This window comes from Pipistrellus kuhlii, unplaced genomic scaffold, assembly GCF_014108245.1.
Source record: "Pipistrellus kuhlii isolate mPipKuh1 unplaced genomic scaffold, mPipKuh1.p scaffold_m20_p_6, whole genome shotgun sequence".
NCBI lineage: Eukaryota > Metazoa > Chordata > Mammalia > Chiroptera > Vespertilionidae > Pipistrellus > Pipistrellus kuhlii.
Genome location: NW_023425562.1, coordinates 34,422,643 through 34,494,496, shown reverse-complemented (window position 1 = coordinate 34,494,496; position 71,854 = coordinate 34,422,643). Strand labels below are relative to the sequence as shown.

General features: G+C 44.2%; 1 protein-coding gene and 2 long non-coding RNA genes across 6 annotated transcripts; 2 read left to right on the top strand and 1 right to left on the bottom strand.

The window, feature by feature from the left end:
* Positions 1-24,149: 24,149 nt before the first annotated feature.
* Positions 24,150-54,717, bottom strand: GATA6 (GATA binding protein 6). 4 transcript variants are annotated; one of them, XM_036418559.2, is made up of 8 exons: positions 54,487-54,717; positions 51,904-53,055; positions 46,764-46,930; positions 42,975-43,100; positions 42,066-42,153; positions 41,861-41,964; positions 25,398-25,529; positions 24,150-24,914 (listed from the first exon to the last, which is right to left on the bottom strand). In XM_036418559.2, exons 2-8 carry the CDS (start codon positions 53,015-53,017, stop codon positions 24,882-24,884), a joined length of 1,764 nt encoding a protein of 587 aa, XP_036274452.1. In that variant the 5' UTR covers positions 53,018-53,055; positions 54,487-54,717; the 3' UTR covers positions 24,150-24,881. The 4 variants fall into 4 exon arrangements, with proteins under 4 accessions (XP_036274452.1, XP_036274449.1, XP_036274451.1 ...); XM_036418556.2 differs by having other exon boundaries at positions 24,150-25,529; positions 54,487-54,716; XM_036418558.1 differs by lacking the exon at positions 54,487-54,717 and adding an exon at positions 53,514-53,597 and having other exon boundaries at positions 24,150-25,529.
* Positions 54,718-55,768: 1,051 nt separating this feature from the next.
* LOC118707754 lies at positions 55,769-61,676 on the top strand. Its single transcript, XR_004984384.2, has 3 exons — positions 55,769-56,098; positions 58,885-60,904; positions 60,955-61,676. It is a non-coding gene; the product is annotated as an uncharacterized LOC118707754 (long non-coding RNA).
* Positions 61,677-67,156: 5,480 nt separating this feature from the next.
* Positions 67,157-68,874, top strand: LOC123651502. Its single transcript, XR_006740273.1, has 2 exons — positions 67,157-68,179; positions 68,794-68,874. It is a non-coding gene; the product is annotated as an uncharacterized LOC123651502 (long non-coding RNA).
* Positions 68,875-71,854: the final 2,980 nt, after the last annotated feature.

The window sequence follows — 71,854 nt, the reverse complement described above, 5'->3', positions numbered from 1 at the left end:
CCTTGGCTTTTGTACATTCACCCTCAAGTATTAGCTTGACCTTAGACACCCCTCAAAAAGCAATTATTATATATTTAAAATAGTGGCTTTGGATATTCTGGAATTTTAACTATTTGGGAGTCACGATTATAAGTCACAATTCTGAGCCTTGGGGAGTTTGAACATTCTCCTCTATCTTATTTCTCTGTGTTCCTGAGAATCAGCTTCAACACAGGCAGGATCTGGCCAAAAGCCCAAGTTTTCAGAATCCTGGTGGTTTTTTAATAAATGTGTGGTTGATTTTAGAAACATAGGTTTTAATGAACATATTTTTTTTAATATATTTTATTGATTTTGTACAGAGAGGAAGGGAGAGAGATAGAGTTAGAAACATCGATGAGAGAGAGTCATCGATCAGCTGCCTCTTGCACACCCCCTATTGGGGATATGCCCGCAACCAAGGTACATGCCCTTGACCGGAATCGAACCTGGGACCTTTCAGTCCCCAAGCCGACGCTCTATCCATTGAGCCAAACCAGTTTCGGCTTAATGAACATATTAATGGACTTGCAAGAAATGACACTTTCAAGGTAAATTCAGCTGAAAATTCTCCAAAGTCCAAGACAGAAAAAAAAAGAAAAAAAAAAAACTAGCTTCATCAAGCAACCAAGAAGGGAGTGGCACCTGCTAGCCCACAGGATGCAGACTTATTGTGTCAGGAACCATACAGCAAACAAGCCATTCAGAAACCCAGAGACTCTGGCAAAAGCACAGCACACAGCAGCACTGCACAGCCTGTAGTCTAAGCACCAACTCCCACCAGACTCAATGGTGTACATCTTTAGCTAACACGTTTTCTCTGGCACAGAAAGCCTGCTCAGAAGCCACAGACATCCCCTTCAGGCCTTCAGTAAGACTCCACATCAAGCGTTTCAAACTCGCAGCCCGTGGGCCACATGCCTGGTTTATTTGGTCCATGTTAGCCTTTGAGTTTGCCATGCTTGCTCTACATGTACCAAAGGACCTAGCATTTGTGCTGAGTTTAGGGAAAGGAAGATATATTTATTAAGATTTCTTACAACCCGTTAAAATTCTCCTGTGTTGACCCAGGACAGTGTCTGCATATTTCAGCAATCAACCTGCAAATTTCTACTCCAGATTTCTGAGTCCTCTCTTGAGCATCATCTGATGCCTGGAATCTCCTGCTGCTCAGCTAGAACCCCCAGGCTGTCACTCCGAAGCCCCTGAAGTCATTTTCAGGCTCCCTATCTGAAAACTATTTCCCATCACTCACCCCACAGACTGCAGTTACCATAATCAAAATGCGTCCTTTGGCATAAGCATTTGTTAATATTTTCAATGTGCTTGTATCTCCGTTGTACCATTGATCATGAGCTTCTACGTGGCAAGGATCTTGTCAGAGTCACTCACATTGAACAACAGGGAAAAGACATAAAGCAAGTGAGGCTTTTGTTGACCCTTCTGCTTTGTTCTGGCATGCATGCTGCCTCTCAGACACCTGGCACTGTAGAACACTACCGACCTCTGGCCACCTGTTCCCTCTGCCTGCTTCCCCATTTCAAACTGGATCTGTCTTTTACCCAGCACCTCCACCATCTGCTCTCTACTAAATTTCCAACGAAGCTACATTATGATGAGCATGTGTTACTACATCATCCCATCCAGTTGGCATGAAAGCAGGATAAATGATGGGAATTTGAGGGACCATGACAAGAAGATAGGTATTTTGGCTCTAGGATCCTGAGTGTTTCATCAGGTGAGTTTTTACATTGTTCAGTGTTAAAGCCAGCCAAAGCAAAGGCCCTGCCATGACAGCCCACAAAGAGCAAAGCTTTGCTAGCTGGTGTTAGTAACAGGGCAATACCAGTAAGAATCACTTTCCCAAGTGTACTTCTTTTACTGCTCCCAAAGCACTTTCACATGCATTATCTTATTTTGATAATGATCATGCGCACACGTGCATAAAAATAAACCCTTAGAATCCAAGTGGCTCTTTAAGCATGCCCATCAGCATGTTGTCACACAGGACAATAAGGCCATTTGTTGTTTTTAAGGCAGTTATTACAGATTTAAGGAATTACTATTTTGTTTTGTAAGTTCATTCTTCTACTTCCTCTAGATTTAGGGAAGGACGTGAAGCTTGTCTGGTCTTATTTTCTGTGGTATGACCATCCCCACACCTTGGCATGTCTGTGGGAGGGAAGGAGAAGCTATTTCTTCCTGCTAAGAAACCTGATAGCAAGGCAAGCAACATGTCAGGAAGTCGTGTTCTTCCGCAGAGGAAACGCTTATGACTCTTTGACCTTCAAGGACTACATAAAGGGAAATATCCTTCCGCAGTCCCTCCCCCACGACCCCATTACCCCATTAAGGGTGGGAAAGAGAAGTGGCTTCAGGGAGAGGGTGGAAGCTGGGGCCCAGGAAACTGGGGATAGATTTCTCTAGGCATTGCCAGTATATTAGACCCAATCCAAGAGGTGAGTTTCCAGCCAAGACCTCTACAGCTTCACACAAACACAAACACAAACGTCCCAGGGGTGTGCCCGCCGAACCTCCAGGTGGTAGCGCAATTCCTGCCGTCTCCCTGGATTCCAGTTGGGAGTAGGAGGCAGAGAGTGGAAAGGCAGGTCAATCAGATACCTAGAGATGAAACACCCCAGGTGTGAGGCCAGAGGCCAGGTGGCTCTGCATGAAAGAAGGTGGCAGTTTTTGTTTATCTAGAAAATCAGGAGGGAAGGACTTGCATACTCAAGAATGTTGTTTCTCTATTCTTTTCATCCAAACTAAAATTTCAACTTCACAAATCACTGGAGAAAGATGGCTTTCACAACATCTCGTGGATATAACCATTTATAGTCCCTGCTTACTCTTCACAAAATATACCCAGGAGATCTAAATGCTAGTCAGGTTAGGTTTTATAGGGTGGGTACTAAAGGGAATTCAAGAGTATCGCTTTTTAGTGTTTTCAAAAGTTCATTCCACCGAACACATGGGATTCTATAGTCAGACTAGACGGGGAAATGCTAGGTATATTTCCTGCCTCGGGAAAATTCCCAGTGCCTATGAGCGTATTCAATGCTTTTTGGATGAATGGGTGGATGAAAGGATGGCTAACATAAAAACTTCATGTCAAAAAGACAAGACAAAAGAAGTGTCGGTGAGGATGTAGAGAAAAGGGAACCCTTGCCCACTGTTGGCGGGCATGTGAATTGGTACAACAACTACCAAAAACAATATGGAGGTTTAGAGAACTATGATTCCACTTCTGGGTATTTATCCAAAGGAAATGAAATAACTATCTCAAGGAGATATAAGCATCCCTCTGTTCATTGCAGCATGGCATTTTGTTTTGTTTTTAATTCTTATTTATTGATTTGAGAAAGAGAGGAAGGGAAGGGGAGTACTGACTTATTTTTGCATTCATTGGTTAATTCTTATACCGTCATCCTAATACACCTACAACCTTGGTGTATCCGGATGATGCTCTAACCGAGTTACCCAGCCAGGGCACAGCATGATTTACAAAGCTAAGACATGGAAACAGCCCAAGTGTCCATACATAGATAGTGGGGGGAATGGGTGAAGGTGGTCAAAGGGTACAAATTTCCTGTTATAAGATGGATAAATCCTGGGTATGTAATGCACAGCATGGTGACTATAATTAACAATACTGTATTATATACTTGAAAGTTGCTAAGAGAATAGATTTTAAAAGTGAGATGATGGGTGTGTAGACTAACATTATTGTTGTAATCATTTTTCAGTATATACATACTAGAGGCCTGATGCACGAAGATCCGTGCGAGAATGGGCCTTCCTTCCCCTGGCTGCCAGCACCGCCTTCGCTCTGGCCGGAGCCGCCTTTCTGCCTTCCCACACTGCCTAGAGACCCGGAGTGGCTGGGGCAGTGCAGAACGCCCCTGGCCACTCCAGGCCTGTGTATGCAAATTAACCCACTATCTTTGTTGGGTTAACTTGCATACTCTCTTCTGATTGGCTGATGGGTGTCGCAAAGGTATGGTCAATTTCAACCTTACTCTTTTATTAGTGTGGCTATCAAATCACTACATTGTACACAATGTTATAGGTCAATTATATCTCAGTAAAGCTAGCCCCTAAGTGGTTGTGTCTAGGTGTGCCCACATGGGTCCCTTCGGTTGCAAATAGTTTACTCTGTGAGTTCAAGGTAACTAATGAAGCAGCCACCTTGGAGATGGCTCCTTGATGTTTAAATATGTCTGTCAACCTGGGATCTCCCACATATATTTAAAACCTGTGTTAAACTAAACAAGCCCAGAAGGATTAAATAACAAATTCAACATTAGGTATAGCAGGCATTTGCCTAAAAAGCTACATATTAGAAATGTTTTGTAATAAACCTTCTCTGGAAGAGAATGAAATCCTTTTATGTGGAATTACAGTGACCACTACAACTTCCAGCTCGTACTCAATACATATTTGTTGAAGGAACATAGGAAATAAATAAAAATATCTCTCTCCATTGAAGTCACAGACATGTGTGCCAAGCTTCAGGTCCGTTGCTTTTCCAGCTAATCCCATACTTACCAGACTCATGATATCACCAGCTTGGATCCTCCCAGGTTCAAAGAACTTACTGAGCAAAAAGAAGCCAACCAGGGAAGCAAATAAAAACAAATTGGAGAGATGACAGGATGAAACTGTTTGAGCCGCAGCCTCTCAGTTGCTCACAGAACAGTGGGACAGTGGATGCCTGCCTTGCGGGACACGGCCCAGTCACCCTGCCTGCTCCCGCACTGCGCCATCCAGGACAGGCAGCCAGATGTGGAGCAGGACTCTCAGTGTGAGCACTGCACACACGGCACCCACACCATCCCTTCCCTGGTCCACTCCCCACGTTAAGAAATGTATTCTGGCCAAAACTGGTTTGGCTCAGTGGATAGAGCGTCAGCCTGTGGAATGAAAGGTCCCAAGTTCGATTCCGGTCAAGGGCATGGCTGTGGGCACGTCCGCAGTGGGGGGTGTGCAAGAGGCAGCTAATCGATGATTCTCTTTCATTGATGTTTCTAACTCTCTATCCCTCTCTCTTCCTCTCTGTAAAAAATCAATAAAAATATACGTTTTTTAAATGTATTCTGCAAAAGAGTGTAAATGTACGTAATGCCACACATCTGCCTCTGCACTTAGAAATGACTAAGATGGTACGTTTTGTTAGGTATGTTTTACCAGAATCTTTTAAAATGAAAAAAGAAATGTACTCATTACTAGCTGAAGAGCAAACCTAATGTCTACAATAGATTACAGACAAGTTAGCATTTATAATAACGATAATAGTTAACATTTCTTGGACCCTCATTAGGGATCTTGTTTCAGCAGTCAGTCCACATACTAACTCCTTGTGGTAGACACTAGTATTATCTCTATTTCATGATGTACCGAGAGATTAAGTCACTTACCCAAAGTCACACAATAGTAATAGCAGACGTACCAAGAGACTCTAAAGACATGGGTAAGCAATATATGTAATTGAACTAAAATGCAATTTAAACAGGATGTTTATCTGATAGAAACTGACAAAAATATTCCCTCCTGGTAGGGCACCAACATGTGTATGCAGGGGAGCCTAAACCCCCTGGACATCCAAGCAGCATCAGCGCAGCAGCTTGGCAACACCTCTGGGGCAGGTAGCCCAGCCCCATGATGACTAAGAAGTACCAACTCTTCTTCAACCCACACGGCAGAACAATTCTGTGTAGTGCCTCACGTGGGCTTCCCATGGTGTCAACTGGCGCTGTTAGCTGCCCGGCTTCCCTGTTCCCCTGTCTTCCAGCTCTGTTTCCTGAAAATACCTAAGGCTGCCCTTTCGGGGCCACGTGCACTATTTCACCAATCAAAGTCCAATGAGTCCTCTGGAATTTTAACAACATATGAATGATAGCCACGAGATGGACAGAAAGCCTATGAGGAGAGAATAAGAGTAAATCACAGAATACTCAAAAAGTAAAAAAAAAAAAAAAAAAAAAAAAAATGAGATTACAACAGAAATGTGCCATCATTTTCCATTTCGGACAGACAGCATGGCACTGGACAGTAATAATGCCTAGTATAAATTCTGACTCAACACCTGACAGCCGGAACCCCTGACCTTTTTTGTTTCAGTGCCCACTTCTGTAAAATGGAAGCAGACTATCTCTACTTCACAAGTTGTTATAAGAATAAAGAGAAAATGTATATTAAAGCACTCATGAACTACAGAATAATATGGAAAAAGTTATAGGTATCCATCCTATGCAATATGTATAAAAATAATAGCAAATTTATTTTTTTAATATATTTTATTGATTTTTTTTTACAGAGAGAACGTGAGAGAGATAGTTAGAAACATTGATGAGAAAGAAACATCAATCAGCTGCCTCCTGCACACTTCCTACTGGGGATATACCCGCAACCAAGGTACATGCCCCTGACTGGAATCAAACCTGGGACCTTTCAATTCACAGACGACTTTCTATCCACTGAGCCAAACCAGTCAATAATAGCAAATTTATAATCATCAACACATTTCAAAAGCAAAAACAGACTGCATTAGAGAGAACCCATTTGTAGAAACAGCCTATTTACCTAAGTTGCTTTAAAACCTGATGTGAAAAGGCCACACCAGATAGGATTTTGATTTCTATCCCACTTGATGTACTTTCTATTTAACTAATGAAAAACCTTACCTAAAATTATCAAGGGAGGTTAGGTATATATCATTAATATCTTAGGATAAAGTTTAAAAAACTAAATGTTTACCCTTTGTTGATGTCAATGGAGAGTGGATGATCCCACCTGCTTGACCCAACAAGAGTTTTTATTCCTGAAAAATCCTCTCTAACATTTACCCCTCATTCAGAAACTTCAAATATTAAAATGTAGAAATTGTCAAGAAGTCCGGGTCCCCTTGCCCAATGTCACTGAAGGGTTATTTCAGAGGTGTTTGCACATCAATCCCTTGTCTCTAGCCCTGAATTCAACTTGGCAGGACTTGAGCTGCTCCAGGAAGTGTTGTTCAGGTGGACATTCAAACACCTACTCACCAATAGCTGCCAGTAGCAGAGGCCCCAGAGACACCTCTGAAAACACGGGTGACCACCCTCCTCTTGTGAAGACTTTCCTTGGTGGCCTTCTCAGGAAGCCCCACCACTTCCAGCACAGATCCTACCTCCCCAGAACATCCACTCACCTCTTCCAGCTATTAGCACCTTACAACACAGCGTCCACACTTGCCAAGTGCCAGCAGCGCTCTCTGTTCTCCGCGGCACATGTAAAGGCAGGGCCCTTGCCTCGTGGGCTTGTGATGTAAGGAGGATAAGAAATAATATTTAGATAAGACATCGGATCCAGAGGCTAAGACTCAGATATGTGTTGTTCCCTCTCCTCTCCATCCCTCAGAGGGCCGCTGGGCTTCAAGAAAAGAGCCAGGGCTGAAAAGATGGGTCATTCGGGTGAGACCCTTCCAGGGACAGGGAGGGAGGTGTTCTGGAGGAGTCTAAGGAGCAGAGTTGGGCTGAGAAAAGATGGCCAGAGAGGGAATGGGAGGGAATGCAGGTAGAAGCTTACGTAGGAACCAAGGAGGAATATTTTCAAGGGTCTGAGAAAGCACTTCAAACAGAAGCCAGTGCAGATGGCTGGGGAGCACTGAGCATCTCCCTCCAACCCCATAGAAGCACAAGAGTGGCACCACCTGCCCAGATCCTTTCTTTCACAGTCACTGCTGGTATTTCTTTAAGAAAACAATTCCACCCTGGCCGGGCGGCTCAGTTATTAGAGCATCATCCCAATAAGCCAAGGTTGAAGGTTCAATCGCTGGTCAAGGCACATACAAGAAGCACTCAAGGGATGCATAAATAAGTGAAACAAATTTTTCTCTTTCTCTCTCTTCTCTCTCTATCTATCTCTATCTATCTATCTCTCCTTTCTACTCCTTCCTCTCTATCCCTCTCAAATCAATAAATTAAAAAACCTAGAAATAAGCAATACACCAACCAGAAGTATTGGTTAGTACCGTGGTCAGCAAATTGTGGCTCGAGAGCCACATGAGGCTCTTTGGCCCCTTGAGTGTGGCTCTTCCACAAAATACCATGGCCTGGGCAAGTCTATTTTGAAGAAGTGGCATTAGAAGAAGTTTAAGCTTAAAAAATTTGGCTCTCAAAAGAAATTTCAATTGTTGTACTGTTGCTATTTGGCTCTGTTGACTAATGAGTTTGCCGACCACTGGGTTAGTACATTGAGGTGTCAGTGTGATAACTGTTGTGCAGACACTGAAAATGATCATGCTGAAGACAATGTACAAATTAGAGTAGCATGTATGGTATAACACTAGGAGAAAAAGCACAAAGCTAAACAGGGATGTTACAATGAGCTTATCACAATGGCAAGTAAATGTGTATGTAGGCAAAGAGCAGGAAAAATGCAAATATAAAAATACTGCAATCACATTAGGACAGTAGTGCTAAGGGGGTTTTTTGTTTGTTTTATTCGAAATTGTGTGGGTTTTTTTAGATCCTTTTGACATCTATCCTTTCAGTTTTAAAAGTCGTGGCTGCTATGGTGACTTTGTTAGCAGAGACATCCTCCCAGTGTTAACCCAAGTCTCTCAGGAGGAAGAGGGCAGGAGGAGGGGAGGGATTCTCCTCACACCCACCTATAACCTACGCTGCTCTAGCACAGTGAAGGGTGCTAATTAGTAATTTCGCACATTTGCTAATGAAGAAGCCACCTCCGGGCAAACCACTCCAGGTGTGGAGCACAGGTCACTTGGGGCCCTTCTCCCCAGAGTGAGTTATTGGCTTGAAATGGAAACTGTGAAAGCCCAAGATGCTAAACAGCCACTTGGACCATTTGTCTCAAATTCTGATAACCTGTCAGCAACTCCCTGGCTTCCTCGTAGTTCCCTTTTCATGGTTCAGATGAGTCCTGAGCTGAGCATCCCTAAGCCAAACCTAACCACTTCTCTCAGCCTTGTTTTCCTCCGTGTGTCATTTCTTAAAACGTAGCACCGTGGGTAAAAATAAGGAAGGCTATTTTATTAAGTGCCCGGCCACAACAGCACAGCCAAATGGGAAGAGGTGTGTGTGTGTGTGTGGGGGGGGGGGGGGGGGGGGAATGTTCTCTTAGAGAACTGCTTTGTCCTATTTGTTCTCCACCCTGATCCAGAATCTCCTGTAAAAGTGCTAGCTTTGGGAAATTCCACAAATACACACCGGGTTAGCTGTCTTCCTCAAAGGCTAACAAGTAAAGCACCCTCTAGTTTGCTGGCCTAGCTAGTCGTTAAGCAGCCTGAGCCAGACACCTGGGGATGCCTGAGGGCGAGGCCTGGGAGCCGGTGCCCACATCACCACGTACATCACCCACCGGAAGGAGCTGGGGCCAGTCGCTTCACCCTCTGAACTTGTGTTCCTTCATTATCCAGAGGATGAGTAACACACACCCGGACTCCCTAATGCTATCATTCACCCGTCTATACACCAGACACTGTCGTGAAAATCAAATGAGATACAGGAATAAAAATTTTTTAAAGCTTTATGGGTTAGTAATATCATTAAATAAACACAGAAACAAAAAACAACAACAACAACAAGCAAAACACATTCGATGGTGTGTTTCAGGCATGCTAACTGCCCCCAAGAATTGTGGTCAAGTGTACAGCATGGGACCTGGCCCGGAATGCGTATTGACCCGGCTCCCGGGCAGCCTGGGGTTAGCAGAGCCCTTTAAGACCCACCGCAGGTCACAAGTATATATTGAAGAACAAAGGGGAACACAGCTCGGATCACCAAAGAGAAGCAAACGGCAGCGCCCAGCCCTTCTGGGCAGGCAGGAGTCCAGAGCCAGGCCCCCAGGTCCTCATTACCCAGCAGCTCTGTGGAAAGGGCCCGGCAGGTTCCTGCCTCCTCCCTCCGACTCCAAGCCCCGGGCTGCTCACTGTCGGCCATGCGGGCCCCTGAGTCACCCACACGTCAACGCCCTGGGTTTCCCTTGGATCCTCTCCCAACCGTGTTGCCAGATGATGAGATCATGGCACTTGACAAAACCCTCTCTTTCAAAAGCACCTTTTATCCAAACGGATAAAAAAAGAATGGAACGGGCTTTATCTTACTGGCTGTGCCATCTTTGGCAAAGCCCGTGGCTCACATACTCAATGATTGCTGTTGTTTTAATACATTATTTTTAGAGCAGTGTTAGGTTCACAGCAAAATTGAGTGGAAAGTGCAGAAAGTTCCCATATGCCCCTGTCCCCACACATGCACAGCCTCCCCCACTATGGCGTTTCCCACCAGAGTGGGACATTTCTTACGATCGATGAACCGCCTGATCGGTGTGCATTCCATCATACATTTAGTCCTCATGGAGGAAAGAGGCAAGAGGGCTCCAGAAATTCATAAACCAATCACTAAGCAATGACTCCTCTCTCCACAGCCTCAGTGGCCCTCTCTTTCCTCCTCAGTGCCAGCCTTTGTTTCTTCAACCACCGAGTCAAGGAACACGATGTGTATTGATACGTGGGACAAGTTTTTTTTTAAATGATCATTTAAATCCATGCTTCTCAAATTTCCACATGAATATGTATCCCCTGAAGTGTGGTTACATCTAGATTTTTCTGGTCTAAGTCTGGGGTGGGGCCTGACCTGGAGGTTAATTAATTAAAAAGAAGGCCATTAGGCTGAAGCTGTACTAAAGCCTTAGTGGCCTACGTCAGGCAAAGCCTAAGCCTGCAAAGACCTCAAGGTTGAGAAGCTGAAGCCTAAGGACAACCAAGCACAAACAGCCCACCTGAAGCGATAGCCAAGCAGGGAACTGCCTTGCTTTGCTTTCTGCACCTTCTCTATGAAAGGCTTGTCCCCGGCTCCTGTGGACAGAGCGCTCCTATTTCCGGTTTGGTGCCGCCAGATTCAAACCAATTATTGCTCAAATAAATTCCTAAAATGTTTAATATGCCTACGTTTATTTTGTACCACATTACTTTCTTCAAATTATCTTTGTATACAATAAAAGACAGCTGTCATGTAAGGGGACGGTGGGAGGAGACTGATGCAGCAGCACACTCCAAAATCATGTGCAAATATAAAGGCAATTCTCTGGATGAGTGAGTTCCCAGAGTGTGTGTGTGTGTGTGGGGGGGGGGGGGGAGGGAGGAGATTGTAATTGGAGGCATAATCAACTTTTTATTTATCAAGAAAGAATTGTTTTCTATAGTTACTATTTACTAACACTGTCATCCCATAAATGAAAAGAATATGTAATACAAAAAATTCCAAGGAATATAATCCCAGAATAAAGAGCATGCTCATCATTTTAAGTCAATAAAAAAACCTCAATTGTGTCTTTATTTTTCTCATTGTATTGCAAACCAGCAATCAGAAGTGATCGCTGGTTCTTAATCCACTTTGAGTCACAAGTACCTTTGAGAATCTGATGAAAGCAATGAAGCTTTCTTTAGAAAAATGCACATACCTGCATACAAAACCATTTTACTATATCCTTCTGGAAAAGGCCAAAAAAGGGAAGAAGAAATCTTTGCTGCAAGCCTCAGCGCCTGTGTATTAAATAGAGAACAATCGTATTTGCAACCTATCCTCCCATACCCCCACCCTGAAAGATCTCAAAGTATAGAGTACTTTATTCGTGCTGCAAAGGGAAACATTTGCTGTGTACTTGAGTCTGAAAGGATTCCTGGTTCTCTCTCTACAGGATTTAGGAAGAATCAGGTAGCTAAGTGGATGTTAGTCACAGAAATAGATCCCCTTATATGGATATCAACCTGTTTTTTGCAAACAAAATTGGGGGAAATTCCTAATAGTGTCTGGAGTGGGGGAGAGGCTAATGAGAAGGCTTTGGGAAAGCAGGGAATCCTTTAAATAATTAAAACCAATTCTTATCTGGAGAATGCCAAAAGAGGTGATAATTTGACATATTTAAATGTAAATGTCTGGTGGATTCAGACATTTGGCTATGGGTTAAGTAGCCACAGGTAACTGAAAACTGCTCCTTAGCCCCACAAGGAGTTCAAAGACACCGGTAGTGCTCTATTTCTTAAACTGGGTGGTGGGTTCTGGCTTTTGCATTATTATTATTCTTCACTAAACTGAATATAGGTGATGTTTGTGCTCTTTTGTTTGTAGGTTTCATTAAAGTAAAAATACTTAATTTTAAAAGTCTTTCTATGTCCATTGCTGTTCTCTCTAAAGTCTGCAGAATCAGCCAATTATTAGATCCGCTTTGTGAGTGTATCTTTTCTTGCCTGTCCCCTTGGGTCTGTTTCTCTGTGCCTCTTTCCTTTGTTTGGCTTCCTGTTTCCTGACCCTGCTGGAATGTGGGCAGCAAACCTTCAAGAAGTGAATGTGTGAATAGGACTCGGGCCATCTCAGCCTGCCTGTGTTCAGGAGTGAATCTGAGCCACAGGGACCCCCTTCCCTCCACTGCCCAAAGGATACAGAGGACTCCCACTCCCCCCACCCCCACCCCCACCCCCACCCCGAGGGCCCACCTACCGTGGCCTCCAGCCCAAGTGAGAGACAGAAGCTGCTAAACATGCAACAAGCTACAGCCTCTTGTGGCCCAGCCCAGCACTGAGCGGGGTACCATGGGGCACACACTCTACAGAAACCCCTCACTCAATGTCTCCTTAGCGCTCTTTCTCTCTTTCCTCACTCTCTTTCTCTCACCATATAAATGTCAGCTCAGAGGTCAGTCTGAAAGTGCTGCTCAGGCTTGAGATGTAGGGAAGCACCCGCTGCAAGGGAAGATCCAGAGTGAGGTGAAAAGCAGCCTGCCCTTCCACTTTGGAAGAGAAAAGCAGGGAGCCCCACAGCGTCGGCTCCGGGTTAAAGCCAGTCCTGTGTGAAACAGCGGTTTCCTCCATGTGAGAGTGGAGCTGACTGGCTGGTGTGTGGCAACCAGCCCAAGAAGACATGCGTCGAAGGGCGTGAGTGACACCACGTCCCAACTGCAGCTATTTAGGGAGTTTCAATTAAAATCACATTTAATTTGGAGTATCTTAAAGTGATCCCAGCCACAATTAAAGGAAATAATAATTTAAAACCTATCTTCTTTGAAAAGCAGGGCAGTTGAAAGAAACTAGTTAATGGTAATTAATAGCAATTTCGGGTTTGAATGAAACCAGGTGGGGAGAGAGAGGGTGAATACATCCTGATCCGGCACAAGCGATGCTGGGAGGAGTGGCCAGAGCCTTGTGCTCACCCTGTGGAGGGTAGTGGAGGGGCCGCCCAGCAGCTTCCACCTTCCAGGCTGTCTTCTGCAGCTGGGGAGACCTTTTCTCTACACCCAGAGAGGCCTATTTCTAGTTAGTTATTTAGAACCTGATTTACCATTGTTTCTTATCACTGATGGTATTCTAAGGGTTAACGAGTTGTATTTCTTTAAGTTTCTATTTCATTAAGGCCTATTTATTATTTCTTATCACTGATGGCATTCTAAGGGTTAGTAAGTTGTATTTCATTAAGTTTATTTTTTTTCCCCCCAATATAAAAGCCTTTTGAGGCCTTGGAGAGAGAATAATAGGGATTAAAACCCACGATTAATTAATTCAAAGATGTTGACTCCAGCCCTGGAATGTCCATCTCCACTCTGACTCCTCCCAAAATTGTTCTCAACTGAAAGTTTTGTTTTTGATTCACTTTCATTGGTACTTGAGGGGAAAAAAAATGTTTCCTGTAATGATTCATCACTTCTTCCTAGAATGGAAGAAACGCCAGTTCCTAGAGTACAGACTGTCTGTTTCTAAAGTGAAGTGAAGTACTACATGGCCTGCCCTTCCCGTTTCATATGTGACAAGCTCAGAAGGTGACCTCACCTTAAAGGCAGATTTCTCTGAAAGTAAACTTCTTGTCTCAAACTTATGAGTGGCCCTGCAGAATTTCAGAGACAAGCCCAGGGGAGAGGAAGAAATTCAGTTTTATTTCAAGTTTACTCTGTGTCACTTGGCAGCTCACACATAGCATTTCATTCAACTTCATAACAGCCCTGTGGGAAATCCCACTACCCCCATTTTACAGACGAATAAACTGAGGCTCCAGGAAGTTCAATATTATGACCAAGTTCACACAGCTGGCAAAGTGGAAAAGCTAGGATTTAAATCGGGATCTGTCTTATTCCAAAGCCTCAGTTCTTTCCAATATTCTCTACAAGTCCCTAAATTTCAAGAAGGCTAATGCAGACAGTCTATCTGTCATTACCCTGGAGCTTCTGCTTAAAATGTCTTTATGACAAACTTTTAAAAATATTTTTTAATACAAAAAGCACTATGGAGCACTCACTAGATAAATAACATCATCACATCACAGCGATTTAAAAAAAAAAAAGGCATCACTTTGCTGGTCAACACACCTGTGATATCAACTCTCAATGCTTTCTGAAAACATGGAGTCATTTCCAAAAGAGTGACTCAATCACAAGCTGTAAATTCCTAACAAGTCTCTGCAAATCACGTACCAAAACAGGAGGAGCAGAGAAGCCCATGTTAAAAAGTAAGAAGGGAACTAAAAGTGCATCCAGTCTAAATGTCACTCTTTCTAGACAAATAAACGAAGGCCCAGAAGAGCCCAGTGACTATGGCCGGGTCACACAGCTAGGCCACGCTGAGCCAAGCCCAGAGCCGAGCAGAGGGAAGTGGGCAGTTCCTGTGCTTCAGGATAGCACCCTTCTACAAAACCCTCTCCACTACCACCACCATCATCCCTACATTGTGTCCTCAGAAAGTAACCAGCACCAATCACTGACTCTGAATGAGTTCCAACAGGTCCCGAAGGCCCCTCCAAGCTGTGTCATCACTTCAATTAAGCCCTTTAACCTCTGACTGAGAACTGAGGCCGGTTGCTAAGGATCAATGGCCGATGTAGTGGCATGTGTTGGTTAATTGTATGTCCAATTGGCTAGGTGATGTCACCCAGTTGTTTTGTCAAATGCCAGTCTAGTTGTTGCTTCCAAGGCATTTTTTTTTTAGATGTGCTTAACATGTAAACAGTAAGTGAGTAAAGCAGATCCACCTCCATCATGTGTGTGGGCCTCATCCGATCAGCAGGAGGGTTCCCAAAGGAAAAATAATCCTTAAGAATGCAACATAGAAATCCTGCCTGAGTTTCCAGACTACTGCCCTGCAGAATTCAGCTCAATATTCCAACATCAGCTCTTCATCTGAGTCACCAGCATGCTGGCCAGCCTTGTGAATTTCAGACTCGCCAGCCCCCATGCTCATGATGTGAGCCAATTCCTTAAAATAAATATCTCTTTGTAGATGATAGATAGATAGATAGATAGACAGACATAAAGATATACACACACATACACACACATACACATACATACTATACACATATATGGTTCTGTTTCTCTGGAGCTCTCAGACTAACGGGTGGAGAATGAATGGATGATGTCATTCTAGGCTGCACATGAAAATTAGAAAGCAACTAAATTAGTGTCTATCTGAAGGCACTGTGCTAGTACCCTGCCAAGGGTTACAAATGCTGCTCCACCCCTCACACAGCTGAAGCTGAGTAAGGCTTCGAGGCTGATGACAGGGTTATGAGGTGGTAATGTTGCTCTCCTTTTTGAACACCGAACACAGCAGCCTGGAAAGGTTAAGTAACTCGGTGAAGCCGCAGAACTGGTGTGGAGAGCCAGGATTCAAACCCACATCTGCATGGTTTCAAAGCCCACAGTCTTCCACTTCAACACACCCCTGATTTATCTACAGCATCATGAATGTCAAAAGAGAAGGGTTCCAGGAAAATGTAGAACCACCCACCAAAGGCTTCCTGTGGTAAGTTCCCAAATAAAAGAATCTCTCACCCATTGATAAAGCAGAGGACAGGAAATTCTCCGGGAAGGACCCAACTGAAAATTCCACCACTAAATCTAGTGGTATCAAAGAGTCAGAGAGGTTTATTGTACACTCTCAAGTCCTCAACAAAATGTAAATAGAAGAACAGGGTAACCAAAAAGGAAGTCCTGGTAAAGGGACAAAGAATAATAAGAATATAAGAAAGAGTAAATGGGATGACAGGAATTACAGAAATGTTAAATATTGTGTAAGCTACACCAGTGTGCTCCACACGGATAAATTGGTATTTGGCATGGCTTTACAAATGATAAGTCATACACATCAGGTGCTCCCAATGATGTTCCAGGAACAAGATGCCAGTGTTATCAAAATAAAGGGTGCTCTGAATTCAGTATAGTGGGTTTATAAAGTTCATTCAATTGGAGTCATCGCTGTCCCAGCCAGCACAGTTCCTGGTCATTGCCCAGTTGATTGGAGCCAGAGATCTTCCCTCTGCCAGATTCAACAGGGGGGGGGGGGGGGGGGGGGATGAAGAATGCAGCATCTTATTTACAAGCTGTGAAGTCTGCAAAAACTTTGTAGCGTATATCTGTCCATTTGGTGATAACTGATCTCCAGGGGCTCAGAAAGGGAAGCTGTTTGGGTTAGCAAGGGTAGGTGTTTGTCCTGATTTCCTGCTCTCACAATGCTTTCATTTATTCCAGCAAATGCAGCTTGATGATTCACTGGAGACCAATCATCAGTTGTGCTACTCCCTGGAGGTAGGAACTCAGAGCTGGTGTGTGGGGACATACGCAACCTTTGAAAAACCATATTGGTGCAAGTCTCAGTAGCTTGTTAATTCCTAAACTGATTAATAGGAAGGAGTTACCAACCTCTGCCAAAAGTGAAACTTTTGCTCACAGTTTGATCCTCCAGTCTCATGCAATGACCTCTCAGCCTAGCCCAGAGCCAACACTACTGAACCAGGAGTTTGGGAACTCAGGTTCCACACTGACCAACAAGACTTAATCTCTACAACTCAGTTTCCTAAGCTGGACCTCAGCAAGGTAGGTCCCTTCCATCTCTCAAGTTATATGATTTAAGTGAATAAGTGCATTAGAAAGTATCTATTTCCTTAAACAGACACTACCAAGAGCAAGGTTTCCCACCAACACCCAAACCACCAGTGCAAATGGAAACTGCATGTTCCCCTCAGAAAATGCAAGAGAATCGACTAGGGGAAAAAAGATATAAAAATTCAGAATGATTCTAGGAAACAAACTTAATACATACTCTTAGCATACATAACCATTAAAAGGGATGTGTTAACATCAAAATGCGTAAAATACTGCCCAGCCATTGTGGCTCAGTGGTTGAGCATTAACCCACACAAAGGTCTGATTTGGGTTAGGACACACGCCTGGCTTGCGGGCTCAATCCCAGTAAGGGAAGTTTAGGAGGCAGCTAACTGATGTTTCTATCTCTCTCTCACTTCCTCCTTCTCTCTAAATAAAAAAATAAAATAAAATAAAATAAAACAAAACACATATTTTTTTTAAGTGTGAAATACCTAGGAATAAACTTAACTAGAAACATGCACATAACCCACCTGAAAGAAAGTTTAAAATGCTAATAAAGAACACAGAAAAACACTTAACAAATGAAAAGACATGCTTCATCCTGGACAGGAAGACTTAACAAGTGAAGCTACTAATTCTCCCTAAGTTAATTTAAAATTCTAATATTATTCCAATAAATATATCAACAGAATTTTTAAAAACCTGAACAAGCTAATTCTAAAATTTGTATGGAAAAGTAAATAAGTGAAAATAATGATCAACTGCTTACTTTTTTCATCATTAAGGAGATGGGGCTAACCCTCTACATATATTGCAAAGCATAATAGCCAAAGCAACTTGATATCAAAGCATGAATAAACAGATCATTAGTGCAGAATAGAAAAATCCAGAAATATACCCAAATATATACAAAAATTTATATTAAGTACACATCCACATAAAAATTTATACAAGAGTGCATACATACGAATCTACATATTTTTTGAAATCCCATTTGAATCAGTGAGAAGCAAATGAATTATTCAGGAAATGATGCTGGGACAAATAGGCTGCCATTTGGAAAAACAGAAAGTTGAATATACTCTACATGTTACAACCAAAAACAAAAATTCCAGATGGAAATAAAATGTAAACCTCAAAAGCAAAACCAATAAGTACTAGAGGAAAACATGGGATTTTTAAAAACAATTGTAACAGCAGAGAAGGCTTTCCTAAATATTATACAAAACTCCAAAGTCATAAAGGAAAAGATAGAAAAATTGAATTACCTTTAAAAATATATATATATATACTATCATGATTGTTTTTGTATAAACAAAGTCAAATGAGAAACCAGGAATAAATATCTTTAAAGTATATTTCAGATAGAAGGCTAATTTCCTTCGTTTGCAAAGAACTTCTCACATTAATTAAGCCAGTAACTCAATAGGAAAAAATAAGTAAAGAATATGAACAGAATTGAGCAAAGAGTCCACACAAATGGAACTACAAATGGTTCTTAATCATAGGAAAAGATGTTCAACCTCATTCACAATAAGATGAATGCAAAACAAAACTCCAAGATGCCAAAATGACAAAGATCAGAGTATTTGATAACAGATATTTGACTAGGGGAAAACAAGCACTCTTGAACATTGTCTGGCAGAGTGCAAATTGGAACAACCTGTCTGAGAGCAATTTGGCAATATCTGCCAAAACTAAAAGCAAAGATATTCCTTGACTTAGTAATGCCACTTCTAAAAACTCACCCCATAGGTATATCTGCATTCAAGTAAAATGACATCGTTACAAAATAATAATTGCAGTACTGTTTAAATGGAAAAAGATTGGAAACAAATATTCTCCAGCAGAACACCAATTAAATAATGAACTACCCAAATATACTAAGTGAAAAAAAGCAAAATGTAAAGCAATGTATGCAGTATAGTACCACATATGTAAAAAACGATGTATATTTGTACATGCTTATGTATGCATTGATAGACAACGCATATAGCCAATACAAGAAATAAGTTGCATCTGGGAGAGAAACTGAGTGGCTGGGGATCAGGGGTAAAAAGGACAATTGTTTTTTCACTGCATTCCAATTTATAGCTTTTTGAATTTTGTACTATTCCAGAAATTTTAACTAATGCAAAGGCCACACAAAGAAAGTCTTCAGCCCGCACAGGACCTGCAGAATCGGATTCTCTGGGGAAGGAGTCGGGGGCTCTGCAATTCTGATAGGTATTACGTGTGACTCTGTACCTAGAAGCTTGAGAACCCCTGACAGGGAGCATCATTAAAGCAAACTTATCAAAAGAATAATAGCCACAGTGATGTAAGCAGTAATGAACACTTATTTTAAAAGATAAAGCCTAACGCACCACTGCCAAAATCTAGCACAAGTGTTCCTAAAAACAATTCTTTGGCACAACCACAATGTGATTGAAAGATTTTACAATCCAACGAAGTAGTCCTTGTTCTCTCCGGTGTTCAGTTTTAATCACTGTTAATAATTCTACCAGCTTTTCAAACTTCGTAAAATGCTTTTGAGCTAAGTAAGAGCATAACGAGCCTAACTTGAAGTTACATGAAAAGGAGAGAAGTGATTTGCTCAGAGACAACACAATACCTCCAAACTCAATACTTCCCAGCTAACTATACAACTTTATGTATTCGTAAGAAACCTCTCAATTGAAGAAATATACACTTAGGAGGTTCCCTCAGTCTCAGCATACCTGTGTTGCAAATCACAATTGTTATGTTTCTGAGATGCTAGAGGAGAGAGGACAGAATCTCCGGTCTGACAGTGCTACCTCCCCCTCTGTTTTTCAATTTCTTTCCCTTGCATTCAAGATGAAAAGACAATATGGTGGAGTGATTAAGAGCAAGTGCTCCTTCTCCGTGCCTCTGTAGAGACATCTGTAAAATGGGATAGCAATACCTCACCATGGTATGAGGATTGGATCAATCGACACGTGTGCAGTATTTTGTATGGAAACTGACTGGCACAGAGGAAGCAATGGTATTTGCTGTTATTGTTTCAGACCCATCGTTGAGTGTTAAAGGAATAGAATCCACAAAAATAAGGGTAAAGGCTAGGGAAAGACGAGGAGGAAAACTCTGTAGTGGCTGAAGAGAAGACACAGAAGGCAAACAACAATGAAAAGTTGGTTGTTTCCAAGAAATAAAAAAAACAACTATAAGGTATTGAAGCAATGGGCCAAGCAAAGCAAAGCTGTTTTTTCCTTGTTCTGCGGACTGCTCGCCTGCCAGACGTTTCCATTTTCCGGTCTGGTTACATACACTGTATAAGTTTTCTATTGGGGGGTTGCTCTAGGGGGTGGCAGCACTTCTTACCAAGTCCATGCTCATAAATATGACCAGGACTCTCACCCTTTGTGGCCTATGGCAATGGTCGGCAAACTCATTACTGAACAGAGCCAAATATCAACAGTACAACGATTGAAATTTTTTTTTGAGAGTCAAATTTTTTAAACTTCAACTTCTTGTAACGCCACTTTTTCAAAATAGACTCACCCAGGCCGTGGTATGTTGTGGAAGAGCCACACTCAAGGGGCCAAAGAGCCACATGTGGCTCACAAGCCGCAGTTTGCCGACCATGGGCCTAAGGCAACAGGGGGACTTGGCCTCCAAAGATCAAAGCCTGGGGAGTGAAGGAAACCAGGAGAAAGCTAAGAGATTCCAGTCCCACCAGCTTCCCTAGGCATGGGGCAGCCTGCGGAGGCCGCTCAGACGCGGGGACTCAGACCAGACCAGACCCACCATCGCCTCATTGCCCATAATCTGCACACAAGCTGATGGGCAGCAAACACAGATGGAAGGGATCTTCAGAACACGCCACCTGATTTCTCTATTATATGTTTGCTGAGGCCCAGAGAAAAGTGACTTGCTCAAAAGCTGAGATATCTAAATAATTATCTTATCACAGAGGACCACTTATGACCAAAATATAAGCCCTTCTATTAATTAAACCTTATTTCATCTTCAAATGCTGTATTTTAGCCATTTTAAATATGTTTTTAAAAAAACAAAGCCATGAAGAGAATGAGTATCTCTTTAACAAAAACAGTGATACTGACTGTGGAACGGACACGTCCCTGTGATAGCTGAGCAGGGAGAACAGTAAGGACCAGCTGTCCTGCTCCTTCTCCATTGCAGACGTGGGACCTGCCTTAGTGGACTTGGTGGGGGGATGATCGCTCATTCTGCTGTGAGTCTCAGGGGTGAACATGCTCCTACAACAGCCTGACTCTTCTTTAGAAGCTATTTGGAATTATCAGCCAGAATTTATCTACCCAAAGTTCCTATGAATTTAGGCTTTCAGTCTTATTTTGTAGTTGAAACAACTGAAGACATCATATGATTCCTCTCTCCTACAGACCCTACAAAGAGCTAGCACCCTGACCCTGAACTTTGTCCCGCCTCCAAAATCCATAGCAGACGGGTCTGAGTTAACGGGAGCTAATGGTTCAGCCACACAGAATCCACCTCGAGGCTCCAAGGGGCCAGGGCTTCACAGAATCTTTACCCACAGACCCTGTCTTCCAAGATTTGATCTAGCAAACTTATGAATAGTTCTCATATAAAATAACCAAACTCCTATCTGACTGCCCTTTAAAGCTTCCAAACAGGAGATTCCCAAACTGTCTTGCTATGTATTTCAACCCAGAAACTAAATGCATCTTAATTAGCTAGGGCTGTTTTCCTCCGGTCCCCCTTCCAGTCTCACACACACCTAGCATTTCCTCCTCAGAGTCACAGGGATCTGAAGCCCCCAAGGACAATGCCCAGGCACGGAGAGACCTTAAGGCACCGTGAAGGCACCACGCTGCCTCGAGAGGGGGGGGGGGGGGAAAGCAGCCTGGAATCTGGCAGAGTCACTGCCAGAGGACCTGCTGTGCTGCCCTTCCGGCAGCTGACCTAGCTATAATCTGAAATTACATCAATTTTCCAAGGACTGGGGAAACATTGCCCATGAGCAAGAAGTTAATCTATTTGCAGGGGGAAATGAATGGCTCCCTTTGCTTTCCTGGCCCTCCCATAGGCACCAGGAAACAACACAAAGTGACCCTAAAGAGGAACCCCAGACAGAGCCTTCGGTTATGTAAGATGGCCTAACATCAGCCAGGAGTGACAGGAGACAAATTCTGTAACCCTCAGTAATGGCTCTGAGCACTCTCTAAGCTAAGGTGCATTTATGTCAACGCAAGTCTTGAGAAATGATTTGTGTGAGTTTGTTTTTGCTTTTTAATCCTCACCTGGGGATATGTTTTCACTGATTTGAGAGAGGGAGGGAGAGAGAAATGTCCAAGTGAGAAACATAGATCGGTTGCCTCCCACACAACTGGGATCAAATCTTCAACCTAGGTATGTGACATGACCTGGAACTAAGCCAAAGATTCTTCGGTGCATGGGACTACACTCCAGCCAACTTAGCCAAAATGACCAATGAAAAGAAATGGCTTTTCTTTGATTATCACACTCTGGGGTAAGTGTGCCGATTGTATGTTTGAAAGAAATGATCAAACTCCCACTGTGCACAGTCACAGATGAGAAAGCGCCCATTGAAAAAGCCCAGATCAGCGGAGTTCACGGTGTTAAAAGCAGGCTATAAGAAGTCCCCTCCTTCTCCTCTGCCCCTGGTCATTTCATGAAAGCCATACTTCTTTCCCCTTTGTGTTCTGAAGAGGAGCTTGAGCAACCGATGGCGTTTTAGGATTGGAAGTAATGGCGTTTTAGGATTGGAAGTAGCAAAATTTGGGAGCACACCTGTAAAAAAGGATTCGGAGGCCTCCACAAGAAAAATCCATTTTCCAATCAAAACATATTAGCTCAACAACTACCAACCCACCAGAAAGGACTCAAAGTAATGAAAACCATAAGAGGAATGAGGGAGGGGGAAAAAAAAAAAAAGAGGGATAATAACTTTCTTTGCTGCCAGACTAGCCCTGTTCTATTAAACCATCAGCTGAACTCACACTGGTATCTTTCAAGCATCCTCCCCATCCATCTCTGCCACCTCCTGGGCCGGGGGAATCCCTTGCCACACTCTCCCCAGCGTTCTTGAAGAAGTGCAGGGGAGCCAGGGATCTTAGTCCCTGTGATTCTGAAAGGGCCCGAGACATTCCAAACACCCATTCGGTAAGAGCTCCCGCTACCCTTTTTCAGTCATGTTCACACTCAGTGCTTACTATGCACCAAGCCCTGCACTAGGCACTTTATATGGACGCTCTCCTTTGAGTTCTAAGTTGTATGTTACTGGCATCATTTTACAGGTGAGGAAAATGAGTTGAATAACTTGCCCAAGGCCACAGAGCTCATGCATGCAGAGCAGGACTTGAAGCCTAGTGATCTGACTCCAAACCCAGCAGCCTATCCATTGTTCTAGCCCACCCTATGGTTTTAGCATGCATGTCCCCCACACACACACATACCCCAGCTCTGTGTCTGACTTCCAACACCACCCCACCACAGAGGAAGACTTCCCTTCCCTAAGGAAGTGTCCCACACCTTGGAGCCAAAATGAAATCACACCATTGTGTGTTGTGGAACAGCTTCTTGACTTCCTGAAACCCACCCAACAGTGAAGGAAAAGCAGAGCAAGTTCAGATCATTCTGTATCTTCTGGTGAGTGTAAGGACTTCAACCTCAGATGAGCTCTGAGACTTAGTGGCACTTTGCAAAAAGGAGGTTCCAGAGAGGGGAAAGTATTTCATTCAGAGGGGGGAAACTTTATAGACTTTTTCAATTTTTTTCAAGAACTGTTCCTAGCCCTGACCAGTTTGGCTCAGTGAATAGAGCGTCTGCCTGCGGACTGAAAGATCCCAGGCTCAATTCTGGTCAAGGGCATATACGCTGGTTGCGGGCACATCCCCAGTGGGAAGAAAGTGTGCAGGAGGCAGCTGAATGGTGTTTCTCTCTGATGGATGTTTCTAACTCTCTATTCCTCTCCTTTCTTCTCTGTAAAAAAAAATCCATAAGCTATATATATATTTTTTTAAATGAACAGTTCCTAAAGAGAATGCTTATAATCTCAGCTAAAATGACCTACTACTAGGTCCCTTTTAATTATAAAAAGTGTCCCCAGTGCAATCTGAAAGTGGTAACTCCATGTGCCAAATTCAAATAAACCAAGTTATAAAACAGCTCCAAAAGGACAATTCATGGGCAGGAAGGCCACAAGGCAATTTGCAAAAACATCATATGCGCCTATTTTATATGAATATCTATATAGTATTAAAATGAAGCTAAAAGGGAAGGAATTCACTGTACAGAAGACAAAACAATACCCTTTTTATTTTTAAAACTCTGGTGAAATAGGTTTCCATATGACATCCCATTTTAAAAAAATTAATGTAAACCAACCTTCCTGTAGGTTAGTCACACTGTAGAAACTTCGCCTTAGTGTGTACAGATAGATGCCTAGAGTATTTACAAATGTTTTCTGTTAGGTAGTAAAGTCTTGTTGCAATTTTCCAGCACATATTAAAGGGGGGAATATTGATGTTCTTGTGTAAGAATTCTTAACAAATGAATAAAGGCAATTTTCCTGAGAGAAGATTTGTTCTTGAAATATTTTTTCTTTTAACAATTGGAAATATAGAAATGGGATGTAGTTGTAAAAGAAGCATAAGAATGTCTAAGTTAACATTTTTTTCTTTTAAATTATTTAAGTACCATTAAGTTAAAATGTTTACATTCATTATAAAAAAAAATGTTGTTAAATCTTATGCAAATGATTTAACACTGATTGCTGCAACGCAAATTGCACTTTTTAAAAAAAAAAATTATTGTATACATGGAAGAAAAATATCTTGTTTGCTACCCTGTTTACAAATTCCAACCAACTTCGGGTCAGTCACACAATATGAACTTTGAGGAGCGTCGGTCACAGTGTGTGTTACAGTTATGATGCAGTCCTGCAAACTGAGCGATACTTTTGACAAATGACCTCATGAACCGACTCAGCCTCCAGAGGTGTGTACCAAATGGCCTCAAATGGTCTTCTCCGAGGACGCAGGTGAGATCTGGGTGTGGAAAGGTATTAAGAAATCAGAAGAAGCACATGATTTTGGGCAATACACATAAAACCTTTCTTTTTAAAAATCTCAATATTCCTTAGCAGGCAAGGCCCCGGGGCCTAGTCCAGGTCTCTGGAAGTGGCACAGCGGGTGCCCTGGCAGACCCGGAGGCAGGCTGGCTGTAAATGCCCGCAGCCAGGGAGCCTGCAGCGTGCTGTGGGCTGCACCGGCCTTCCCAGGAGGCGCTCCATCTTCTCCCTGGCTCTTCGAGGACAGGGGCTGGCTGGCAAGGCAGAACAAGCCTCTTGGGAAATGCATCTCTTTCAAAACAAAGGCACGGAAATCACACATCAGAGGAATGTTCTGTCAGCATACTCGACCCAGTTTGCACGGTGTGGCATAATCACTGCAGGTCCCGAGGGCCTTCCCGCTCCAGCCTCGGCGGCAGACTCAGGCCAGGGCAAGCGCACACCACGAATCTTGTCTCACCGAGGAGGACGTGACTTCGGCCGGCGAGGCCAGGCTGACGCCTATGTACAGCCCATCTTGACCTGAGTACTTGAGCTCGCTGTTCTCGGGGTTAGTGCTTTCTCCCGTGCCAGACATCACCGGGGCACCCGCCTGGCAGAAGATGGGGACAGAGAGGAGGAGAGAGTTATCCATAAATTTCTTAGGTGTCATACTCCTGCTAGGTCAGCGCAAGGGGACAAGTGAGATGGGCAGGGCTGCTTGGCCAGGGCAGCTCACTGTGCTGTCCAGTGCCATTGACCTAGCCCTGGAGATTTAAGCTCTCCCAAACGGTCTCCTGTTATCCTGAGGACTCTGGCAATAACCACACAGCAACATGTTCGGCTGGACAAAAGTAGAAAAGGAACTGGAAGAAACCTATTTGTAAAAAGTGCCACACGATTAATCTAATCATTTCAAGAGAAAATGCAGAGCATTGCATACAAATACGCATACACACACACACACACACACACACACACACACACTCAGCAGAGCCATAAGATTTAGCAGTTATGTCAAAGCCTAAAAGAGAAAGCTACACAGTTCAGCAAGGCCTGATAAATGAAATTTTTGAGCACTGACTTCATGGAAAATTACATGCATATACAAATTTAATAATTAACTCATTTACCTTAGTTATTTCCAAGAAGAATGGGCTATGTTTGAAGCAGACCACACTCTAACCAGAATGGAAACATCCTTTATCTGTTGTGATTGTGGCAATTATTTCTCAAAGCAAAAGGTGACCTTTATATTGTATCATTCATTCCTTCCATCCACATGAGAAAGGCCAGATAGAAAACATATAATTTATGTGATATAATTTAGAATAAAACTAAAATCCTGTTTTGACTATGGCTTGAGAAAGCAGTGCATTTGTTTGTTTCTTTTAATATCCAGCCATGCCATAGCTGGTTTGATTCAGTGGAGAGAAGAGTCCCAAGTTCGATTCCAGTCAAGGGCACATGCCTAGATTGTGATCCCCAATATGGGGGGGGGGGGATGCAGGAGGCAGCCATTCAATGATTCGCTCTCATCATTGATATTTCTATCTATTCCTCTCCCTTCCTCTCTGAAACCAATAATAATATATTTTTTTTAATCCAGCCATAATCACATAAACTCATTATTTCTTCTCTGCTTTTGGGGTTCTACCCTATAAATTACCAGATACTTATTTTTTGACACAGGTAGGATGTTTTGTACTTCTCAAAGCATTCATTTACATACATAATCTCATTAAATCCTTAAAATGTCTGTCTGGCTGAATTGATGTTACATTCACTTCCAGGAAACACAGGGCTCAAGACACCAGGCTGAACTGATTGTAAGGTGCACCGAGTACCCTTGGTTCCTGGGGCCTGGAAATAAATGTGGTCCTACTCTTCCCCAGATAAAATCTGGTTTTCTCTCTAATCCTCACAATAACCGCATGATGCTGGGAGGTAGGGCTTCAGGAGATCTAACCATATGACTTAGCTGTTTTCCCATCCAAACCTCCGATTAGTTGGACAGACCACAGCCAGCCCTTCTACAGATACCCAATCCTTTCTTTTCCTAGTCAACATGAGTGTTTGTTAAAATCCAGCAACAACAGTACCCCCACAGCCGTACTTCTTTTTAAGTGACACAAACAAAGACTTAAACTGAGGGTTTTAGGTGCATAAAAAGCAATTTTTAAAAAGTCGTTGACATGCCTAAAATTTAAAATAGATTTTTATGAAATAGCTGAAATAATCCTGTCAACACACGAAAGCTATGGATTTCGTTGCACATAGAAATATGGTGATTAACTTCAGCCCTTAAACCCAGAACCTCCACAATTAACAAAGCCAGCATGGATCCAGACGTAACTCCCAGAGCCATAAACAAAAGGGTGGTATTAGATTACAAAAGGACTCTTCGTTTTAGTCTTCATTAGCTATCATTCAACTAATAGAAAGAATGAGCTCCTTTGTAAATGACTTATGCCACACTCAACTTTGTGCTGGTTTATTTATTCCCCCAGAATAAGCACATGCCCATTTATCTGACTAACCCTGACTTCAGCATAGCAAGTGCTATTCTCTGAAATGAAGAGGGTGCCTGGGTTGGCCCAGGAAGCAGCCCACCTCAAATAGCCAGGCGTGCTATTTGAGATAGCAGAGCGGTCTGTCGTCACCACAAGTCAGTAACAAGGAACAGTAGCAAGGTACCCGTGAGAGCCAGGCCCTGGGACTGTGAGCCCCAAAGAGATAGTTGCTCCCTGGACCAGCTCCCAGGCCACATGAGGAGCCAGAACACTCACACACTCGTCACTAAGACTGCTCGATGGCCTAACATAAATGATAAATGAGTGGCTGGGACAGGGAGGTGGGGTAAGAGGTCATAAAAGGAATCAAAGAGGGGGAAGGATTCCTGGAGAAGAGCCACAAGCAGCCTGCAGCACTGTGGGCTATCAAGTACTGTTCTGATTCTGCCACCCACTGAGTGTGGTCACCTCCCTGAGCCTCCTCCTCAGCCTGCCCTTGCCTCACCTACCTCCAGTATGGTTGTGGAAATTCATGGAGATGTCAGTAAAAGCATCCGCAGGATGCCTTGCAATGAGTTAAAAACATTCCATTAGAAGAAGCTGTTGTGATGAATAAAGAAAGGGTGCTCAGGTGGGAGGTATGCAGGACACGGGGAGAACTGTTCACAGGGAAACCAGCTAAAACAGAAGTGCTAAGAAAGGAGTTAAGAGACATTGCGGGAGAGGTAAACTAGAAGACCTAACCTAGCACTTTCTGTACCTCCGTTTCCACAATGGAAAATGAAAATAAAGAGGCACCTGTGTGTAATGTTGTTGCAAGAATTAAATTAGCTAATAAACTGTACATAACTATATGCTATTTTATTAGTATTTTACTGTTGTTAAGGATAGGGAGTGAAGATCTAATTTAATCTTCCAATTCCAATCTTTAGCACCATCACTGAGTGAGAGCAGTGAGAACTCACCTAGAGCTAAGGGAGACCACCCACGTCAACAATAACTTATTCTAATGTTTTCGATACATTTCACTCACACACACACACACACACACACACACACACACACACAAAGAGTGCTTCCATGGCCCTTCAAAAGGCTCAATGACCCTTTTTCAAATAAGCCACATTAAAGAAATCTTAATACTTGGATTATTATTCTTATACCTGAGAAATAATTCCCAAAGGCTACCAGTTAAAATACCTATTGTCTTCTTAGTTCAGACAAGAACATTCAGGTATAGAGCAGGCCAAGAGTCCCACTGTCAAAGGGCAAGCAAATCCAAAATTACATGAGTGAAGAGTTTCTTTAAAAAAAATATGTCAGCTCTAGGAGGTTAATATCTAAATTTTATAAAGAACTTATACATACAACTCAACACCAAAAAAAAAAAAAAAAGCAAAACAATCTAATTAGGAACCTGAATACACACTTTTCCAAAGAGGACATACAGGTGGCAAATAGACATGAAAAGATGCTCAAGGTCACTAATCATCAGATAAATGCAAACTAAAACCACAGTGAGATATCATCTCACACCTGTCAGAATGGCTACGGTCAATAAAACAAATGTTGGCCTGGATGCGGAGAAAAGGGAATGCACTGTTGGTGGGAATGCAGATGGGTGGAAAGCAGTATGGAGTTACCGCAAAACATTAAAAATGGGAGTGCCTTATAACACAGGGATTCCCTTTTTGGAATATATCCAAAGAAACCTGAAACACTAATTTGAAAGAACATATGCACCCCTAAATTCACTGCAACATTATTACAATAGCCAAGATTTGGAAGCAACCCAAGTGCCCATCAGTAGATGAATGGATTACAAAAGTTGTGGCACATTTACATAATGGAATACTATATGGCCATAAAAAAGAAGGAAATCTTACCCTTTGCAAAAGCATGGATGGACCCAGAGAATATTATGCTAAGTGAAATAAGCCAGTCAGAGAAAGACAAATGCTATATGATTTCACTTATATGTGGAATATAATGAACAAAATACACGAACAAAAATAGATCTAGCAAACAGTCTGACAGCTGTCTGGGGTGAGGAGAAGCTGGGTTGAAAAAAGTGAATGGATTAAGAAAAACAAATAAACAAAAACTCATATATTTAGACAACAGTATGGTGATTACCAGGGGGAAAGGGGTTGGTTAAGAGAGAAGATGGTACATGGGGGATGAATGTTGATGGAAGGAGACTTGACTTGGAGCAAGTACTTGTGTCCAAAGCATGAATACTACGATGTAAAACTTTTATGAATGTCAATCATATCTCAATAAAACACAAATTGTGATTTTTTCATGTAAGATACATAAAATCATAATGATGAGACCTGATGAAATTGTGATAGCCCCAGGATTCTCATCCATAACTAGTGGGCTATATTCTGGTACATGCCTGAGAAAGTAGTTAGCAGAGATATCAAGAATTCTATACCCTACTTAGTGCTGTAATTCCATTTCGGAAAATGTATTATAATGAAAGAATTTAAAAGAAGAGAAAGGCTCCACACAGGAAGACATTCATTGCAAGTTTACTTATAATAGTGGAAAACCATGGAAATAATCTAATGTCTAATAATATGGGAATGGTGTGGAAAAGCAGAGTGCATCCGCTCAAGGAACTATTATGCAATTATTAAAAATAAAAAGATCATGTAGCAAAAGGAAAAAAAAAAATATCCTCTAATGCAATGTTAGGTGAAAAACAGCAAGATATAAAAATCCTATTTCATAATCACAACTTGTCCGTGCTCACGCACTGAGTATTTCAAAGGGAACCCAGAGGAGCATGGGGGACAGGGGACCATTTGAGAGGACCCAACCTATTAGCCCTCTATGCCTTTCTTTTAATATTTTCATTTGACTGGCATCGTACAGCCGAACTTTTTGGTAAGAGTAGAAGATACCAGCACCAGAAACATGGGGCACAAGCACTTGAGGGGTGAGCCAAACTGGATAGAGTCAAAAAGTAGCAAGAAAAAATAGGGAGGAATCAGAGTAGAAGCACCAACAGAGAGAAGGGGGTATTGGAGGGAGCCTCGGGCACCCTGGGAGTCACCTCCGTGGCCCCTGGCATAGGCTAGAGCCTGGTCATCCATGCCCATGTGAAACATGGTTCCACATACGTGAAAGCACCACACACATTACATGGATTTGTCAATGGAACCTGAGCTCTTAAAACTGGTATTCTAACTGCAGAAGTCTTTGGCACAACTCTTCTGAAGAAACCTGGCTTTCATGCCATTGTTATTCATTAAGTGCCTTTTGCTCATAGGTGATATTCAAGATCTGCCTATTGAGAAGCAGTACAATTTTGGGAGAAAACCAGATTATTGTGACTCTACACCCCATATACAAAACACAAAAATACAGGTATGAATTGCAAATAACCAGTTGAAGACACATGAGAAGTACATCTAGTTAAAACCCTTGAAAGGACTTAAGTTCAGATCATAGCTATATCAACGTAGCCAAAGCAGACATTGCACTAACCTAACCTAAACCAACCCTTCTGAACACTTTTGAACAAGGAGGGAAGGGCGTTTGGGATTGCCCATCACTTGGGAATGCCCATTGCTGAATCATCCTTCCTCCTCTCGGAGGGCAGCCTGGCCAGGGCCGGTGGAGGTCCTCACTCTTTCTCTGATCAAAGTGCAGTGAGGGTGGAGCAGAAATCTGTTCTGTGTTTCCATTCACAGCTTATCTGCCCTCCACCCTCCCACAGACAACTGAAAATGGAGGCACTTCCTGTTTAAAAAAAAAAAAAAAATGTGTTATCAGCACCAGACCCAGCCTGGGCTTAGAGCTGAGTGCAGGCCAAGTTAGGTGGGAGACGACTGATGGCAGAGCAGCGATGGGGCTGGAAAACTCCCTCCCTAAAGGAATAAATGACTTCAGGGGCCACTGAGCTGCCGCAGGGGCATGGAAAACCTCCACTGGCCTGTGAACAGGCAGAGTTCATCTTAAGATCACCGGATTCTTTTCCTCTGCGAGAATAAGCCTTTGTTCATTTTCAGACCTACCGGGGTGAGCAAAAGAGGGTTTACAACGGTAATACCAATAAATAACACTCAATAAGAAATACAAGAATAAACTGTTTCGTGACCTCACAACTGAAAATCTACTTGTGTCACCCCTGGATATCGGGAAAGTCAAGCGTTTCTGATTCGATGAGCTCATATAGTCAATGCCCAGCAGTGAGTTGTCTGGCTCCCGGTGGGCTCACCAACGTGGCCAGTTCTCTTTCTTTCCCTTCAGGCCACATAAAGGCCGGGGGACAGCCTCCTGCAAGGCCATCCTGGAAAGGTAACACATCTGAGCCAAGGAAACCCTTAAAGGGTTTCTAGAAGAACATCATAGGTTCTCCGCCTTGTGGATTTGTAAACACGCATTTCATTTTTGAAAAAGAAAACCAATAAGGGATATGCTCAGTCCTTGTGATCTCTTTTAACGCAGCCGTGATTTGAAGAAACAAACCATTGCACCCCCGGCAGGTGGAGGGTGAGTGCGTGATCATTTCCAGAGCATGGCTTTGATGGTGCTCACAAACTGCCTCCTGAGCTCAGACTCAGACCGTCAGCTTCCACAGCCTCTGATCTGTCCTTCCTACACATCTGAGTCAGTCTGCGGTTACGGCTTTTTCTTGTGTGAGGAGAGGCCAGCCGTCCCTCGTTGCCAAAGCTCTCTCCTCTGCTTTTATAACCTCTAGGTTAGACTCTCGCGGTTCTTTATAGTGGCCTTCCTCAAAAGAAAAAGTAAAAGCTACGTTTAAGTTGCAACTAAGAAACGCTTTCAGATAAATCTAAACTTCTCCCCTAACGACGCTCATTTCGGCTTGAGTGGAGGCAATAGGGCCAGACGAAATGTGATTCAATCAACCAGGAGGCAACAGGAGCGGGAAGATCCACAAACACCAGGTCAGGAGACAATCACCCATCACAACAAACCCCAGTTCTCCCACAATGGCTCAAACAAAGCAAGGGAACACGGGCACTTTCTCTCACAAGAAAAGGGAGTCACGGCCCCTTCCGCTGATGACCTCAGTGTTTAGCAGAATTGTTATTTTTTGTGATTTAACAAATTCCTTACGGGAGAGCTTGCTGGCTGCCCTTTTTACCCCTCTTGCCCCTTCTAAGCCCGAGTAAACTGGTCATATCCACACCCTGGGAGGCTGCCTTTCCAAGGACAGAACAATTCTGTGCTCACAGTCTGCTCCGGGCAGAGGAGCACGGTGCTGTGCACATCTGTGCGCACTTACACAGAAAGCACGTTGTGGTGAAGAAAGGCACGGCCCAAAGTTATAAGAATCCCGGGGTTATCTGTAAAATGTGGATGTACAAATATAAATTGCAAGGTTTGTTCTATAACTCAACGTCAGGAACATACAAAAGAAAAAGTTTTTCTTCTGAAATGAATCAAAACAAAACAGATGACTATTCTAGCCTTCAAATTAACTGGTAGAGAACCCCAAGGCAAGATTGAAAACCTGGTGAATGACGATCTTTTATAAAAAAAAAACTGGCTTCTCCGGAGATGGGATGAGCATCTCTATCTTGCCATCTCAGTGAGAGAAAGCATCTCCTAGTCCAAACATCATTTACAAGAAAGTGGAACAAATATATTTGGTATCATAAGGAATGAAAAATTACTGCTATCAGAGAAAGAAAGGCAGTATTTTAAACACAATAGCTCTCCATCTCTACATTTCCCACATTAGGAAAGTAAGGATTTCTTTCTAATGTCCTGAGATGAAAAACTCTGCCATGCAAATAAAGCACATCACTATGAACTTCCAAGTTTAAATTTAAAGTACTATTCTTGAGCTTCAAAGAGGCCCACAGGCATCTCCCAACTTACGCTACACAACACTCGGAAGAACCAGATGGCGGAATTACTTTTCCTCTTTCGCAGAGGAAAACAGAGGCTTCACGAAACCTTGGCAGCTTACAGAGCTGCAGCTACGGGCCTGGCTGCCTGGAGCCGTTTCCTTCCAGCTGCTAATCTGTGAAGCCCCCAAAATAAACTTCAGACCATATCCAGGCTTCACCAGCAATCAAGCAACTAGACTTAATGAGAACTTTAAATTAAAACTATTTGTGCGTAATAAGATAAAAACGATGCCGGAGCGCGTGCCCCAGCCCTGGTGGGTCCATGCCATGCTAACCAGCGACCAGAGAGGCCGCTCACCAATTAAAATCGGCATTTAAATGCCGGCAGATATTTGGAACTGTTTTTATCCACAAAACTCCAAACGGACGTCAAAATCAATACTTCTGTTGGTTTGTTCAAGACTTTCTTAAGATCTGTACTCAATACAATAATCTCTTTGCACATTCTGAGTGCTGGGCCTGGGTGAGAAAGCAGCAGCTGGGTGAATTATCACCTGTCTTGGGAGGTGCTTTTTCAAATGGTTAACATTTCAGAGAAAATGAACAGGTAGGTGCGCTGACACAGTGTATTTACTTCATGGTCATTAGATCTTCATATTGCTAGTAACTCTTTTGGCAGGCACCCATGAACTGCATAATTAATTACTGTTGTTCCAGTAAAGGAATTCATTTTCTTCAACGATTCATTTACCAACAACATTTCAGAGCATCCTAAGCCAAATTTCCTTAAATGTGGCCACGTCTTCCCGTAACGTTATTTCCAGCTTTGTGACAATTTTGTATGTTCCCATGGAGGTGGCAGGGGGACAGGAACTGCAATCTGTAAAGAAAAGCTGTGTTCTGAGACGAAGCCTTCTACCTGAGGACATGGGGAAAGGCAATGACATTCTGCCTACACCTATTCCCCGCCGAGGATTATAGTCCTCAGACTGTGATAATGGGTCATGTATTAAATAAATCACAGTCCTGTGGCCCGTTGGGTGAGCACATCTATGATAAATGATGTAAAGAGCATTTTACTGCTTCCTAATACCTATACATACAAAGCCATCAGATAGGCATGTAGTACATCATATATTCCCAACCGCTCCTCTTTATCATCCTCCCTGTGGCACACAGGGGGGGAAAAAAAAAAAAGAGGGAAGTCCACAAAAGGCCTTGAGATCAAAAAGAAAGTATGCAAACTCACAGGCCTCAAGGTTCCTGGCCGGCGTGACGTGTGACGCGCACAGCGAAGGCCGGCGCGGTCAGTCGGGAACGTGAGTTATTGGGAGGGGCTGTGGGAGGAGAAAGAAAGGGAGCCTGGCACATAGGGAGCGCGAAGATAAAATGCCAGCAAAATATTTATGTTCATGGCTTGTAGCAAGTGGCAAGTGGGATATTAATAACTACGATGATTGGTCAACTCCTGGGAGTGGTAACAGCCCTGGCCTGGGAGGCAGGAGACGTCGGTTCCAGTCCCGGCTTCAGCACGGCTTGTTTTGTGACCTTACGGAGTCACTCTGGGCCCCGGTTTATAAATGAGGCAATAATAAGCTCTAACTGCAACACTCTCCCAGGCCCTTGTACGAGATTAATGACTTCGGAACTTTTTTTTATTCATTTAGAAAGAGTCGGTTGGGCTATAAACTCTGGGAGGGGAAAAATGAACACTTGCCTGCTTTTTTAAAAATGCGTTTTCGATGATTTTGTAAAAAAAAATTAAACTAAAGGCAATTTGAACATTCTGGAAAGTTCCAATTAACTTAGCATTTGCAGTGTATGAATTTACATCACACCATTAGGTGAATTTTAACACTGCAATGTTACACTTAATATTTTTAAGAGAATCTTTTTCCAGTCACATTAGGCACATTAACAATAGTAAATTTTACTAAATATTTGTCTATTACCCAACTCACATGGTCTTAGCATGATAATATACTTCTTAATAAGTAAAATATTAACAAGAAAGCTTCTACAATGTCCTCATGAGCAAGTCACTTCTCTGGCACTCTTTTCTCACCTGTGTCAGTAGGACGCATTTAATGCTGAAAATTACTAATCAAAATTGCTCATATTTCACTAAGAAATTATTATTCCTTCTCTTTAAAAACTCCATTAGCACATGCTCTATCTATCATATATTAAGCCAGTATGCCTCAGTGATGACAATATGGAGTCAAACCCAAGCCCTTCCTACATAGCCTTGGGCCTGTTACTCACCTTCTCGCTCCTGCAAATAGAAAGTGGCAATAAAAGCACCACCTTAGTAGAGTGATAACTATTAGCAATAATTAGCATAACACGTATTGGTGCAAGCTAGTTTCCTGCCTGCCTATGTCCACTATCTTAGAAATGAGAAAATAAGGGAGAGGGAGAAAACGTCTCAAAACGAGAGTCTGTGACTGATAAAGCACAAGGTTAATCCGCTAACGTCTGGCTTTCCAGCACTCTACAGGCCCTTGTGGGAGCGTCCAGTTACAGGCTCGGCAGTCATTTTGGTCCCATTTTAGCAGCCTCTTGAATCAGAGCCTCTTTTCAGAGCCAAGTTCCTCTACGCGAAAGCAGCTCACACTGTACAAATGACCTTTCAGCTATTTAATTATTATAGGACTAGTTAATAATAGTAAGAACTATCACTTTGCGACCGACCCTAATGTCACCGTAAATTCAATTACTTAGAGAAAAAGTAGAGCATAAATTTGCTGATAAAGAAGCTGCTTGACAAAAGCGATGCTTTCCAATTTTTACCATAAGATGCAACCAGCAATACATGAAATAAAATCTACATAAAGATTTTAAAAATATTAATCTGCAAAACACCTCACCTTCCTTTAAGGTCTTATAAAGACATCCAGATATCCTAACAGAGTCGGTCCTTAAACCATCGCCACTGCTGCCTGTCGGCTACAAGCACTTGCGGTGCATTAACTCTTTCAAACCACTTCTAGCACAAGTCTTAGCACCACACAGCTCAGAAGTACATTGTCTGACAAGGTCATTGAATAATGTCCTTAGCAAGGGGTGACTGCAATAAGAAAGCAGGGCTAGCTAGGAACAGAGTATCCCAGAAGAATAAGTCCGCAGAACCAGGCCAGTGAGAACAGGAGATGAGCTCCCTGCCTCAGTCTAGAGACCTCTGTCTCTCAGTGGAAGGTTATCGCCAACAACGAACCGCAAAGTGAGGAAACGTCTCCCTATCACTAACACACCACGCCTGACACATTCTATTCAGAGAAGCCACGGGGCAGCCACCCTGACCCATCTTGCCCTGAGGAGCCCTGGAGACCAAGAAACTAAACATTATGGGCTGTGAGGTCAGGGCATGTCACCAGCTCCATGGAAAGGTTTTTTATCTTACTGTTTGTGAGGGGAAACCCTGCTTGTAAAATGTGTACAAGTAGGAGCATGCCAGCATTTGTTTACATCAATTATCAAAATACGCCCAGCTAAGAATGTTTTAATTGCTGGGCTCCAACATAGACAGAAATACATCAGTGACTGCGGTGGGGCTCAAGAGCAAGTCCATCCCTTAGAAATGAATGTGGTCTGGGATCTTCTTATGGCTGACCTAATAGTAATTTGAAGTCCTTTCAAAGATCCACCTCCCACCTATTTAACCAGCCTCATCTCCTGCGTTTGGAGACACCCTGCACTCTGGCCACACTGAGCTCCTAAAAGGATCCCTGAATTATCACGGATACCCATGCTCCTCTTCTTCCTGGAAACTCTTATCCCATTGTTTCCCCCACAAAAATCCTACCCAACTAATTGGAACTTCCTCTACTGTGGAGCCATCTCCAACTCTGCAGTCAGAATTCACCACTCACTCCTTCTATCAACCACCTTATTCTGTGGCTCATTCAACAGACTCCCCAATCTAACCTGGGGTAAGACCTGTCTATGCCTGCCCCCACCACTACCACCACCTTCTGAGCAGTTTAAGATCAGGGGCCTAGTTTTACTCCATTACAAACAGGGCCTCCCACAGCACAATGCTCCGTAAATGGAACTGTAAAGCAAGGACTTGAGGAAAGGGTGCGGCAAGAGTAGGACCACAGCTGTTCATAAGGAAAATAATACAATAATTAAAAATACAAGAATAAAATGTTTCACTTACTCACAACTGAAAACCTACTTTTGCCACATCCTGTATGTTCAGTGATTTCTTTTTCTCAGACATGAAGTCTTATTGCTTATTTCACTCCCAAATTAATCTTTTCCATCCCAAAGAAAATTTAAGAAATACCTTTTACCTACTAAAACTTGGGGATTAACATATATATATATATATATATATATATATATATATATATATATACACACACACACACACATACATATATATTATTAAGTTTATATATTACATACACATACATATTTTGCCTGTCTAAAAGTAATTCTATAAGGAATTATTAAAAATTAAAGCCTACTTAATTTGTATTAAAACTGCAGATACAGTATTGAAGTCATCATTAAACATATAATGTCAAAATACACAGAGACGAACTATACAGGGGTGAGCAAAGGTAGGTTTACATAATACAAATGAATAATACAAAAATAAATTATGTTTCACATACTTACAACTATAAACTTTTATATTTGCCCACCCTTGTATATATAAAATATCTTATAATTTTATAGATTTTAGTTACAAGTCATAGGAAGGATAGTAATATTTATAAACTGTTAGATCTTATTTGAGAATTATTGAAATAGAACATGTTACTCTATATCTCCCTTCTAAATAACCAGAATAAAAAACCTATAAAACATAACTCAGTCAATAAATTGAAATCAATGAAAGATTTAAATATTCTTATAATCCAGAACATAAATGCCAACTGAACACACTTTTTTTTTTTTTTCAGTAAAACTACAAGTATTAAGACTATTTTAGACACAATGCAAGAGTATTTGGGGGAAATTTATCTTTAAGTTTAAAAGTCACAAAATTTAATCAACTGTCTCGAAAATTAAGTTTAATACATTACTAACAAACAAAGATTCCAAAGCAACAAGACAGATGCAGTTTTAATCCTGGGTACATGGAAGCAGTTCTTCCCAATCTCACACAGAACAAACTACTCTCTCTCTACCTCTACCACACACACACACACACACACACACACACCACTGCACCCACAGCCTGCAACAAAGAGAAACTGAATCATAAGGCAGCCTTCATTGACCTGAAGATCATCAGAAGGAATGTCTCCATTTTCCCCAGGCAGGGGTCTAGTTAAAGCACAAAGAAGCAACAAGCACTTAAGCTAAGAGTCAAAGAAATGAGGCTTCAGAGCAGCACAAAAATTGTTTTCCTGACACTTGTCCTGGAAGAGTGCCAAGTGCTGTGCTCATGGAGCCCGGCCCACACCTTCGCCCTGCTGGGGAGGGAGCCCTGGAGCCTCCTGGCTTAGCAGCAGACAACTAGGAGCACCTCCTCCAGAATCCTCAGCCCCTGCCAGGTTAGTAGTTCAAAACCAGGCCTTCTCGTGACCTGGTGCCCCCACATGCCCACAGGCAGGGGCATCAGCACTGAACAGAAGCCAGCTGGGAATGTCTACTGATGATCTAGAGCCGATTTCTCAGCGGGAATGAAAATAACCAGCAGCTTTGATTAAGACCGCTGCTGCGCCTGACATCTGTGCTGTAACTCCCCCTCGTTAAGGAAAGGTGGAGCGGTTATGCTGCCCTTTACAACTTAGTGGGAAAACAGGTGACCCCAGTTCCCCAGTTCCATGGGGAGTGTGCCTAAGGTCCTTTGTTTTGTAGCTCCGTTTGTCCCTGTTAAGGAAGGATAACCCTAATTTCCGCCCAAGGGGCCACTGGAGATCAACGGGCTGTATCCATCCTCATAGGAAGATTAAACGCTGAGCCAATGAAGATGCCATGTACTACGTACCAGATCCGACCTTGCTATGTGAATATAACGTTTTCCTTACATACCGTCCTTCACAAAATCCTATAAGTCGTCAGTACCAACACCGACCGCCCTCCAACATCATCAACCATGATCAAAAGGGGGAGGGGGGGAGATACATCTTTGTCAGTACAACCCCTTTCACAAATGCTTCTGCCAGCAGCTCATAGATTTACTCCTCTGGCGTGCTCTTTACAGCTCCCCTGCTGCCACACTGGCCACGCACACCCAGAAGGCTCTGAAAGGTGCTAAGGGACCAACGGGCACACACTGGCACTCCTCGGTGGTAATCTGGGAGACCACTGGAGTTTACAATTATTCATAGAGGGACAGTTTCCAAAGACAGCGAGCAAATTGGCTTCTGCCAAGCAGGCCTCGTTCCCCACAAAAGGTATCTAGGGTGAGATCCCGTCCATAGAAAAAAATACCCACAACCCAGGTGACAGTTGAGTGCCAGGGGAGCCAGGCCAGGAGTGGGTCCCTGAGGTGAAGGGAGGAGATGGCGGTCAATCCACACACACACACCAAGTTTGTCCCAAAGCATTTCTGAGGCCAACTGCAGATCATACTGTACTGCCGGTCTCTACGGCTGATCACACTATGGGATGGATTACACGGCTCACAAATCCTTGTCTCTAAACTCCTGTTGCCTTGCCTCCTGGCCTCTAGGAGGGAACTGAGTGTTCCTCCGAAGGGCACTGGCTGGCAAGCCACCTCTGGGGTGCTGGGTCCCAGGTGACAGATGCTGGGACACCAAAGCAGAACTCCCAAGGTTCCTCTTGCAGACATGCCAGAGCCAGAGCCAGTCACTGCCTTTTCTCCCCTGGGAGGGCAAATGATTGGACTTGCACACAGCCAATTCTGAAATTTCACATCACAAAACCACAGGAGCAAAATATGGATTCCACCCACTAGGGTTCCAAGTCCCCAAAGCCCATTGTTGGCAAATACCTACTTCTTTGCCATTTTTCATTCAAATCTGGCCTTTGCCAAGTTTAAGCTGGACTGTGTCACCAACTGACGTGGAGCTGGCAGCAATCCTCCTTTCTGCTAAGAAAGACCGCGGCCAAAAAAGCCTGGCTGCTTCCAGAACGCCTTGGAAAACCAGAACGTTGTTTTGCCTCATTTAGCCACATAATTGCTTTTAAGGACTTAAGGCATAATAAAAAATGTTTTTAAATAATTTCAACCTTTTTATTTCCCTACAAGGAACTGCTCTACTTACTACATTAGATCTTTTAAAATTACTCCATGTAGCCCTTCTATAAAAACATGATACCCTAGAGTCCACCTTGGTCAAGGCTAGAAACATCCTTTAACCTGTATGCAACAAACAAAAAAGGAATGAAAGGCTTTTTCCCTCGTGAATCTCAAATTGAATTTCTTGTTTCATTTAAAAAAAAAAAAAAAAGCCAAATGAATTTGGGTCAGAGGACAAAGAGAAATAAATATAATTTTAAGCACAGTTTAAACTTGTTTTAAACGTTAGATTTTCTTTTGTTTTAAGTCTGTAAACATACCATGAAACAAACCAGCTCCCCGGTTCCCAAAACCCAATGGGAAGACACTTCAAGGGCTTCGGTTTCACCTGGGCCGCTTGTTCAAAAACATGCATTCCCAAGGCCCACCCCAGAGACTCTGGCTCAGAAAATTTTGGGGGATGGGGCCCAGGGATCTGTAGTATTTCAATGGACCCTAAAAGGGTAAGATTCATTGTAGGAAAATTTTTGTGTCAATAGAGATTTTTAATGCTGGTGTGTCATCCTAGTCTCGGGATAATCCTACCATCACCTGGGACCTACTGCCCAAGCCTATCCTGGATTCCGATGGGTGAGACCCCCGTCGTTTTTAAAGAGCATTCCATAAATAAATAAATAGCATTCCAGATAAATTTAGGAAATACCAAGGTGGGAAAATGCTCTTCACTTGAGGAAAAAAAAAAATGAGTTTCAATAAAGCTTTACAGAAACAAACTCTTGTGTGATCTTGACAAAGACCCTCACTCACAAACCAAATGGCTCACAGGTTTATAGCAAGGTTGAATGGAAGAAGTCTGGATCAGATTAAGGTGCATTGAAAGAAGGCAGGCCTCCCAGCAAGGGGACAATAGGGTGAAGAAAGATCAGTGACTACAGCAGCCTCTGACACATTATGATGAGCTATGTTTTAGATAGATAGGAAGAAAAGAAGAAATGAAAGGAGGGAGGGAAAGACAATAGCAAAGGGAAGGGTTTGAGAAAAGAAAATTGAAAGCAAGAGTTGATATAAACAAAAGCAATTTAAATGCCATCGGCTCTGGGGTATATGAAACCACTACATTAGAAATACATATCAACTCAGACAAAAACCTGGAGATAAAACAACTAGAAGACTTCAAACCAAAACTTCTAGCTTTTACTTGGTTTAATTTAGCCATAAAAATATGATATAGATCTTAATTAAGAGGTTTGCAAAGTACTTATGTTGGTCATTTTGTTGACATTTAAATGTAATTTCCTCTATAAATTATTCTTAGGTATCAGCTAACTAAACTGAACTGTTGACTATTGTACTATCAGATAAAATTTGAGATAATACACTGGAGAGCTACACACTAGTTTAGAAGAGTCTATACTATTTTAACACTTACCCCTGAGGCTGTTGGTTGTGTTGTAGGGGAAGTATTTTTGCTGCAATCATCTGAGTTAGAAGAGGTGGAAGATGGAGTCATAGGAACGGAATTATTACTATTGCCTGCAACAATCAAAATTAACCTCATAAATATACGTATACTTTACTGTTAAGGTTAGCAGATACTTAACGTAACAATCAAATAGCACTTTATTAATATTTACCAGAGCAAGCCTTTGACTTATTTATGTTCTTGGGTTTTCGTTTCCTGGTTTGAATTCCCTCTTTTTTCATAGCAAGCGGTCGGGGCACCTAAAAAAATTTTCACATGGGCCATACAGTTAATAGTATATTGAAGAAAACCCAAGCTTCAGCCAAAGAACCAACAGTCAGCCCTGAAGGCCCTCATTTAAAAGAATTTGGCATAAATTTCAATACCATTTATATTTCCCCCCCAATAGATTACAACTGCACAAGATCCCATCAAATGCAGATTCCTGCAGGGGAAATGAGGTGATTTGCCAAGGTATTATTCCTTCAATTAATGTTTACTGTTTTAAACAACTTCAATTTCAGAGTAAAACCACTGAAAATTTTCATTCCATATAACTCATGTATTCTCTTCCTTCTACATATAGAAGATTATTTTCCTTTTTAAGAGATATATTTATAATATTTTGTGGTGTCCTTAAAATGAACTATAGAATCTTTCTAACTATAACTTTCAAATATGTAGATTATTCCTTTATATAAATATATTTTATTGCATTCAAGAATTAAGTTAATGTAAACTAGTTATGCATTTCTAGTTAGTTCCATGTTTTTCTTTTTTGCAGTTTTTTTTTTAAAGGGCTACTACCATTTTATCAATTCTAAAATATACATTTTTCACATTTCAGTATTCCTAATACTGCAATGTCTAACAACAAATGTGTGGCAGTTTAATTGACAGCATTTTTTGTTTCTTACTGCTATTTAAGATAATAGTTTAACATGTCATCATTAGCATGCATATAGACAATCAAATTTTCACTTTCACCCTCTTCTTCTTTGCTGACTTTTTTCTTAACTGAAACCATGTACAAACGATACTAAACAAACACATATACATAAGAGCAGAATACGTGGCGCACCCCATGGAGTTTCATGTAGAGTCCACAAGCATTGCACACAGGTTCGCCCTCGGCATTTCTGCGCCACAAAGTGGTGGTTGTGGTGTGACAGTTGGCACAGGACAAGCCAAGCCTCCGGGAAGAAGGCTAGAGAAAGCACAAGAAAATAAGCGTACAGTTGTAAGTGATTTTTATGTATATGTTATGTACATACGTCAATGTATCATGTCCCTGTCATCAACAAACATGAACCTGGTTATTAAAAATAAGAGGTCCCTTGAGAGAGAGAGAAAAAAAAACAAACTTAAATGTAATTAGACTGACCTTCCTGGACCAAGAAACTTAAGTTTTACAGTGTGCTCGATTCCACATATACATTTAATTTGTTCTGGAATATTAGTGTAGATTACAGAATAACCAAAACATGGTCATAACGCTGGCCAATAACTGCACCTACGGTAGTCAGAGGTCTGATATAAGGATTCTGAAATGCAACCGTAACTGCCTGCCAATATGTTAAGGGGCTTTCTTTGAGCAGTCTACACTTCACATAAAAACTGAAGATTATCAGCTCATCTTTAACAAGATTTGTGCAGAGGAACAAATCAGAAACTTTGGAAGAACCTACCTATTAACAGAAAAGGATTTTGGAAAATGTATAAAATATTTGTAAAGAAGTATATTTTTAATAGATTCCATAATTATCATGAGCAAATGCTGCCTGAATTTTTCATTTTTGCAAAAGATAAACAAATTTTATGGCATTGTTCTAATGCTGGCACTGCCTTCGATACAATGATACTAATATATGTTATTTACCCTGAAAGTATAATAATGAACTTTTGTTCACACAAAGGGTTAGATGTTATTATCAGAAGTCAACCCTTCATTACAGTCATTCTGGTTCCCACATTCCCTTTATGCTCATAACATCTTTAAAGGAACTTCATTTCCCCTACATTAGGTGTGGATAATAGAGAATGAGAATTTAACCCAGTATAAAGTTCCTCTCTAGAATGGCAAAAAATCTAAATTTGTTTTTAAATAACCTAGATAGGGCAATTAAAAAATGGTGTCATGACTTCTGAAGAAAAAAAAAAGCTATAGGAAAAATACAGGAAACAAAGCAAACTGAAGGTCAGAGAGTACGTGAGCTATACTAATTAATAATTTTTTTAAAAAGAAGTTATAAAGGAAAGTGCACCAAAAAAGGGAAAAATTGAGTATGTATTGAAAACTCAGATTAAAAAGGACAGAGATTTCCAAATCCTTTGGTGGCAAATTTAAAAGATACAAATGAATTTCTCATTTACAATTCACATCCTGTTGTATTACTTTAAGCATTACTCTTTACAGACAAGTTATAAAAACAAAGAGACACTGGTAAGCCTCTTAGCACTACAACATTTTAAGAAGTCAATGCTAAGAAAAAAATCAATTTGACTTTTGGTTGTAATCAATATGCTTAGCTTGGCTGACAGAAGAACTATTTGAGAAATTGCTTTGCTAAAATGATGAAAACATATAAAACCTTACACATTAGGGTTTCTTTCTTTCAGGTCAAAAGATAACAATTTCATAAATGCGCGATCAGAAAACTAGGGACAGAAAGGTCCCTTTTATAAACAGGTCATTTATGACAGTTTCCAGTGGAATTTGAGCCAATGTGAAGCAAACTTGTTATCAGAATTTGCCATTATAACAAAGAACTTTATGACTGTCAACTGCAGATCATGAGAGAAGCCAGTCCTCATAAACATGTGAAATGAAGGTGAGTGGGTTATAAAAGTTCCTTGTATAAAAGTTATGTTCATCATTGACAAGGAATTCAAGTTAACCATAAATCTTATTTTGCAATGTAATACAAGTTCAAATTCAGTGATTGGTTCTGTAACTGCTGGCTAAACAAACTTGGGTTGAACATTCTACCTCTGATAACTGAGGTAGGCCCATCAAAACCATAAATAAGAAGCCCACAAGGAGAACTAATTGATAGACACACCCTTCAATCCAGAGTCATTTATAACCCATTTATAGAGCGTATTGGCTGACCTTGGTTACTGCCAACACAGTTGCCACATAGCAGGGAAACTAATTGGTTCAGAGATGTTAAAAACTTTTTTTCTGGTTATTTTTACTTGTAAAAGCACAAAATAAATGGCACAATCTAAATATGAATGATACTAGATTAAATTTATAAGGCAACTTAGAACCAAAACGACTATTATACTAGTTGTGTGTGTGTGTGTTTTCATTTTGTTGGGTTTTTTTGTTTGTTTGTTTGTTTTTTGCTCCATCTGGTGAAAATGTTACTTTTCTGAGCTCAGCTATTTTTCAGCTCAATGTTCCTTTCCAAAAAAAAAATTAAATAATGATCAATTTCATAGTTAATATATAGGTTAACACATGAAAACAAAGAATTTTCTTGGAATATTTTCTAGCCATTACTTTTTTTCTTAATATCACGCATGTAGGAAAAATGAAAACCGTAGGGAGTCAGACACTGAAGTTACGGATGGCCTTTGAAGAACTTAAGCTGTGGGAGTTTGTAACAAGTTTAAGGCGCATACACTCATTAAATTAACCTTGGCCACTTTATTTTAAATGCATTAAAAACAAAACAACCATAAAACTAATTGCTTCTCCTTAAGGTGTCAGACTTACATTGTGATGCAATTTCACTCTAATCTGTTTAACACAAACAACATGCGTAGCATTTGTCCCTGCTAATTAGAGTATAACAATTAAATAAATTACTTGGATACTTAAGATGTCTGGCATCTAACTGTAAAGTATTTTACTTTGAAAGGTATTAGGAGTATGGGTGCTTGGCTAAACAAATGTTAGCCTTACAGTGGGGCTTATGAAAGCTTTATTTTTTTTCTAATCACCACAGTGGTAAATACCTTCTCCTAAAACACACACCACACACACACACACACACACACACACACACATACACAAAATATGACAAGAGATTGATCCCTGAAGAAAATCTGAATTCCCATATATTAAAACACAGGAAAACATATTCAGATTGGTGAAAATACTCAACTCGAGAAGAACACAGACTGCATGTTTCTCAAGTTCTGTGTAGTTATCTGAACAGCCAGATCTCAAAATAACAAAGGTTAGGGTAAGTAAATTTTCACCAGACTCAAGGGCAATCCAAAAGACGAGTGGAATTTGTGGCTAAACCCTGTCTCATTAGGGGAAGAGCTAAAAAGGACGCTGAAGTAGAAGGGATAAAATCAAAGAAACCGGGAATGAGGCAGTAGGGAGAAGGGGAGTGTGGGGACTGTTGTCATGTTCTGGTGTGGGTAGGGGATGGAGGATGGGGGAGAGGGAGAAAGATACTGTAAAGGATCATGGTTTTTTCAAGAATAAAATCCAAACCAGATCAGAGAACGAATAGAGAAAAAAAAAATCTTCCTTCACCTGCTCTGGGTCAGAATCCTGGGCCATTCTCTCCCTGGGTTACTGCCATCACAAATTTTGTGTGTTTCCTCCCAAAATTATTTCTGGTGCATTCTCAGACATATGAAGAGATATGTAACCATATATGTTTGTGCTTTAAAAAGTGATAGTACCCTACTTTCTTTTTTTCTTTCACCGAAGATGCCATTCCCTGTGTTAAACATGGGGGGAAGGCTGTTTGCATTCCAGCAGCCCAGCCCCGCGCTAGCAGACGGGGAAGGCAGGGTACACGTTGGAGCCCCTCGCTGGGACCAGGCGGGACCGGGCCTCCGCACGGGACCGGGCCTTCGGGCACCTGCCCGGTGCGGGCGGTGGGGGCGGCGCTGCACTCACCACGCGCTTCTGCGGCTTGATGAGGGGCCGGCTGAGGCCGTTCATCTTGCTGTAGAGGCCGCAGGCGTTGCACAGGTAGTGGCCGGTGCCGTCCCGCCGCCACAGCGGCGTCTGGATGGAGCCGCAGTTCACGCACTCGCGACTCTCGGGCAGGTCCTCCAGCAGGTCTGCGGGGAGAGCGAGACCAAAGGCGGTGAGACCGCGTGCAGAAGGCTCCCCGAAAACGCCCCCTCCTCCCCCGCTCCCCCCGAAGCTGGTGCTGAACACACCCGGCCTGCTTCCCCGCCCGTGCCTTCCTCCCCGGACCTTTCTGCTCAGTAATAGCCAAAGCCCCTGCGGCCCCGTGATGTCCCTCCGACCTGCTTCCCACTCTCTGCACCCTGGGCGCGCCCATAAAACACTAGGAAAATAGGAGACGGTACTGGAAGCCCACCCCGCGTCATCTGCCATCCACCACCAAGGACCTCAGGGTGGAGATGAGCTGTGGGGAGATCGATTTGGGTCCCCTGACCCCTTCTTTCTGGCTGTTCACAAGCTTTTCAAAACTGAAATCCATCATAATTACAGTGTGCCACTTGCCAAACCCGAGCCAAGCATGGGACCTGGACACGACCGGACCGCTGGCCCCTGCTCCAGTCCTCAGGCTCCCCGCACTCAGGGAGGAGTCTGCCTTACTCCTTTCATCTTCCTTTTTTCTTTTAGAAAGTATTTCCTGTATCTGCTCCTCTTTCTTTTCCCCAATAATAATAATAATAAAAAGACTATAGTGAAATTAGAAATACTGTTCTCGAGCACTTATACCATTTAATTGGAAAATGATTCCGTTAAAAAGTATTTCCTGTATCTGCTCCTCTTTCTTTTCCCCAATAATAATAATAATAAAAAGACTATAGTGAAATTAGAAATACTGTTCTCGAGCACTTACACCATTTAATTAGAAAATGATTCCGTTAAAAAGTATTTCCTGTATCTGCTCCTCTTTCTTTTCCTCAATAATAATTTTAAAAAAGGCTATAGTGAAATTAGAAATACTGTTCTCGAGCACTTACACCACTTAATTAGAAAATGATTCCGATCTCCCCAGGGGAAAATACACTAGCATTAATAAGCAGAGGTAAGTGTTAAATTTTGTTTTCATGCCACAAGGACCAAATAGTAAAATATTCAGATTTTAAAATGGTCTAATTGTTTCTACCTGCAAAATTTCTACAAACGGTTGCTATTTTATTGATTCAGAAAAATCACAAAGACCATCCCAGTGCTAAATAAAATTGTTTCCTCTTTTTCTACACTGAAATGTCAACTTATGCAATCTTTCTAAATTGTGTTTATGTCATTCTTACTTGGTTAGTTTTCAGAGTAACTAACTTAAAACTGCTATCTAAAACAATCTTAAGAATAAATGGTTGCAACATTTATTACTTACCCTAAACTGGTTAAATATGAATGAAGAAATATCTAAAATGAGATAAGTACTTATTAATTAAATAAGTACTTTTTATTAAATAGACTTTTTAAAACCATAAGTACTGCCAGTTTAGTGTTATTAATATTCTAGAGGGCTCAAATGTTCCAACTTGGCTTTCTTTAAGGATCATTTCTGAACCAATTTTTAAAGTAAATAAACATTACACTTCAGAGTTTTACTTGAAGACTATGTGAGCTATTGAGCCTTTCTTTTTTTATTACTATTATTTTTTATTGTTTGAAAGATTACAAATAGTAGTACATATGTCTCCTTTCTCCCCCCTTTTGGTCTCCCCTAGTCTCCCCTACCCACCCCCCATATGCCTTCACCTGCCCCCCTCCCCGGTGTCTTGTATCCATTGGTTATGTTTATATGCACGCATACATATTGAGCCTTTCTATTCCTCCCCATTCCTGTGCAGTTTACCATTCGTTTCTACGATTAACTATTTGTTATGAAGATATTTACGTGTGTCTTTGGCATAAAATACTTTTTAATTCCACTAATACTATTTACCCTACAAAACAAGTAGGTCCCCTTCCTCAAGAAACAACTTTAAAAGAAACTAGCATCCTGCATAACCTGAGTTCAAAGTTGTCATGGGGATACTGCAACTTACAACACATCACAAAGATTTATTCTTCGCTGCCCTAAAAGCCACCATTGACTACGGCAATCAGTAAAATGCTCAGGACTTCAAGGACACTGAAGTTAAACAGGGTATTTGTCTTTGTTGTTGACTTTAAAATGTTACCTATCAGAGCGGCCCTCAATAGAGGAGTGGGGCATTCCCTGGAGAACCCAGCCCTGTGCCTGGCCGCCTTCCCCAAGAGGGGGACAATACGGAGAAGACAGTGGGAACTCTCCAGGTAAACCTTTTTAGTCCTCTGAAGACCCAAAGACAAAACTTAAAGATCACTGTGGACTTAAACAAATATTAGTAAGTTTGCTTCTTTTTAGGTGAGTAAAATCTCATCTATCCTGACCTCTCCTCACTCCTCACCTAGCAGCTACAATCCTGTAACTGATTAAAGTAAGAAAAATGTTTTTAAATAAAAAAATTTAAATTCTGATGGCGCTGGAAGCCCCTTCCATCAATTTCTCCCTACACATCATTGTCTCTCCTAACATGGCTGCCTTGAGAGTCCCTGGAGAATGCAGACACAGGGGAGAAGGGTTCAGCCAGCAAGTGCAGTCCCAGAACCCTAAGAACGGAACACAGTTATCTGGAGTTTACGAGAGGGCTGGGCTTGGGGACTGAAGAGCCATGAGCACAACCCACTCACTCACTCACTACCAGAGCCAGGGAGAGAAGTATGGAGCAGGTTCTCAGAAACCTCCCCTGGGCAGGTTGTGAGAGCTCAGCACTCAGGTTTTAGCCCTCTTGTTTGCCCCCAGTCAATTAAAGAGTGCCTCCAGAAATGGTTTGTTTAAAAAAAAAAAAATCAAAGTGGAGAAGTGGGGAATTTAGCTGGAAGGAGGAGAGAGGCTGGGAGGTCCAGGTCTCTCTAGCAAGAGAACACCTGTGAGGACAAGCAAAGTTGGGGTTATTGGCCTCCGCCACGTCCAACTGGCTTATTCTCGCTCAGAAGTCCACCTTCTTAACAGACTGCATGCAAAAACCTGGGTGTTCCCAAACACCCATTTTTAGTTGTTTGGTTTTTTAAAATATACTTTGTGTCTACAGAACATTTTTCTAATTTTGCAGTGTCCTTTGCAGAAAGTAAAAATATTAGTGAAAGGATAGGCTAAGTTTACTGATTTTTTTTTTAAGAGAGAGAGAGAAACATGGATTTGTTGTTCCACTTATTGATGCATTCACTGGTTGCTTTCTTGTATATGCCTTGACCGAACCCAAAAACTTGTCATAAAGGGGTCTAATTGTTTCTATCTGCAAAATTGCCCAGCCAAAGCAGGATAGGCTAAATTTAAAATGAAAAAATAAAAAGAGAGGGGAAAAAATACTAATTTTCCTGCAATCATGCTTCGTTGCCTCTAAAAGGATTTTCCACACAGAACCAGTTACTTTAAACACTCCAGTTCTGTCTTTGGGACTACTTCTCTTTCTCGGTCCTGTGAAATGCTGGGAGACAACATGGAGATCACACGAAGATGTGTCATGGGACAGGCAGAGCCACACGACCTTGCCCCAACTGCAGCTGCACCCCCCCACCCACCCGACTCCCACATCCTCTCAGATTCCTGGCTAGCCTCCAGACTGACAAAACCCTCACACCCCTACAGCCATCCCCTTCCCATCCTTTGAAGAACCCTCCTCTCCCCTCTCTCTCCTCTGCAGAGCCAGGGCCCTATGCAGCTAAAAGGGCGGCAGTGCTGTGCTCTGAAGTCTCTACTCAAAAGAGCAAACCTGCAGGGGCCTTCACCCCCACCCAGTGATGATGGTCTCCAGAGCCCATCTCGCAGGGGAAGAAGAGGGAATTTTGAGACTGAAGTCTTAAGAGGCCAGTGGAGGAAGAGAACCTTGGCTTGCAGGCCACTAGAGTCTCCAACATGTCTTTTGAACAGGAACACGAGGTTGGCAATGTCTCCTTGATCCTAAGGGGACCCCTAGAAAACTTCCTGTCCCTAAATGGAAAGCTGAGGGGCTCAGACCTGGGGAGTGAAAGCACCAGGTAGAATGGTTTAAGCTCACCCGCCTCCTCTGACTCCCACAGATCCCTTCAAACAAACAAAGTTTTGTGTTAGGAGTCTGTCAGGCTATCAGGTGGGTTAGATATAAAGTGAGAGGGACCTGTGAAAGCACCAGAATGCTGAAGCTAACCTAAGCAGGCCAGGCGCAGCAGTTCACACCCTCCCCTGCTTCAGGGAACAAAACACTTCAAAATGAGCTCTTTCCAGGTATTCTGGCACTTGTGTTTTGTTTTTTCCCCCAGTCCACCCAAAAAAAAATTGCCCCAGCCACTGCCATGACAGTATAAGTGGGATTGGAAACTGAAAAATGGGTGGGCTGAACTGGAGAGGAAAACATGTAGGAGCCCCAGACACGGGCCTGGGCCTGAGGGCAAGCCAGAGCGTCCCCCACCAGCTTTCTCTCGGGACAGTCTAGTCACAAGGCTGACCAGCCCATGTGTCCCGTCTTCTTTCCTCACGGGTGGGAGTGTGGGTGTCCTTGTCTGGCCCACCTGGAGCCCTTTTAAACAGTCCTCTTGGGGAAAACACAGCTCCTCACCTTTGGAGAGGTGGGCTGAGTGGGCCTGTGAGAACAGGATGAATCCAGTGTCCAGCATTCTCCTAATTTTACCCCCAAAGGGAGTCTCTCATTCTTCCACTTGCACAAAACTAGTCTCCCAAGGGGCTCGGGCCCTGCCAGTTTCCTCCCGGGCTGATGCCTTCCTAGTACCCATCCCATTCACTACTCATCAAGTTCCTGGAGCTTCTCCAGGCGCCGAGGTATAAATATATACATATATATACATATATATACATACTGTCCATGCGCATCCTGTCTCTTTCGTGGAAAGGACCCAAGACACAATCCGAAACACAGAAGCACCGCAACAATGCTGCCACCGCATCAATCCAACTGCGGGCTGACTTTTGCCCTTCCCCCACACACACACACTCCCAGGACCCCCAAACACAGTGAAGTAGCTCTCTACACCCCAGTGCCCTGGGTCCCCCAACCCCCAGGCCGAGGAGCGCTACCCTTACCTGCGCTGGGGCCCCGCGGCACGGGGAGCGGGCCTCCGGCGCGGCCCTGCAGGCTGTGCAGCACCGGCGCCTCGAAGTGGCCGGCGGTCCAGGCGGAGGTCAGCGGCGCCCCCACGTAGGGCGAGTACGGGCTCGGGTGGTGGTGGTGGTGATGGTGGTGGTACGTCCCGTTCAGCGACCGCGACAGCGAGCCGTACTGGTGCTCCCGGCCGCCCATGGCGGCCAGGCCGCCGCCGCCGCCGCCCACGCCGCCCGCGCCCGCACCGCCGCCGCCGGCCGCCGCGTAGCCCCCGGGGTCCCGCGCCGCCGCGCCGTTGGCCATGGGCGGGCTGGCCGAGTAGGCGAAGCGCGCCGAGACCGAGCCGGCGCCGCCGGGCCCCGCGGCCCCGCCGCCCGCCGCGCCGCCCGCGCCGCCGCCGCCGTACGGGGGGCTGTCGGCCGAGGCCTGCGGCGGCCACCCGGGGTGCGCGCCCGCGCCGCCCGGGTGGTTGGCGGGCCCGCCGCCCGCGCCCTGCAGGTAGGGCAGGCCGGGCAGCATGGAGCCCACGCGCGTGGTGGGCACGTAGACCGGGGAGCTGGCCGCCGCCGCCGCCGCCGCGGCCGCCGCCGAGTGCACGAAGCCGCCGGGCGCGCCGTCGTAGGCGGCCGGGCCCTGGCCGGAGAGCGCGGCGAGGGTCTGGTACATCTCCTCGGGCTGCTCGGGCGCGAAGGGACTCAGCTTGGCGCCGCGGCTGGACCACAGCAGCTTGCTGGCGGTGGCGGCCTGATCGAGGTCAGCGAAGAGCAGGAGGTCCTCCCAGTTGGGCAGGGCGCTCCCTGGGCCGGGCACCCCGGGCGCCGCCGGAGGTCCGTGGGGAGTCCCGCCGAAGGGGTGCGAGGCGTAAGGGCTGAGCAGCAGCGACCGGGCCGGGGGTCCTGCCGCCGCCGCCTCCGTGTCGAGGAGCTGCGGCGTCCTGCAGTTGCCGAGGCCCCGGGAGCAGCAGGAGGAGGAAGAGGAGGAGATGGGGGAAGGCGGCGTGGAGGGCTCCCGCAAGGGAAAGGCTCCGGAGTCGCAATCCGCAGCCGAGGCCTCCAAGCGCTTGGACAGGCACCAGCCGCTGTCAGTCAAGGCCATCCACGGTCCTGCGGCCGCTGCACGCTGACTTCTAGCTTCTGCGGCGGACAGAGACAGGAGGAGACATTAAAAAAGGGTTCCCAAAGGCGCAGGCTGTCTGTCCCACATCTCACTCCCACTCCCTTTCCTAACTAATGAGATTCTCCAAAAGACCTCTTTTCTGACCCTGGGCTTGAGAGTTGGTAAATGAGAGGGGACTGTGGCCTGAGCAGCCGCCACCAATCCTTCCTAGATTGGTACCAACCGCCCTCCCAGGTCCGCCCTCCCAGGTCCGCTCACCCTCCCCGCAGCATCCTGCATCCTCGCGCGCGCCTGATCCCCGGGGTGACTGGCCAAGCGCCACCTCTCCCCACAGGGACTCCCTCCTGGCCGTTCCCACACAGAAATCACTTCTAAGGGGCGGCCTTACCCCGCCTCCCTGCGGGCGCCCTTCGCCCGGAATGCCTCCGTGGGAAGCCTGCCCCAGCTCGAAAATCACTAGCGCACGGATGGCAACCTGTTCCGAAAACGAAACCGCCGCGTCCTGGCGCAGCGGCTTTCCTCCCCAGAGCTCCCCGGACTGCGCGGACTTAGACGGAACGCAAAAGCCCCAGAGAAGGAAAAAAGAAAAAAAAAAATGCAGCTCAGCCCTGAGAAGGTGGGGCCTGGGGCGGGACGGCCGGCAGGCAGTCTCGGATCTTCCCGGCCCGAGGCGGTGCGGGGACGCCCGAGGGCCCGAGGCTCACGCCCAGCCAGCGTGCCCGCGGCCGCCCTGCACCGCACACACCTTACACGCGGCTCGCGTTCCCCGCCGGGCCACTCGCCCCGTCCCGCGGTCTCCTTCCCCGGCCGCGGAGAGAAAGGCCAGAGACCGTTCCCCCAGAATAGGACGTCCCGCCCGGGGTGGATCGGAGTTCAGAGCAGAGGAGAGGGGCGTGAGGCCGCCCCGGAGAGGAAGACATCCCAAAGGAGGGAGAGAGAGGGTGAGAGAGAGGGAGGGAGGGAGGGAGGGAGAGGGAGGGAAGGGGAGAGAGAAAAGGAAAGACACGGGGGGGGGGGGGGTAGAGGGAGACTAAGGCAGCCCGGGCAGGCCCACTCCGGGCCGCCTCGCCAAAGCGCTCGGGCGCATCGGACATAGCCACGTTACAGTGCGCGCTCACAGAGCCAGACCCGGGCCGGAGAGCCAGAAAGGAGCCTCTCCGCCCGCCCGACCGGGGCTCCCGCCCCTTCGCGCCGAGATAACCCGGAGATAAGGCCGCGCGCAGATAAGGGCTTCGGAGAGAGAGGAAGAGACCTCAGAAGTGGGTACGCGGTGTCCCCGTAGCCTGGGAGCCGCTACGGCCGGGAGGGGAGAGGGAGACAACCTCTGAACCGCCGCCCGCGGGCCGCCAAGCCGCGGCGGCCCACGACGGGAAGGGAGGGAGAGGGAAGGGGAGAGCAGAACACGAGCAGGAAAAAAAAAAGAAAAAGAAAAAGAAAAGTAGCCGAACCTCGGGTGGGAGCGGAACAGCATGGAGAACGGCCGCGGCGGAGGGTGCTCCCGAGCGAGCGCGGAGAGGCCGAGGGCGCCGACCGGCGAGCGCGAGTCCGGGGTGTGCGCGGCGCGGCGCGGCCGGGGAATAAGAAGGAGAGAGGAGGCGCCTCTTACCGCTGCGCCGGGAAACTGCAGCCCGCGCTCCTGATTGGACTCCCGAGCCCTAAACAAACAGCGCGCGCCGAAGGGTGCCAGGCTGCGGGTCGGAACTGCGCTGTGCGAGCAGCTGGGCGCTGGAGGTGAATAGGAGGAGAGGAGGAGAGAGGGAGGGGACAAGGGGAGGGGAAAAAGGAGGGTGGGGAGGGGATAGGGGCTGGCGGGGGAAGGGGAGGGGAGGGGAGCGCGCCGCCCCGGCAGACAATGAGCGCTACGCAGCCCGCGGGTGTGAGCTCAGCCAGCAGCACGGTCCTGGAGTGGGGGCGAGTGCATCCAGGGGGCGCCGAGCCCGGGGCCGCCGCCGGGGGAGGGGTGGACGTGGCCCAACTCCAGACCCGGCGGCAGGCGACTCACAGCCAACCTTCCCTAGGCGGAGCGCTTTCCCCCGCCCCCCGTTACGCGCGCACTCACGGGGCAGGGGGGTACTGGCACCGGAGGGACTGGCTGCGCGCAGCTCCGCGCTGCCACCGCCGTGGGAGGGAGGCGCCAGCTCCCGGGTCAGGGCGCCCCCAGAGAGAGGGGGAGGGGGAGGGAAGAGGGAGGGAGAGGGGGAAGTTTGCTCCGCTGGCCTTCCCCGATCCTCCCTCCACGTCAGAGGAGCTGCTTGCTCTACATTCGCGTGTGATCGACCTTAAACTTTCCCCCGACCGACCGACCTCTCTCCTCTAGACCCCGGAGTTCACAGGGTCGTGCTGGCCCTCGGGGTGGAGGCTTCCTTGATGTGGGGAAGAAGGAACACGGGTGCCCAGCTCCCCATCTGGGCTCTGATTTTTAGAAATACATTACATTCTTAGGAAGTCTCGGGATGTTCACGTCGGCACTCCTCCGCTAGCCCTTGGGACCTTTCGTTGGGGTCGTGGTGTACCCACGTTAGTCAGTCAATGAGGTGCACAGGGTGGGAAAAGGCTTCCACGCCAGTTGCGCCTGTGGCGCACGCAAATGCTTTCCGAGTTTGGGGTGTCCCCTTGGCCCTGAGGTTTCCCTGGAAAACTTCAGGTAAGTTTCAGGTATGTCGTTGGAAAGTGGGGGGGTCACCTTCTCTGCACCCAGCGCGACAGATCGCTTCCCAGCCACCCCCACATACACACCCCTTCTCCGCTCCCTCGGCGTGGTTATCACCACTGTGTACAAACTGATACGGTCCTCGGCCGGCCCGGGGACTGGAACTAGACGGCGCGGGGTTATCAGCGCCGATCTGTCATCGGCGAGTCTAGCGGCCGCGGGTTCAGCCCTGGCAGGAGCTCTGATACCCGTCTCGCTCCCTTTCGCTCACAAGAAGGATTTCTTCCGACAGGCGTGACCCCAGCAGGCTCGTGAGAGTTTTGCCCGGGGCAGGAGGAGTTGTGTGGGAATGGATCTTGACGCTCCCCCCCCCCCCCACCAGGTAAATCGAAGTAAATGATTTCCTAAAGGTCAGTCTCCTCTGAAGGCGTTTGGGCTCTGTTTTTGTTTGTTTGTTTTTAATGTATTTCAGTTCGGGGTGAGGGAGAGGAGCCTAAACTAGTTAAAGGAGGGTAGGCAGGGACGCTGTAAAATATGGTTTCCAAAGGTTGTGGGACTTGGCCGCTACGTGTAGGATTCGTCTCCGTGTAACTGTGGGCTGGGAACCTGTGCGTCCTGTCCGGGGGAGCAGGGGACCCGGCCTGGCGGCGCTGGGGCTGAGGTATCTGAATTCAGGAAGTTGGTGATCATTTACTCCCCTTTCATTCTTCGTTGTAAATGGCTGCTAAACACTTCTGAATTTTAAATTGCTGCTGAGAAGGCACATGAACCGTTCTCATCTGATTTAGTCACTTTTATGACATTCCTCTCTGCCTCCCCCAGTCTCGGCTCCCAGTGTCCATTATGACCGCGTGCCCACCGAAGGTAGAAAACTCTGGAAGGAGACTGGTGGCAGGAGCAGGCTCCGGGGGCTTTAAAGTTTAACCGGAGTTCGATCGAATGCGACTATCAGAAGCGACAGCCGGGTGGCCGGCCGCCTTGCACTTAACTCAGGCCCCGGGCTTCCAATGTCTTCTTTTGGGTTTTACGTGAGTCCCCGACCAAGTTCTTAAATAAGACTGAATTTTGCAGAAGTTCCTTTTATAAGCAGTTACAGGAACGTGGTGGACCTTTGAATTCCTTTGAGTTCCACTGGTTTTAAGTGTTTCTCAGGTTTGCTCTTAAAACCAGTGTTTTAATTTTTTTTTTTAAATTTCACATTTTGGTGAGCTAATTTTTAATGAAGACCGGTTAGCAAATAAATATTTTGGCTACTTCAGAGTCCAGGCCTCCGTGCCTGTGCCTCAGGAGACCCAGCTCTGTAAGGCCATGGTTCCTGCTGTGCGTTTTATTATTATTATTATTATTTATTAGCAAGTACCCGGGTGTCTGTGAATTTCCCTCAGTACCTGTTCCCGCAGCTCCACCGCAGCGGTGAGAGGGTGCTTTGGCGCTGGTTCCACTGGAACGTGGGTGAGCGGTGGTACCGACCCCACCCCAGCCTGAGGACTGGAGAAGGCGGCATTTTACCCTCCAGATTCCCAATCTCTTTTTAACATTGCCTAAAACGAAGAGGGGGAGGGAGGAAGGTCATTGCTCCTTTGCTGGGTCACAAATTGTTTTTGTTTTTGTTGTTGTTTGTAGGTTTGCTTTCCAACCAAGGGAAGGAATCAATCGTTAGTGAAATGTTTTTCTTGCCAGTTAATTTTAAAATAAAACAAACTTCTTTGACCCGTAGCGTTTATTCAGACAGAAAGCCAGGTTGCCTGACCTCTCCAATTTGCAGTTTTCCTGAGGCACCCACTGGGGCCCTGGGGACTCCACCTTCCCAACGACTCCCCGCCGGCCCAGGCCGCGGTGCCGAGCTCCCGGCGGGTCTCGGGAGGCAGAGAATAGCGGGAGCGCAAAAAGCAGCACACCCCGAACTAGAGAGAAACGCGGGAGCCCCCCCGCAGCCTTCCAGGTAGACCGGCAGGCTCTTGGTATAGGTGCGTTTCCATCGCGGTTTCTTTTCTGAGCCCCCCCTCCCCACTTTCCTTTTTTTCTTTTCTTTTCCTTCTGCTTGTCTCCTCTTGTGGAGTTTGCTCATCTGAAACGAAATCGTGTTTTCTTGGGACTATTTAGACCCCAGGGGTGGCCCCTCCTCGGTGAGCCCGCGCTCCCCAGCCGCCCTCCCCACGCCGGGAGAGGGGCTGGCTCCGGGGCCCGGCCTGTCTCCCCCGGGACTGATTTATTCGGGCCGCACCGCCCGCACCACTCACTCCGGTTAGAATTCAGCCAGAAATCCGCAGTCAATGGCGCGGGGGGCGGGGGCTCTCCTTCGGGGACCGGGTCACGCGCCGCTTCCGGAGGCGCTGCGGGACCCCGGGACCCCCATCCCAAGGCGCCCGGACGCCCCGCAAACTTCAGCTTATGGCCCTGTCGTTGTCCGGCGCTCCTGGCGGCAGCAGCGACGTTTCTGAAAGGAAAGAGAACACAGTGTCTGGCTTAAAACGTATTTTTAAATGAACAGTGTTTTCTAAGCCAGATTTATGGCGCCTTCTCTCTTATCCTATATTTCTTCCTGTCCCAGAGACGACGCTTTTGCCCAAGGACACAAGGTCACCCCGGCGCCCCCCGCTCCCGCCAGCGTCCGGGGCGGCGTGTCTCCCCCGCCCAGAGGCTGTCAGCCCCGCGCAGGCCGTCGCCCGGAGTTCCTTGCAAACTCTATTAATTGGAAACTAAATACATTTAGGGGAGAACATTGTTGTTTTTGTTTTTATTTTGTTTTAATTCTCGACCCTCCCCCCCCCCCCAAAAAAAATATATATATACTCTAGAAATGTCCAGTGGTGGTGGCGGCGGAAGCGGGAACACCGCGCAGCCTAGAGGTCGCCCTCGCCCCCTCGCCCCGCCGCCACCGGGCCCTTTGGGGGCAGCGCCCCGGGCGCCTGGGCCAGGGCGGCCGGGCTCGAGCCCCGGAGCGCGGTGACCGCGGCCCCCGGCCCCGCAGCCCGGGGCCCCCGCGCCCCCGGCGGCCGCCAGCCCGGCGCGGAGGGGGGCCCGCGGGAGGTCACGGCGGCGGCACCGCTCCCCGCGCTGTTTACGCGGCTTAATGCACTCCGTGCGCCGCGGGACGGCGAGCGCCTTATGCGATAAGCGGGGAGGGGGGCCGCGTAAAAGCCCCTCTCCCCGCGTCCATTAACCTCCTCACTTTCTTCTCTCCTCTCTCCTAAAGCTCGTTATCTGGGCCACCCAATGACCGACGAAAGACGTCCCCTCCCCGCTCCTCCCGAGGCCGCTGTAAACCAAATAAATGTGGCTGTGAGGGGCCAGGACGCCTGACACAAGATGGAGAGGTGTCTCTCCGCGATCGCTGGGCGCACAGGAGGAGGAGCGGGTGGCTCCCGGATCCCGATAAAGACATTCCGCGCCGGCGCCGGCCGCCCTGCCCGCCCCGCGGCCCCGGTGCGCCCTGACGTCCTGGGAGCTCGGCGGTGGGACCTGCGGGTTCCCGGGGAATGTGCCGGACCCGGGAGTGCCAGGCCCTGGGGGTCCCGGGCCCGGGAAATGCCAGGGGAGCTTGGCTCCCAGAGCAGCCCCCTGCACAGGACAGAAAAACCAAACCGAGCTCAGCGGGGGGCCTAAATCCCCATCCCGTGTTTATTATGGTCTGTTGCTGGAGACTGCAAAGCCAAGCCACCTCTGCCTCCCCACCCGCTTTGCTGAGGGGCAGTGTGACTCCATGTCTCCCTGGTCCTGGGAGCAGATCTTTTGAACCCCAGTCAGAACACGGTGGCTGGAACCTGGCAGCTGGATGAGACCCAAGCTAAAGGGAGGGTGTGGGCTAGCACACTGACAGCATGCAGGTGGGAGGCAGAGGTCCGGTGATTCAGTCATCCTCAGGTTGGGTTTGCTTTATGAAGTGTGGTATTTATTATCATTATTAATTACCACTGGCATCACTACACAAAGCCTAGGGCTGCCAGCTGGGCCCCGGCCCTGCCCTCGGGGTGATCCCTTCCCTTTTGCCAAAGGTGAAGCGAGGGATGTTCAGTTTCCTGATTCTGAAAAGTGGGTTTGGGGAGGATGATGCCATGTTTTCAAGTGCCCCGCTAAGGCCCGAGAATTAGCCTTTTAAAAGCCTTTTCTACCGCTTTTAAAAGGCTGGGGCTGGCCCATGAGACATACACACCCTGACTTCCCCACGGTGGGGCTTCTTCCACTATCCTCTGCCTTCCCCTCTCTGTTCTCTGTCCAAGCTGGAGATAGGGCTCTGAATTCCAAAAGTCAGTCCAGCATCTTTAGCTTCTGTCTGTCACCTCACACGGGGCCCCAGAATTACATGCCTCTCTTTTTTCCTCTCCCCATCCAAATAAGGTGAACTCCGAAATCTAATCCTTTCTCCTCACCCAGCCTCCCAGGAAACGGAAAAATCAAATCATCAGAGAGAAAGGGATCATTTCTACACCCAAGAAGGTGAAAGAGATGCAGCAAGTTCCAAAGCCCCAAACCACGGCTTTCCCTGGGTTCTGCTGGTATTACGTGTGAGGGCAATGCCAATGCTAGGGTCAGGGTCCAGGTGCCACTGTCCCAGAGCTGTCTCAGGTCAGAGACCTTTCTGACTGGGTGTTGTGTGTCTCCCCCCCCCCGCCCCCCCGCCGGAGGGTGTTAAGGGGTGGCAGAAAAAGGAGGTAACAGGCTTTTGAAGATTTGCTAAGTAAACTAATGTTCCTTCTTGATTCAATTAAAGGGGGAAAAAAAGTACCCAAGAAATAAAAACAATTACTGCATTTGCCACCCAGAAATATGACCTCTCCATTCAGCTATGCTGCAAATATGCAGAGAATTATGACCAAAGGGTTGTCTACCCAGGGTCCTGCACTTGCCCAGCCATACGCACTGCAAAAAGAAAAATTGGAGCTGGCCTCTAGTGAAGTGTTTACAGTCTGAAGATCGGCACTTCTGTAGAGCTGGTGAGGCCAAGTACTACAGGGAATTTCCAAGATGGAGGGAGATGTCTGAGCCTTTTTCCTTCTCTAGTGAAATACTCGGGCTCAGATTTTCCTCTGGGCTCCGTGGTTGCTTTGAAAAGAAGGGAGTCGCTCTAGTTCACACGCGGAGAGACTTTCTAGAAGCCCAGACTCTGGGCCAGCCTGCCTGGGTTTGAATCCTATCCCTACCACTTAACTAGCTGTGTGACCAGGATAAGTCACCTCACCTCTCTGTGTCTCAGTTTCCTCATCTGTAAAAGGAGGGTTTTAAAAGTACCTCCTAGTTGGTCCGAAGGTTGTGGGTTATTGTTAAGCTGATTAAAAGTACCTCCAGTACAGGATTGTTGAGAAGATTAAAATGTTTCTTTTGTGTGTGTAAAGTGCTAATAGTACTTGGCACATAGTAAACACTATATAAAAGTGAACTGTTATTACCAATAGCTATAGCACAATAGATTCCTATATACTGCACCACATTTTAATTCTTGCCCTTAATTGTCCCCTGAAGCTAAATTAATTCCCAGGAAAGACCGTCTTGGAGACTGCTGTTCACCAGAGGTCTCAGGCTTTTCCTACACACCAGCAGTAAGGACTTTATTTATTGCATTATGGTCGGAAAGGGGGGGAGGAGGAGGACGAGGCAAAAAGGTCCTTTACTTGCTTTTGATTCCTTTGAAGAGGAAACATTCCTTGTTACCCTTGCAAATGCCAGCAACCAACATCTTCTGCAGGACAGAGATAGTAATCTCAAGGCTCATCCTCTGCTCCAGGACAGCAGCACCCTCTCCCTGGAACTCCTTTGGGGCAGCAGATAGGAGCGACTTAACAGATGGGGCCATGAAGGGGGGAGCTGTGAGGACTGGCATTAGATACCAGGGAGGAAAAAGAGTTGATTAAATTGACCTGGTCAGCTAGCTACACTTCTCTCATGCTCTATACCTTTCAATTTGGTATTGCTATATATATACTTATACAGGAGACTTATTCTACTTTAATTACATTGTTGTTATGGAATAAAAAAAATTATGTCTGATGAGCTATGGAACACATTTTTTTCTAGGTTTTTTTTTTGTTTTGTTTTGTTTTTTCTGAAAATGGAACACACTAATGACAGGAAAATCTAGGTCATTCCAGGCATTTTCCAACTGATTTTCTTTCAGGTTTTTCCCTTACAGTACCCTGCCTTCTAAAACAGAGAAAGAGGTTTGTTTTTCAAAAGGCAAAGTCTGGAGAGAACATAAAAGTCTTCTCCACCCTGCCGGTTTTTAGCCGGGTTTGTGCCCAGCGCCTGTTTTTCTCTTGTCTCTGACAGTCCTGATCTTCTCTATGTTTGATTTACTGAGTGCTGTCATTTCTCTGCTCTTTACTTTCACAATCACACATTTAAACCTGATAAAGTTCAAGACCCTGAATGCTTGCAGCTTTCCCAGATTTACAGTCCTCCTGCCCCCCACCCCGGCCAGCGGTCTGGGGCTGATTGAATCCTCATGCACTAAAGCCTTGGGGGATCAGCAGAGAGCCAGCAGGTCCAAGAGGGTTGTGTCCAGGGAGACAGTTAGCTCCATGTCAGCTCTTTTAGCTAAAGCAAAGCTTGGTAGCTTCCTTCTAGAAAGTGAATGTCAGCAACATCCTCTCATTTTAGACCCAACTTCCAGCTTGTAACCTACCTGTAGGCAGGTACAGGAACTGTATGTAACCTGCGAAATTGAGAATTGGTGAAAATTGGATGCGAAACCAGGATTATCTGGAATGAGTACCTGATTTTCCTGGACCTACTAAAAGCTTTGTAATTGAGGGCAAGCCACTTAATTTCTCAGTGCCTCAGTGATCCCAACTGTGAAATGGTAGAAATATTACTCACTACAAACATTCTTCCTGCCTGTATATTTGTCAGGCCCCAGGAAGACCCCTCACATATGTTTTATCTATCTCTTTGAACTCTGTCAGGTAAAGGAGAAACCTATAAGCTAACCTAAATACTAGACCAAATGGGCTAGCCAAAAGGAGTGATTTATCTCCAAAGACCGAACAGTTAGCTTAGGCTCAAGCTTTCAGACCACTAAAATGTCTTCTGATGGAAGATGCTACCTAAATAACCTATTCTTTACATGAAAATACATACTAAGTCAACTAAATCACAGAACACTGATGAAAAGCAAAACACTGGCTATGGATGCCCTTGTTTCAAATATAATTACTATCTGGGGACTTTATGTTTAAAATAAGTAATTATTTTACATATTTAATGTTTTTATTTATTAAGAACTTTTTGAGTAAGGAAAACATTTTAGGTAGCAGCAGTTTAAATAGGTCTTTAAAGACCAGTCACTGTTCCAAGTCCATGAACTAAACAAGGTGTGATTTACCTTTTCCCTTTAAAATTTATATTCTGAAGAAAGCTGAACTGTCATAATATCTAAGGGGAAAGTTATACTTACTTGTTCTGTTAGCAAAGGAAGGAAGCTGAAGGAAGCCCACCTTCTTCCAAAAGGAATTGTTTTTTAAAATCTATCCAGTCAGGCGACACCTACTAGAATGTATTCCATGATGTTGCTTTTTCCTGACTGTGATAATGCTCACCTCTATGGAGGTGAATAAAAATAGAAACTTGACTTAATGGATATCAAATAACTTTCTCTGGCTACTCCTGAGCCAGATTATTGCTCTGTTTATAATACCACAAATTAAAGACATGCAATTATCCAACAAAAACAGTATGGATATTAAACCATTTTTTAAAGACTATTGCAAAGTCAGTTACCAGCAGACTAGCCAAAAACCACAGTGTGGATCCACAATGAAAGCTGTCAACCTCTGCCTTTCAAAGGCATCTTCCTATGAAGAGCTCTGCATGCTTTGGGCAGAAGCAGAAAAGGCTAGGTGCGTGGGGGAGAGCCTGCCAAGGTTTGAGCTGGTGGGCCCACAGCAGAATCTCTACAACCCCTCAACACTGCAGCTAGATTAAGTACCCTATGGAGGTCTGGGTTCAAATCCCAACCATGCAGCTTGCTCTCTCTTTGGCTGTGTGTCCTTATGCACGTTCCTTAATATTGTAAAAAGAGAGTGATGATAACAGTAGATACCTCAAAAAATAGCTATGAAGATTAAGTGAGTTAATACTTACAAAGTGCTTAGGAGAATGCCTGGCTCAACAAACAGGCTATTTGAACTCTTTAATAAATAAGTAAAAACATAAACTTCTATTTCAAGCCACCTCTAAAGGGAAGAGAGATGAGGGGGAAGAGAGAGCATACCAAGGTCTCAAAAAAGGTAGGAAGTGATCAAAGGCATAAATGGGGGAGAGGAGAGCCTTTGAGAATGTCAGACCTTTCCTACTGGGGATTATTTAGCAACATAAACTCATGCTTTCTATATGTGGAACCTTCCAATGTGCTGTTTTCACAATGAAAAATGTGCCAATAATTTGACCTGTGAATGGAGTCGTAGGCTTTCGCCCAGCATATCATGTTTATAGACAGGTAAATGTGAAGATTGCAGAGGCAGTAAAGCTCTTTCAAGGCACCAATATGTTAATGTCTAATAAATTTTAAAGGTTTTTCTTTTTGGTAGAGTCGCACACTTTCTCCCTTGAGGAAGGAAGCACGGCGTGATGGTTAGAACTTGGTCCGGTGTTGCACCACCCATTCTGTCCTCATGAGCACCCCAACTTGCACCCACAGTCACAACTGGTATGACTCTAATGACCACAAAACCCATCACAAAATCAGTGAAGGCTGCCACATGTGTCTCCATCACACAACTGCCCCCTTCTATCTCCAATCACCCCACCACACTCCCACAGTCACAGCTGCCCTCTTCACGCTCAGGCAGCACTGTGGTCATTGTGACATGTGGTGGATGGCAGGTGGCTCATCTTTACTGTGTCCTTGTACTTCACTGTGACCATGCCTCCTTCATCTTTGTGTCCCCACTGACACATACCATCTCTATGCTTGTTAAATATGAAAATATTGAAAGTTTTCAGATACAGTGCTCCAAGCCCAAAGCATGAATTCCAGCAGTGATAGTTTATGGGGATTTTGTGATCAATAGTCCCAATACAAAACAATCTTGACGGTAGCCTGTGGCCCTTATAGGCTTGGTCCTTAAAAGAGATATCATGAGGCTATTGTTACAGCCGGCATAGTTCCTTTACTTTCCAGAATTCTTCTCAGTTTTGATGGATTTTATATTTCACTATGTTCCACTACCTCCAGCTTCAAAATGCTTTCCACATTTTTTCTCCTAATTCACCCACTTAAGAGCATTATATTATCTATATTCAGAATTCTGTAATAACCAATACTTTATTAAACCTATTAGAAAGAATACTTTACAAGAAGAATTAATGTGAAGAGTACAAATCAACAATGTATTAAATTTTAGCAGAAAAAAAAAAACAACAAAAAAAGTTAGCATCTCTAGGGCCGTGAACATAAAGCAGAGGGGTAACTTCCATTTTCAGTGCTGGGTGCATGTTCCTCTTTTGTTTCCTTCATTCCAGTATCGAGGAACAGATTTCAGTCTTGAAAGCAACTGCCCTTTGCCATTAGGTATAACAAAAGAACAGATTTATGGCTGGCACCTACCAAAAATAAAATAGGATAAGCTCATACCACAAAAGAGAAAAGAGGGTCACCTTCGAAGGGATCATTCAAATAAAATGTCAAATTCCTTTAATTTTTACTGAGCTCAATTTAAGAATACTTCCAATGCCATGTTGTTGTAGGAAGTTCAAACTTCTTTTCATTGGTGAAGACATGCCTACTGTGAGAACTGGTGCCCTATCTGAAGAAAACCAGCATCCTTCATGCCATGGGTCCTCCCTCCCTGGAAGCCCCCTAATATATGAGAAATGGGGCAAGAACTGCTAAGGAAACTAATTTAAACTCACACAACACTACACAGGAGTACTGCCCTACAGAATACTTTTTTAAAGGATAGCCATCATAAAATACCTACCTGATTAGATGCATCCCAAATATCTTCATAACAAAGTTCTAGGCTCATATCAATTCAACTGTCCTTCTGTTCTACAACACCAAGAGCAGATGCCTGTATTATATTTTCTCTTGATTGCTTCATCTGTCACACTCATACAGGGACTGCAGGCTAGAGATGAGGAAGAGGTGAAATAATTGTCCCTCACTTCCTCCCTCCAACTCAGGGGCTCACTAAAAATGCCTAATCCCGGACATAACCCTAAGTAAGTGCTTCAGGGAAGAGAAGCAACTGTTCTGTTACTTACAAAGCAACACCTGGCCATAGCACAGGGGCCCTAGGGAGACTTCTTTGTAGATGACCATATAATAAGGAAGAAAAGAGCAGAGAATGGGAGTGATATGTAAGGAAGATCTATTCCAATTGGCACCCTCTGAAACTCAGAAAGGAAAAATTAAATCAAGATATATAGGGGAGCCAAGACCGGTTTGGCTCAATGGATAGAGCGTCGGCTTGGGGACTAAAAGGTCCCGGGTTCGATTCCGGTCAAGGGCATGTACCTTGGTTGCGGGCATATCCCCAGTAGGGGGTGTGCAAGAGGCACCTGGTCGATGACTCTCTCTCTCATCGATGTTTCTAGCTCTCTATCTCTCTCCCTTCCTCTCTGTACAAAATCAATAAAATATATTAAAATATATATATATATATATATATATATATATATATATATATATATATATATATAGGAAACCCAAGTCACCCAATTGTCTTTGATCCCATGTTCCCATACCCAGTGCTGTGTAACCCAAAGGTGCTCTCATCATACTACCCCACATTAAATTCTTCCCTTCCTGCCTCTTCCAAACAGGTGACCACAAGGTCTGATCTAAGCTAGTATGTTCCTGAGAGTTAATGGGCTAAAAGCCAACCGTTTGGGGTAATATATTGTTTCACTGGGGACGTTGTGTAGTATGATTTCTTAAAGGAGTGATTGTGTTGCCGAAACCGGTTTGACTCAGTGGATAGAGCATCGGCCTGCGGACTAAAGGATCCTGAGTTCAATTCTGGTCAAGGACATGTACCTTGGTTGCACGCACATCCCCAGTTGGGGGGTGGGTGGGTGCAAGAGGCAGCTGTTCGATAATTCTCTCTCATCGGTGTTTCTAGCTCTCTATTCCTCTCTCTTCCTCTCTGTAAAAAAACCAATAAAAAATATATATATTTTTTCTTTTTTAAAGGAGTGATTGTGGAATTTCAGATTTCTTAGTCTAGAGGGAAAGATTTGGCAAAGGGGGATAGAGAGATTATCAAAGGAATACTTAATTTCTAACAGGTAAATCACCTGCCATACCTATAGGTAAGGTAGGTTTTGCCTAATCGTGATTCTAAGCATGGCTCTTTTTATTTCAATGCATTCTTTAAGCTCACTTGGCTGTTTGTTTTTCAATTTATAAATTAAGTGTTGAAGCAAAAGTATTATGAACCATTACATTTTTGTGTTGAAGCTGTCTAAAGATGTCAAATATCTCTATTCTTAGCAAAAAAAAAAAAAAAAAAAAAAAAAAAAAAAAAAAAAATCCCTGCTTTGACTAACCCTTGGATGGAGAAGAAGGAAATTACTATTTGTGTTTGCTTAGAAACGTGAACCTATATGGATCTTTCAGGTTTCCATAAAACTGACAACTCAAAAATTTAGTTTGCTGTAGGAAATAAGGTATCCTGTGAATAAATATTTAGAGGCAAGATCTGAGCACTATGCTACAATTTCAAAAATGGTTAAAATAAGAATGGCAAATCTTCAACTTCTGTGAAAACAAACAAGATATAGCTTGCTGAACAGGAAACGAACAAGCTTCAAATGCCACATTATTCAAGAATGCTGCCCTATTACAGGGATTTGCTTGTATTTACTTAAAATAAACTGGTAACAAAGAATCATAGGATGTTAAAGGTAGAAGATGCCTTAAACTTCATTTAATATTACACCCTCATGAGACACCAGAGACCTAGAGGGCCCCCCAAATTTATTAATAAATTGCTTGTTTGGAAGCCGGAGCATATTTTCGCACAAAAATATGTGATAAATGATGGGTCGATGATGGAATACAGACCTTTCTCTCCTTTTATACAGTACTGTATCCTTGAAGAACTTTGTTTTCTAGTATTGCTCACTGGGAGTGTATAACATTTCATCTACATTCTAGGTTAATATGAGTAATTGGCTACTCATTCCATGTCAGCAGGATGACACAGCCCCCATGGGTGTGACTATGATGCCTCAATTTAAGACTTCCAACCTTCTGTAAAGATTGTAAGACACAGAAACTCTTTCCTAACTGGACTGAACAGTGAAAACATTCATGTGTTCATGTAACTGGAAGTTCAGAGTCAGTTTAGCCCAGGAGCTCCTGCTCCATTTCTCTGCAACTCCTTTGTGTGTGCTTCTCCCATTTGATAACATCATGTTTAGGTCATTTTTCTCAGGTAGCAAAAGGACCGTGGTAGTTCCTGAACATTCTGGCATCTAGGCAAAGAAATAGAAAATCCCAGCCACAGGATTCCAAGCAGGAGTCCTGAGACTGAGCTTGATTGGACCCTGTAAGTTATATGCTCACCCCTGAACCAACGACCTTACTTTGGGAATGGAATGAGCTGATTGAGTTAAGCCAACTAAGACTTAAAATTGAGGTCATCTTCCCTTAAAATACATGGGTGATCATGTGAACTAAAATGAAAATGGGAGTCCCCTGAGAGGGGGATGGTGAGATATGGGTATATAATCAATAGTGTCCTCTAAATCAGTCGTTCTCAACCTTTTTGATTCCTCGGCCCTTTAATACAGTCCCTCATGTTGTGGTGGCCCCCAACCATGAAATTATTTTCGTTGCTACTTCATAACTGTAATTTTGCTACTCTTAATGAATCATAAAGTAAATATCTGTGTTTTCCGATGGTCTTAGGCTTTACAGCAGCTGTTCTCAACCTGTGGGTCACGAGAACCTGTGGGTTGAGAACTGCTAGCAGGTTCACCTAAGACCATCAGAAAACATAGATATTTACATTATGATTCATAACAGTAGCAAAATTATAGTTATGAAGTAGCAACGAAAATAATTTTATGGTTGGGGGTCATGAGGAACTATATTGAAGGGTCTTGGCATTAAAAAGGTTGAGAACCACTGCTCTAAATCATCTTTTCTCATTAACTCCAGGCCCAGCCGCTGGCTGAGTGGAACTAAGGAAGCTAAAATGGCATCGGGAGGCACACAAGCATGGGGATCAGAGGAAGAAAATGGAAATGTTTTACTTCCTTTAGCTGCTCCAGAGCCCAGACCATAGATTTGCACTCTTTGCCTCAAATCCCAGCTACTTAGACCTTTACTCCAGCTTAGAACTTTCAGATCTGCCACCACCATTAAAAAGGAAATTATCAATAGAAAAAATATATCCTACATCATTTAGAAGTGGCTACACATCTTACATCTTCCTCTCCATCTCACTTCCTCGTCAAAGGGAAGAACAAGGCCCTAGAAATAGGACTCATTCTTTATCCCCGGACAGCATGGCTCTCATACCATTGGCTTTGCAGTGTATTTTGTAACAAAACTATGGTGGCTTGGAATCCACTTTTGGCGGTCTGTCTTTAACTATGAACTAAGAATTGCAAGGTTAAGCATGAGACTATATAAAGAAATTTACAAAGAAAGTTAAGATCAATGCTTCTTCCCAAAATACATTCACCCAAATCCACAGAATATCTTTGTTTTTACTAATGATGGTTACAAAGTTCATTCATGAGCCATCAAGCTATAAAACATAATAAATAGGCTTGTGATTGGAAAATAAGCTGGAATTGGATTCATGACAATCCGTGAAAACACAAAAGTAAAATAAAAGGTCAATTACTCAAGCTTTTCAGCAAAATTGTCCCACATGAAGATTGATTTCAACCTTACTCCCGCTGTATCCAAAAAATCCCACTTTCTAAAATGGTGGTTTCCCACTACATGACTGGCTCAGAGCCCAGGATCTATCTCTAGAACTTTCCACATAATTTCAAGTAGTGTAGCCTTTGCTCAACTGGAAACCTGGAAATAAACTGTCCTGTTAAGGGTTAAATTTAAAACATTTAAGCTAGCCCTAGCTAGTTTTGCTCAGTGGATAGAGCTTCAGCCTGCAGACCAAAGGGTCCTGGGGCACATACCTTGCTTGCAGACTCCTCTCCAGCCCAAGCCCTGGTTGGGGCATATGCAGGAGGCAACTACTCAATATGCTTCTCTTACATCAATATTTCTCTCTGGCTTTCCCTCTCTCTTCCACTCTCCCTAAACCAATGGGAAAATATCCTCAGGCAAGGATTAACAACAAAATAAAAATAAAAGTAGCTAAGCTATTCTGTTGTGATAGTACTTTAGATATTCATAATAGCTCAGAGTTATTTTCAATGCTGATATAATAAAGAAATGTGTGCATGCTGCATTTGGGATACCTACAGTAGGTACTGAGCAAAGCTCTCAGTCAGACACCTGGTCTACCAGTCTCTGAGGTGAAATACACACTGGCAAAAAACAAAAAACAAAAAAACAAGCACCAGAATGGAATTTCTTTATGATAATGGCAAGTGATTTTTGAAAGTTTTGGTTTTCCTTATGTATTATTTTTGAAAATGATGTTTTTATTTTAGAATGAGACAAATATATTCCTCAGAGTAGAAATGACTGTTAATTTTTTTTACTAGCGCTCTTTCCTTTGTCTGACTCCTCTCCCCATTACTTTCCCCTTTTATTTGGCATGATTTTATCTTGTGTAAAGAGAAAACAGTTCTTGATTTGAGGCCATGAATACAGTGATGATAATTATCATAATGATATTAGCTGTTTTGTGTTATTAATCACTCAATTTGGGACATCATTTCTCCTTCACTTTATCTCACAAGCTTTTATTTGAAGGGCTAATGGTCTCTTCTCAATTCAGGTTGAGGTTTCCAGGCATGTTTTCCAAATTATCCATCCCCCTGTGGTTTACTCTTCCCTTCACAGGGGCCCAGAGTTACTAAGTTTGGAGGAAAACATTAGTTCACTCTCATCATACTGGAGGCTGTTTAAAAAGAAAGGGTTTGCCTCAATACCCTCATTTCTCAACTGTCAGCATTGAAAATATCCGAGGCACTAGCATTTGCTCTTAAATGGATATAATCTTTTTGGAAAGTAACTTGATAATCAGCTTTAATAGTCAGGGAGTTTAATGTGTAACATTACAACATCATCTCCAATAGTGGCAACTTGTAAAGAATTTGCATGACCCCAACAAGGAAATGGTTAGATGTGGCTCATCCACACAATGGATAGTTTTATTGTCATTAAAAACATGTTTTTGAAGAATACTTCATAAATAGGAAAATGCTTATCATAAGGCATAATCATCTCTATGGCTAGTAAGATGAAGAGAGTTTCACTCTCTTTTGTGTGCATGAGTTTCTCTATTTTACAAATTTATATAATGAGCATGTATTGTTTTTGAAATAAGAAAAAAAATTCCAGGAATTCAGGAAGGCCTAGGCTGGGCCCTCACCCTGGATGTTAAGTCTGGCTGTCGGTGGGTCAGTGCCTCGGTTAGCAAATATTTATCCAGTGCCTACTTTGTGCCAGGTATCGGGACAAACACTGGGGTCACAAATGACTTAAAAATAAAACAAAATGACCAAAAGCAGGAGTGCCTATGCCCAGGCACTCAGAGATTCTGTGTGCAAGTGCAGGTGTTTGCTATCCCAGTAGTGGAATCTAATCACTGGAGCCCTGAAGAAAAGATGTTAAACAACAGATATATGGGTAATTTTTTAAATTCAAAATACCACTTACCAAAAAGTCCACCTTAATCTATAATTTCTTTTTCCTACATGGTATTTTTAGGAGAAAAAAAATTAAGTGACAAGAAAACAAGGTAACATAGAAAATGACTTTTTTTTTTTTAATTGGCTGACCTCCTACCTCCTTTTTCAATGGGACTATATTGCTGTTCATACTAATGGAAGACACTGTGATTTTTAAAGAAATAATTGCTTTTCCTTCATCTTTGTGTTTGGATTCTTTGAAGAGTGAGGATTCTGCTCCACACAGTAATGTTCTGTTAACCTGCCCCTCCTAGACATTCTGGAAGTTTCCGTATTTAGAATATAAGGTCATAAATCAAGAATTCAGCTTCAAGTTATAAAAGTAATTTTCAATTGATGTCTGTAAGAATCTTCTATTTAAATAACTATTACTGTTGTTTGCA

Bases quoted from the DNA above. Each gene is read 5' to 3' on its own strand.
- GATA6 (XM_036418556.2), bottom strand. From the start codon at position 53,017: ATGGCCTTGACTGACAGCGGCTGGTGCCTGTCCAAGCGCTTGGAGGCC. The intron at 43,101-46,763 runs GTGAGTGCAGCG...TGCTTTCTCTAG, and splicing joins TCAAGCCGCAGAAGCGCGTG to CCTTCTTCCCGGAGGCTTGG. The intron at 41,965-42,065 runs GTAAATATTAAT...TGATTGTTGCAG, and splicing joins TAAGTCAAAGGCTTGCTCTG to GCAATAGTAATAATTCCGTT.